Source organism: Somniosus microcephalus, chromosome 31 (assembly GCF_052327205.1).
Source record: "Somniosus microcephalus isolate GS21.2 chromosome 31, FLI_Smic_1.0, whole genome shotgun sequence".
NCBI lineage: Eukaryota > Metazoa > Chordata > Chondrichthyes > Squaliformes > Somniosidae > Somniosus > Somniosus microcephalus.
The window spans coordinates 1,757,139-1,828,695 of NC_141017.1; the positions used below are offsets into that span (position 1 = coordinate 1,757,139).

At 50.1% G+C, this 71,557-nt stretch overlaps 2 protein-coding genes across 2 annotated transcripts; one reads left to right on the forward strand and one right to left on the reverse strand.

The window, feature by feature from the left end:
- Positions 1-10,020: 10,020 nt before the first annotated feature.
- Positions 10,021-14,552, reverse strand: LOC147097530 (uncharacterized). Its single transcript, XM_085971461.1, has one exon. It carries the CDS (start codon positions 14,542-14,544, stop codon positions 13,744-13,746), a length of 801 nt encoding a protein of 266 aa, XP_085827587.1. The 5' UTR covers positions 14,545-14,552; the 3' UTR covers positions 10,021-13,743.
- A 15,817-nt stretch (positions 14,553-30,369) lies between these two features.
- LOC147097531 (uncharacterized) lies at positions 30,370-43,752 on the forward strand. Its single transcript, XM_085971457.1, has 2 exons — positions 30,370-30,430; positions 41,265-43,752. The coding sequence occupies exon 2, from the start codon at positions 41,275-41,277 to the stop codon at positions 42,568-42,570; it is 1,296 nt and encodes a 431-aa protein (XP_085827583.1). The 5' UTR covers positions 30,370-30,430; positions 41,265-41,274; the 3' UTR covers positions 42,571-43,752.
- Positions 43,753-71,557: the final 27,805 nt, after the last annotated feature.

The window sequence follows — 71,557 nt, forward strand, 5'->3', positions numbered from 1 at the left end:
CCCTGTCTGTGTCCCTGTCTGTGTCCCTATCTCTGTCCCTGTCTGTGTCCCTGTCTCTGTCTGTGTCCCTGTCTGTGTCCCTGTCCCTGTCCGTGTCCCTGTCTGTGTCCCTGTCTGTGTCCCTATCTCTGTCCCTGTCCCTGTCTGTGTCCCAGTCTGTGTCCCAGTCTCTGTCCCTGTCACTGTCTGTGTCACTGTCTCTGCCCCTGTCTGTGTCCCTGTGTCGCTGTCTCTGCCCCGTCTGTGTCCCTGTCTCTGCCCCTGTCTGTGTCTCTGTCTCTGCCCCTGTCTGTATCAGTATCTCTGCCCCTGTCTCTGTCCCTGTCTGTGTCTCTGTCTCTGCCCCTGTCTGTATCAGTGTCTCTGTCCCTGTCTGTATCAGTATCTCTGCCCCTGTCTGTATCAGTATCTCTGCCCCTGTCTCTGTCCCTGTCTGTGTCCCTGTCTGTGTCTCTGTCTCTGCCCCTGTCTGTATCAGTGTCTCTGTCCCTGTCTCTGTCCCTGTCTGTGTCTCTGTCTGTGTCTCTGACTGTGCCCCTGTCTGTATCAGTATCTCTGTCCCTAGCTGATTGTTCACTCCTTCCCTCTCAGAGTTTATTATCTACTAACAGACACAGGCAGACACACAGAATCAACTGCTTTACCCATTGGCCAATCTCCCTTCAGAAAACCCAAAGGATGCAGCCAGGAAATTTTCAGCAATGATTAGTGATGTCGCAGTCACCTGAGAAATTCTCATCTAAACTAAGAAAGTATTTCCAATACAGAAATGAACATACATACATGGTCTGTGCCGTGTGATGACCAGAGTAAAGGACCTTTCTGTCTACAATCTCTCCAGTTCCATGGACGGTGCAAGAACAGGTCATATCTCCAGAGTCAAACACTGTAAAACTCCAACAGCTGAGAAACATATAGTGATCGTCGTGCCACAACCCCCGAGCTACAGTCCATGAACTGGAGCGATTGTGTGTAAACAGGTGTACACAACACAGAAAGTCGCTGATGGCTGACCTGCAAACCAAATTGCAACAATACAGCACTGGGAGTGCGGTTCTGGCCCTGCGAGTCGCCGCCCACCCTCACCCCCATCCCGGGTGTCAACCAGATGTTCACATTAACAGGAGGAGCTGGCTGGAGCCGCGGGCAAGCACTTGGTCTTTGTTAGAATGGGTGCCAACTCCATGCAGCAGTAGCGCAATATATGGAAACTGAGACTATAGACATTGAACAAATGAAAGAGCTACGGGCTATGGGGCTTGTTGGGCTTTTAGGGTCCCACCATTCTTCACCTTGATGCAGGTTCAAGGACCAGGAAATATAGAGAAGTCTGATTAATAACTTTTATTAATAAACACACTGTAGCGGTTCGTGTAGATCGCCACTAAATAAGAGAGTTTGACTTCGACGAACTATAAATAAGTTGTTTATTTACAGGAACAGGCTAATTACAGCAGGTAAGATAGCAGGTAAGATGCCTGACTGTAGGAGCACTGTGGTGTAGGTCTTGTCCCAGTGGGGACTCCACGAGGACTGAGTTCGCAGTCCTGTGGGGAGCGTGATGACGTCATCGCGTTTGTGTTGTGACGTCATCATGGTGTTCGCGTTTCCCGCGCTTAGGGCGTCACGTGATGCGCGTCGTTGCGTCGCTGGCCGTTGAGGCCAAGATCGCGAGGCCGGGCTGTGCCAGTGCTTGCCGCGGGAGCGGAAGATTGCGTCGCTCCCGTCAGCTGGCCGTTGAGGCCGAAGACGCAAGGCCGGGCTGTGCCGGTGCTTGCCGTGGGAGCGGAAGATCGCGTCGCTCCCGTCGGCTGGCCATTGAGGCTGAAGACGCTAGGCCGGGCTGTGCCGGCGCACGCACATCACGTTGTACGTGACGTGACGTCAGCGTGCTAGGGCACGTCTTAAAGGGGCAATGGCCCCAACAGGTAAGTTAAAAGGGCAATGGCCCCAAAAGGTAAGTTAAAGGGAATTGTGTCTCAATGTAAGGGACAACCAGTGGTACCGCCACATAGGCCCCCCCAGAATTCGCTTTAACGAAAGTCCAAGGATGAGATGGTCTGACGAGCTGGTGGTCACGGCGGTCGTGCTGTCTCGACTTGGTAGGCGAGGTATGAAGATGCTGCTCATGAGCGGATCCTTACGCGCGTCGTGGCGAATAAAACGTATCCGTCAGGCGAAGGACCGTGGAGACGTGCGAAACAGCAGGCCTTGTCAGAGTGATGGGCAGGTTGGGCGCACGCGGGCGATGTCTCCGTTGGCTGATGAGCGAAACCTTCGAGAGGCTGGAACGCACGGAACGGTGCGTGCCATAGTGCTACGACGTGAACACAACGGAGGGTGAAGAGTTGCTGTGTTGATCAGTGATCGGCGAGGCTAGCAACTTTCACGTGGCTGATCGCAGCCGCAGGATGCCCGTTGGACCCGTCCTGTGTGCAGCTTCAGTCGACGTTTGCGTTTGTTAAAGGGAAAACTGGAGAAAGGGCAGCAACGGTCCAGGTTGTTGTTGCTTTCAGGAGGGGTAACTCTGCCTGGAGGGCGGCAACACTTGTAACAGTTGTAGATTTAGGAGAAAACAGCCGGGAGGGCGGCACGCTTTTGTTCACGCCGAATCGTGTAGTAGGTAACACAACCAGCAAGCTGAAGGGCTGGTGCGTCGTCGGCGGGGAAAGAGTCGTCGGTGTTCACGAGGGATGGGTTCTTGCGGTTCGCGAGGGATGTGTCCTCGTGCGCGAGGAGTGCGTCCTCGTGTTTTGCGGGGGTGAGTCCTCGTGGTATCCCCGCGGGGCGCGCTCCGATCTTGTGGGCCCGAACATGCTGTACCCCGTGCTTGGAGAGATGTATACTTGCTGTTGCTTTGGACGTAGAGGCGGGCGATCCGTGTGGCGGTAGAAGAGTCGAATACGGAGACCGTGAGCACGTGCGTGGTCTGTGCCGCATCGATGTTCTCGGCGAACAGGGCTTCTACCTGCATAAAGCACGAGGGAGACCGTGGCTCCCTGGATTGTGGTAGCGACAGCAGAACGGCTGATGCTTCCATAGCGTGCTTAGTTTGTGAAGGACGTTCACAAACCCACCAATTGTAGCGCTGGTGGATGACGGTTGCCGTTGGTCGTGCTCTACTTCTGTGACATCGTTCGTGAAAAACGGGCTCACCTCCAAGCTGCGCTTCCGTTGCGAAGACGTTCGCAAAGACGGGGTCGCTTTTGGTGGAATCGGTGTTAGGCGGTTGCTGTTCCGTGGTTGTTCGTCGGTTGTGCGTTGGTCGTCTTAAGTGAAGACGAGGTTCAGGCGCGCGTTGCTACCGTGAAAATCGTTCACGGATACGGGTTCACCAATTGTAGCGTTGGAATTGATGAGCTCCCGTACTCACGTCGTGGGGTCACCAATGTAGCGGTTCGTGTAGAGCGCCACTAAATAAGAGAGTTTGACTTCGACGAACTATAAATAAGTTGTTTATTTACAGGAACAGGCTAATTACATCAGGTAAGATAGCAGGTAAGATGGCTGACTGTAGGAGCACTGTGGTGTAGGTCTTGGCCCAGCGGGGACTCCACGAGGACTGAGTTCGCAGTCCTGTGGGGAGCGTGATGACGTCATCGCATTTGTGTTGTGATGTCATCACGGTGTTCGCGTTTCCCACGCTTAGGGCGTCACGTGATGCGCATCGTTGTGTCGCTGGCCGTTGAGGCCGAGGTCGCGAGGCCGGGCTGTGCCGGTGCTTGCCGCGGGAGCGGAAGATTGCGTCGCTCCCGTCAGCTGGCCGTTGAGGCCGAAGACGCAAGGCCGGGCTGTGCCGGTGCTTGCCGTGGGAGCGGAAGATCGCGTCGCTCCCGTCGGCTGGCCGTTGAGGCTGAAGACGCTAGGCCGGGCTGTGCCGGCGCACGCACATCACATTGTACGTGACGTGACGCCAGCGTGCTAGGGCGCGTCTTAAAGGGGCAATGGCCCCAACAGGTAAGTTAAAAGGGCAACGGCCCCAAAAGGTAAGTTAAAGGGAATTATGTGTCTCAATGTAAGGGACAACCAGTGGTACCGCCACAACACTAATACAACCCATCACATGCAGGGTCCATGAGATCAAACTCACATATACTCAGAGACAAAGAACTCATCAAGGCCGGTGAGTGCTTCCTTCTCCGCTCACAGTAGCCCCGGGTTACAATGAACCTCAAGGGCGGTGAGTGCTTCCCTCTCCGCTCACAGTAGCCCCGGGTTACAATGAACATCAAGGCCGGTGAGTGCTTCCCTCTCTGCTCACAGTAGCCCCGGGTTACAATGAACATCAAGGCCGGTGAGTGCTTCCCTCTCTGCTCACAGTAGCCCCGGGTCAGTATATACACAGTTCCTTAAGTACAACACTTATACGGTTAATGGTGGGCCCAATACTTCAGTACATTCTGTGTAATGCTGTTGATCGGTAAGCTGGCTTAGTGGGAGGCGAGATGCTGGTTTCGTGGGGAGGGGGGCTGCTGGTTTAGTGGAGGTGAGCTGCTGGTTTAGTGGAGGTGAGCTGCTGGTTTAGTGGAGGTGAGCTGCTGGTTGTGTAAGGGGTTTTAGATCACAGAGGTTTCTCTCTCTAGAGGCCTCTCTCTCTTGCACAGTAAAACCTTGAGTGGTTCGTGTTAAGTCTGTGTGTTCCAGTTGTATTAAGATTAATTACTGACACAGACTACAAGAATAAAGGTCAACAGGTCTTTACTAGTTGGAGGTCAGGACTATACTAAATACAATATCACTACACAGTACTTATATACCGGTGGTCACCACCGGTATTATGTATACAGCAGCCAGAGAAAGTAGTACATCTCTTAAGGTGGAACAGGCTTAAGTTCTCTTAAGGTGGAACAGGTTACATACACCACAATCCTCCCTTTTTAGCTTAACAGTCATATCCCCATTTAACAGAACATCATAACATATATACATATATAACTTCAGGTATAAACAGTTCAAAGGTTCAGTCTCTCAGGAGGCCTTCTGATTCGGTTTGGATAACGCCTTTCAGTGGTCTCTGATTCTTGTTGCTGAGGTGACTCTTCTTGTTGGTTTCCTATGTATTGGACGTCATCATCAGGTACAGTCCCTGCCGAGGTAGATGCTTCAGGTTCATTAACGTCTTCCACAGTTGTCTCTGTCGCAACCATGGGTTCGACCCTTGCTCTTGATTCTACCAGTTGATCCGCATGACGCCTTATCACATTGTTACCAATATCTACTGTGTACATCAGAGGTCCTTGTCTGGCCCGAATTGTTCCGGACTGCCATTTTTCGTTTCCATAGCCCCTTGCCAACACTGGTTGTCCTACGTCGAAACTTCGAGTGGACTTGTTATTAATATGCCGGAACTGTTTGTTTTCCACTTCCCTCCGCACATTTGGTTTTAACAAGTCCAACCTGGACCGCAACCTCCTGTTATAAAACATCATGGCAGGACTTTGGTTAGTCACTGCATGAGCGGCGTTTCGATATGCCATTAGGAAATTGTCCACCTTGTGTTGTAACGGAATCTGATCATCGTTCATGGCCTTTATTGCTTTTTTGAATGTTTGGACAAATCTCTCAGCCAACCCGTTTGTCGCCGGATGATATGGGGCAGAGGTATAATGTTTCACCCCATTCTTCTTTAAGAATTTTTGGAATTCTTCCGACACGAACTGTGGTCCGTTGTCCGAACATATCTGTTCTGGCAATCCGTTCCTTGCGAATATTGTTCTTAACACCGCAATTGTCTTTTCTGAAGTAGTGGTATTCATCTTGATCACTTCTGGCCATTTGGAATGTGCGTCCACCGCAATTAGGAACATGGAGTCCATGAATGGACCAGCAAAGTCAATATGTACGCGTTGCCATGGGGCTGAAGGCCATTCCCATGGGTGTAGCAGTGCGATCGGAGGTGCATTTTACACTTTTTGGCACCCAGCGCAGCTTTTTGTCAACTCCTCTATCTGTTGGTCAATGCCCGGCCACCATACATAAGCCCTAGCAAGACTTTTCATCTTAACTCCCCCCAGATGACCTTCATGCAGTTCCTTTCGAACTCTTTCCCGTAACTTGGGAGGAATAATCACTCTTATCCCGTACATCAAAGTACCATGGCAGACGGACAGCTGGTCTCGCCTTGCCGAGAATGCCGGTAACAGAGGATCGCCATGTGTTGGCCATCCCTTCACTGTCACCTCGTAAACTCGGGACAGTGTCGGGTCGTTCCTGGTTTCTCTTTCAATACTTGCATTGGTGACTGGTAAACACTCGATGATGGTCGAATGAAATAACTCAACAGGGTCAACTTTTGTCGTCTCTTCTGCTTCAGGTAGTGGCAGGCGCGACAGCCCATCAGCATTGCCATGCTGCTTTGTACCTTTGAATTCTATTTGATATTGATGTGCCCCTAGGAAAAGGGACCATCTCTGGAGTCGCTGTGCTGTCATCACCGAAACACCCTTCTTAGGGTTAAAAATGGATACCAACGGCTGATGGTCTGTCAGAAGTGTGAATTTTTGGCCCTGCAGGTAATGATTAAACTTCTTCACTCCCCATACAAGGCTGAGAGCCTCCCTATCGATCTGCGCATAGTTGCGCTCAGCGGAGGTCAATGATCTGGATGCAAACGCGACTGGCCTTTCCGTGCCATTTGGCAACTTGTGTGAGAGTACTGCCCCAATACCATATGGAGAAGCATCACAAGCCAACCGAATAGGCAGTGTCGGGTTGAAGTGAGCCAACACGGTGGCATAGTGGTTAGCACTGTTGCCTCACAGCGCCAGGGACCCGGGTTCGAATCCGGCCTCGGGCGACTGTCTGTGTGGAGTTTGCACATTCTCCCCGTGTTTGCGTGGGTTTTCTCCGGGTGCTCTGGTTTCCTCCCACAGTCCAAAGATGTGCGGGTTAGGTTGATTGGCTATGATAAATTGACCCTTAGTGTTAGGGGGATTAAATACATGGGGTTACGGGGATAGGGTGGGATATGTGTTGGTGTAGGGGTTACGGGGATCGGGTGGGATATGTGTCGGTGCAGGCTCGATGGGCCGAAATGGCCTCTATCTGCATTGTGGGGTTTCTGTGATTTCTGTGAACACTTCCTCTGAGGTGATCAATTCTTTGCTTTTGCGAAATGCCTTCTTAAAGTTTTCGCTCCATTCCCATGGTACCCCCTTCTGTAAAAGAGCGTTCAGCGGGTGCAGTACCGTGGATAGATTCGGTAGAAACTTATGGTAATAGTTAATCAATCCCAGAAACGACCTCAACTGAGAGACATTATCCGGAGCGGGAGCCTTTACAACTGCCTCTATCTTGTCAGGAGACTTATGAAGCCCCTCCCGGTCAATGACATGACCACAGTACGAGATCCGCTTCTGAAAGAACTCACATTTCTGCCGATTAATTCTAAGTCCATACTCTTTCAGTCTGTTGAGCACCAGTTCCAAGTTTGCGAGGTGTTCTTCATCACCATCACCTGTAATCAGAATATCATCCAGGTAACATTGTGTGCCTGGAATTCCCTGTAATACCTGCTCCATGGCCCTCTGCCAAATTGCCGGAGCCGATGCCACTCCAAAAACCAGCCTATTATACCGGTACAAACCTCTATGCGTGTTGATCGTGAGGTACTGGCGTGACTCTTCTTCAACCTCCATCTGCAAGTACGCCTGCGCCAGGTCTATCTTGGTGAAGTGTTTCCCGCCAGACAATGAAGCAAAAATATCCTCAATCCGTGGAAGTGGATACTGCACCGTGTGAAGCACTGGATTAACGGTGATCTTGAAATCTCCACAGATGCGAACCTTCCCTGGTTCTCCTGGCTTGTTGCTCGAAGGACGTTTCATAACGGGAACAATGGGCGTAGCCCACTCACTCCAATCTACCTTAGACAGTACACCTGAATGTTCTAGCGCTTCCAGTTCCGCTTCTACAGCAGGTCGTATTGCATAGGGTACCGGTCTGGCTTTGAAAAATTTTGGCTGTGCATGTTCATCAATCTTGATGTTTGCCGTAATTCCTTTCAGTGTTCCCAGTCCTTGCTGGAACACCTCTTTAGCATCATCCAATATTTTGGACAATCTTTTAGGTTTGACATCTGTTTCCCCGGAATCTACCGTTAGTGCTTTTAAGGAGTGCCAGTCCATATTCATTTTCCTAATCCACTCCCGTCCCAGTAGTGGTGGACCTCCTTCAGGTAGCACATATAAGTCCATTACTTGGCTTTCTTCGCCCTTGTGGACCACTTTTACCTCTATCTTTCCGATGGGGTACACTCTTTGCCCCGTGTATGTTTTCAATATAATCTCCATATCCCGTAGGGGAATATGTTGGAATAACCTTTTGTAATCTTTCTTATTCATGACCGTCAATGCCGATCCAGTGTCCAATTCCATCTTTACTTGGACTCCTGCTATCTGAAGAGTGACCCAAATTGTCTGGAGATCTGCATCCTTACCAACGTTGTGTACTCTTAAGCTACCCAGTTCATTACTGCTAGCGTCTGAATCTGACTTCTGTTCGTTCGAACTGGTCTTTGTCACCTTGTGCACCTTTATGTATTTTCCTTGCGGTGACTTTTTGTTGCTGGTCTTCTTTCCTGACCGGCATACTTTAGCTATGTGGCCAAGCCTGCCACACGTTCTGCATTCTTGGTTTTTAAACCAACACTGGTTCTGATCGTGTGTTGTCTTTCCACAACGATAACATTTTACAGTACTCAAACCCAATTTATTTGTACTGAGTTCCGGTGACCGTAGCTGCATTACTGCCGTGCCTCTCGCTGCGGCCTCGTGCGCTGCTGCCATAGTGACCGCTTTCTCAAGCGTCAGCTCATTCTCCTCGAGCAGTCGCTTTTGTGTATCTTCTTTTAATAATCCACACACAAATCTATCCCTTAGCGCGTCTGTCAGTCCCGTTGCAAACTGACAGTACTTTGCCAGCTTACGCAATTCCATTAAATATTCAGCATTGCTTTCATCCTTCAGCTGCCTTCTGCTGTAAAATTTAAATCGATCCGCTAGCATCAGCGGCGTGGGGTTTAGATGATTTTTCAGGACAGTAACAATCTCCTCGAACGTCTTATCCGCCGGTTCATCTGGTAATAAAAGGTGTTTCAATTGCCTGTATGTCTTCGCACCCATTAAGTTCAATAAAGTAAGTGCTTTCTCTGCATCTGGGATTTTATTTGTTTTACAATAATTTTGTATGCGTTCTACACACATGGCCCAATCTTCGATGTCGCCATCAAAGGTATCAATGTTCCCATGTTTAGGCATCGTTGCAATTTATTTTATCCCAAGATGGCGGCTTCCCGCTCTTGTCTTCGTCCTCCGCCTACAAAATGGCGGTTTTCCCGCGCTTGGCGGTCTTCACCCACTGGCTGCAATGGCGTTTGGCGTGCCGCTGCTGCTCCCCTTTCCCAGCGGTTAGTAACTCCCCCGACGCTGTCTCTGCTTCACCGCGGCTCCCTCGGGCATTCGCGCTTCCCCGATGTCGCGCCTCGCAGCCCTTCTTGCAGCCCGGTTATTAGCACCGGCTGCGTTCGCCTTCACCGCGGCTCTCGTGCCTTCAGTCGCCCCAGACGCTGCGCCTTTTTGGCCCAAAAGCGGCCCGGCCCTTATCACCAGCCGCGATCGATGTCCCCGCGCTGCGCCTTTCGGCCCGAATGCGGCCCGGCCCTTATCTCCGGTCGCGATCGATCTCACCGCCCTTATTCCTCCGTCTTCTTCCCCCCGTCTGTACAGCCAACGCGGCCGACTTTCTGCTCGCGTCGAGGTAGAAAGAAGATAGCTGACTGCCGCTGATGGAGGCTTCGAGTTTAGGATGTCTTCTGCACTCCGGGTTCTTGATGCCTGCCGCGCGACGTGTCTTCCAGCAGGGTGATGAGGGTGGATGCCTCTCTTCGACGCCTGTTCTGTGGACGAAGCCGCCGCGGATATAAACTGCCGCAGGGTAAGAATCGGACTCGTCGCCACTGTTAAGTCTGTGTGTTCCAGTTGTATTAAGATTAATTACTGACACAGACTACAAGAATAAAGTTCAACAGGTCTTTACTAGTTGGAGGTCAGGACTATACTAAATACAATATCACTACACAGTACTTATATACCGGTGGTCACCACCGGTATTACGTATACAGCAGCCAGAGAAAGTAGTACATCTCTTAAGGTGGAACAGGCTTAAGTTCTCTTAAGGTGGAACAGGTTACATACACCACAGTTCGACCCACTCGCCCCTTAGATTCTATACTCTGGATTTTGGGGCAGGAACTACAATGTAGAGAAAACTCTCGTAGACCAAGTTTGATGAAACGAAATGAAATTTTATTGCATAAGGAAAATTAAATCAAATGCAAGCAGATAAGAGAGTACATGGGAGGGGAAAACACAAACAAATCATAACGACACAATACTAACTGAGGCAAATACAGGCATCTTATACTCTACAAAAACCATCATGAAATAGGGAAACACACGGAACATCGAGGGACAACAACTCATGTTAATTATACCCTTAAATCCACCCCCTTAAACCTATCTAGATCTGATTATGGAGGGCCAGAAACATGCTCACCAATCCAACTAGGAAGTGCAAGGTTTTGAACCAGTCTGCGTTTGATCCTTTCAGGCGTTCCGTCTCCACGTGGATCGTGGAGCCCCAGCGAGCTGCGCCTCACCTCTCTCCTGAGGTAGAGGTCGGGAGCGGCTGGACACCGGCTGGTTCTGGCTGTCGGCGGGGTCGGGGATCATCGGCTCGACCCCGGTCAGAGAAGCCTTGGGCTGGCTCCCATCGTTTCTTCAGTTTGTTTTTGTCTCTTCTCCCGAGTTGGGAGAAGACCTCTCGTCTTCGTCAACGGCCCGGGGTTGGTCGATGATCTCCCGATGTTTGACCCCGGGGCGGGACGCCGGCTCGAGCGGTCTTCTTGATGGCGGCTTAGTCTTCTTCGTCTTCCTCCGATGGTGGAGAGGAGTTCGCTGATCTTCTCCCAAACCAGCTCCTCTTTACCCAGCTATTCTCCAGCGACTCGCCTGTCCGACGACTGCAGCTGTGACTTCACTCCAACTGTCTCCGCAACACTCAACTCTTGTTCCACTGCAACTCGGTAACTGTACAATTCTAACTCCTCCAATTATACTTTTCCTTCAGGAGCCTCCACTTCCTGCCCAAAACCAGGTTAGTCTTTGTTTAACTTTTGGCGGGCTGGGAGCACAGCGGGGTAGTTATTATATTTTAAAATATTTTAGATGGCTGGTAAAGGCCCATCTCTGGTCTGGAATGACCTTCATTGTTTTTAATGTCCTGCTGATCTCATTATCTAGTACTGGGTGCTGTTCTCATGAATATGAAATTGTCCCCTTTTGTCTGGGTCAACATTTTGATGGCCTTTGTCTCCAGGCCGATCTTGACTGGATCTGCATCTAATCCATATGCATGTGTGGGTTTGGTTTCGTTCTCTCAGAAACGGCTTCCAGAACTTACTGTGGGTTGAATCCACAAAGCTGTCTGAGGTTTCGCAGGAACCATTTTAAAATGTCCCAATAAGCCGGTCACGTGGTATGGCGGCCATTTTGAATGCCCCTTTTTCTGGGCTTCTTTTAAAACAGTCTTTAAAAATCATGGCCTCTTCTGCCATTTGACCCTTTGTAATATAAAGTTCAATTTTGCGAATCCTACAGTTGAATGGAGGTGAGCTGCTGGTTTAATGGGAGGTGAGCTGCTGGTTTAATGGGAGGTGAGCTGCTGGTTTAATGGGAGGTGAGCTGCTGGTTGAATGGAGGTGAGCTGCTGGTTTAATGGGAGGTGAGCTGCTGGTTGAATGGGAGGTGAGCTGCTGGTTTAATGGGAGGTGAACTGCTGGTTGAATGGAGGTGAGCTGCTGGTTTAATGGAGGTGAGCTGCTGGTTTAATGGGAGGTGAGCTGCTGGTTTAATGGGAGGTGAGCTGCTGGTTTAATGGAGGTGAGCTGCTGGTTTAATGGGAGGTGAGCTGCTGGTTGAATGGAGGTGAGCTGCTGGTTTAATGGGAGGTGAGCTGCTGGTTGAATGGGAGGTGAGCTGCTGGTTTAGTGGAGGTGAGCTGCTGGTTTAGTGGAGGTGAGCTGCTGGTTGAATGGAGGTGAGCTGCTGGTTGAATGGGCGGTGAGCTGCTGGTTTAGTGGAGGTGAGCTGCTGGTTGAATGGGAGGTGAGCTGCTGGTTGAATGGAGGTGAGCTGCTGGTTGAATGGGCGGTGAGCTGCTGGTTTAGTGGAGGTGAGCTGCTGGTTTAGTGGAGGTGAGCTGCTGGTTGAATGGAGGTGAGCTGCTGGTTTAGTGGAGGTGAGCTGCTGGTTGAATGGAGGTGAGCTGCTGGTTGAATGGGCGGTGAGCTGCTGGTTTAGTGGAGGTGAGCTGCTGGTTGAATGGGAGGTGAGCTGCTGGTTTAGTGGAGGTGAGCTGCTGGTTGAATGGGAGGTGAGCTGCTGGTTTAATGGGAGGTGAGCTGCTATCATTTGTTGGGCTTGCCCATAAACGTCTATTAGTTTGTTTATTACACTCCCACACAGTAGTGTTCACTAGCTGCTTCTCGAACCTTCAATCCCCGATCTCTTCCAATGTCCTTTACAAAAGGGACGGATTCTCTGGCCACACTCCCCAACAGGCCTCCAGAGATCCTGGTGTCGTTAGATTCCAAACTCACACTCACCCCTGCTGACAGCAGCTGTGTGTCTGTCTGGAGTGTATTTTAACCCAACTTAACACAATTGTTATTCTAGCTTAATATTGATACAATTTATATTAACGATTTAGACTTTGGAATTAAAAACATAATTTCGACACCAAATTAGGGGGGGATAGTCAATACTGAGGAGGACTGCAACAAGTTACAGGAGGACATTAATAAACTTGCAGAATGGGCATGTAATTGGCAAATGAATTTCAACACAGATAAATGTGAGGTATTACATTCTGGTAGGAAGAATAGGGAGGTCACTTATCACTTGGAGGGTGCGAGTCTGGGTGGGGCAGAGGAACAAAGGGATCTCGGAGTACAAATACACAAATCACTAAAAGTTGTGCCACAGGTTAGCAAGGCCATAAAAAAGCAAACCAAGCACTAGGGTTTATTTCTAGAGGGATAGAATTGAAAAGTAGGGAAGTTATGCTAAACCTGTATCGAACCCTGGTTAGACCACACTTGGAGTACTGCGTACAGTTCTGGTCGCCATATTATAAAAAGGATATAGAGGCACTGGAGAGGGTGCAGAGAAGATTTACAAGGATGATACCAGAAATGCGAGGGTATACATATCAGGAAAGGATGAACAGGCTGGGTCTCTTCTCTCTTGAAAAAAGGCTGAGGGGTGACCTAATAGAGGTCTTTAAAATTATGAAAGGTTTTGATAGAGTGGATACAGAGAGAATGTTTCCACTTGTGGGGAAGAGCATAACTAGAGGCCATCAATATAAGATAGTCACCAAGAAATCCAATAGGGAATTCAGAAGAAACTTCTTTACCCAGAGAGTGGTGAGAATGTGGAGCTCGCTACCACAGGGAGTGGTTGAAGCGAATAGTATCGATGCATTTAAGGGGCGGTTTGATAAGCATCTGAGGGAGAAGGGAATCGAGGGCTATGCTGATAGATTTAGATGAGGAAAGACGGGAGGAGGCTCGAGTGGAGCATAAACGCCGGCATGGACTGGTTGAGCCGAATAGCCTGTTTCTGTGCCGTATATCCGATGTAATCCAATCTATATGTCAACCAGCATATTCTATTTAATAATCTATACGTACCTATCCTTACAAGAACTTTTAAAAGGTCCGTTATCAGAGTGGACAAGTTGGTGTTTCAACAGGTTGGATGACCGAGTGAATCCCTTCCCACACACAGAGCAGGTGAACGGCCTCTCCCCAGTGTGAACTCGCTGGTGTGTCAGCAGGTTGGATGAATTAGTGAATCCCTTCCCACACTTGGAGCAGGTGAACGGCCTCTCCCCGGTGTGAGTGCGTTGGTGTGCAGTTAGGTTGAACGACCGCCTGAATTTTTTCCCACAGTGAGAGCAACTGAACGGTCTCTCATCAGTGTGAACTCGCTGGTGTTTAATCAGTTCCTCAGAACTTTTAAAGCTGTTCCCACAATCAGCGCATTTAAAAGGTCTCTCATCAGTGTGAACTCGCTGGTGTGTCAATAGGTTGGATGACTGACTGAATCCCTTCCCACACACTGAGCAGGTGAACGGCCTCTCCCCAGTGTGAACACGTTGGTGTGTCAGCAGGTTGGATAAATAGCCGAATCCCTTGCCACACACAGAGCAGGTGAACGGTTTCGCTCCAGTGTGAACATGCTGGTGTTCAATGAGGTGGGATGACTGACTGAATCTCTTCCCACAGTGAAAGCAACGAAACAGTCTCTCGTCAGTGTGAACTCGCTGGTGTTTCTGGAGGCTGGATGACCGACTGAATCCCTTCCCACATACGGAGCAGGTGAACGGCCTCTCCCCGGTGTGACTTCGCCGATGAATTTCCAGCTGGGATGGGTAATTGAATCCCTTCCCACAGTCCCCACATTTCCATGGTTTCTCCATGGTGTGGGTATCCTTGTGTCTCTCCAGGTTGGACGATCAGTTGAAGCCTCGTCCACACACACAACACGCGTATGGTTTCTCCCCGCTGTGAATGGTGCGATGATTTTTCAGGCGGTGTAACTGGTTAAAGCTCTTTCCACAGTCAGTGCACTGGAACAATCTCACTCGGGTGTGTGTGTTTCAGTGTTTTTCCAGTCACACTGATGTTTCAAATCTTCTCCCACAGACAGAAGACAAATATTTCTCCTTCCACATTCAAAGGGTGATGATATTCAGGTCCTGATGAATCAGATCTTGATGTGATGTTTGGTTTGAGTTTCTCGTCTGCAATTCCTCCCCTTCTAACACCCTGTAAAATGAGTTTACAAAAGTCATCACTGGAAGTACAGGATCGAAATTCACAACAGACAATTCTAGGTTCTAAGGAACATTCTTTCCTCTCTTGTTTCCCCAAAGTTGACAGGGCCCAGTGCGCAGGGGCGAGGAGGATGATTGACAGGGTCCAGTGCGCAGGGAGGATGATTGACAGGGCCCAGTGTGCAGGGGCGGAGAGGATGATTGACAGGGCGCAGCGTGCAGGGGCAGGGAGGATGATTGACAGGGCCGTGTGTGCAGGGGCGGAGAGGATGACTGACAGGGTCCAGTGCGCAGGGGCAAGGAGGATGATTGACAGGGTCCAGTGTACAGGGGCAGGGAGGATGATTGACAGGGCCCAGCGTGCAGGGGCGGAGAGGATGATTGACAGGGTCCAGTGTGCAGGGAGGATGATTGACAGGGTCCAGTGTGCAGGGAGGATGATTGACAGGGCCCAGTGTGCAGGGAGGATGAGTGACAGGGCCCAGCGTGCAGGGGCGGAGAGGATGATTGACAGGGTCCAGTGTGCAGGGAGGATGATTGACAGGGCCCAGTGTGCAGGGAGGATGATTGACAGGGCCCAGCGTGCAGGGAGGATGATTGACAGGGCCCAGTGTGCAGGGAGGATGATTGACAGGGCCCAGTGTGCAGGGGCGAGGAGGATGATTGACAGGGCCCAGCGCGCAGGGGCGGAATGATTGGCAGGTCCAGGGTGCGTGTTCTGAGCATGTGCGGGGAGGACCGATCGGAAACGGGAGGGCGCGGCCATGGGGCGCATGTGCTGTGTCAGCGACAACTCAGCGCCATGGCTGAAGCGCTTTCTGGAGCGCGGGGGCTTGTGGGTATTGCAGCCACCATTGCTGTTGACCCTTTCAACCGATCTGTGCAGCATCAGCTGAGCCTTCCAATCAGCTTCGCTGTCCCTGGGCTGGGAAAGGGGAACATGAGACAACATTCTCCCTCTTACCCCTTTCCAAACTCCTTTTACAGGGTCTTTAGAAGTGGAGTATTTACAGACGGGAAGCTCAGACCAAACATCACATCAAGATCTGACAGAGTCTCTCGTTTCATCAGCACCAGAATATCATCGGCCTTTGCACATGGAAGGGGAGAGCAGCAATCACAGCACAGACAAACCGCACACAGGTGCTGTGTGGACGCGGATTCAGCTGATTGCCTGACCTCGCGAGACACGAGCACTGTCACACAAGAGAAACCGGATAAAGGAGGGACGATGTGTTGAAAGTTCATCGGCGCAGTCACGCCGAGGCCAGTCTGTGTGTGGAAAGGGATTTATTTATCCATCCCACCCACTAACACACCAGCTTCTTCATGCTGACGAGAGACCGTTTAAATATTCTGATTGTGGGAAGAGCTTTAGAAGCTCCAATAGTCTGATGAAACACCAGCGCCTCCACCATTCGCCTGCTCCGTGTGTGGGAAGGGATTCATTCACTGCTTCTTGCCACCCGCTGACACACCAGCGAGTTCACTCTGCTCTGTAGTGCAGGGCCCTGATGGCAGCTGGGGCAAAATGAACATGGAAAATGTTTTATAAATTTTGTTCTGTTGTTTAATCTGTCAGCCTGTTGCTCCCTTCATTTGACCTTTCCTGTTATTACATAAAATGTACAGCACAGAAACAGGCCATTCAGCCCGACTGGGCTGTGCCGGGGTTTCTGCTCCACACCAGCCTCCTCCCACCCTACTTTATCTAACCCCACCAACATATCCTCCTATTCCTTTCTCCCTCATGTGGCTTCCCCTTAAATGCATCTATACTTTTAGCCTCAACCACTCCCTGTGGTAGCGAGTTCCACATTCTAACGGTAAAGAAGTTTCTCCTGAATTCCCTCCTGGATTTATTAGTGACTGTCTTATATTGATGGCACCATAAATATGATGAGATTCTGTTAAGTTGACCAGTATGTTGTTGTACTTTGTCTTTTTCTGATGAATGAAACATTACTGAGCCCCTGTACCCGGGTTATGGGATGAAGTGCCAGACAAGTGAAGGCACAACGTCTGGGTGTGAATCTGATAATAACCTCATGGACCGTATAGGTGTGATAGCCAGACGGGCTTGTGGTGATAGTCTGGTCACAGGTGAACTAAATCCCCTTTACTCACCTCTCCAACAGGTGATGGAGATTCACAATCTGCAGAGGGTAGGGAAGGAATCTAGGAACAGGACGAGGCCATTCAGCCCTGAGCTTATTCCGTCATTCAATCTGATCACGGCTGATCGGTAGCTCATCTCCATCAACCTGCCTTGGTTCCATAAGCCTTAACACCCACACCCAACAAAAATCGGTCAACCTTCGTTTTGATATTTTCAATTGACCCCCAGCCTCAACAGCTTTTTGGGGCAGTGTGATCCAGATTTCCACTGCCCTTTGTGAGAAGAAGTGCTTCCTGACATCACCCCCGAATGGCCGAGCTCTAGTTTTAAGGTTGTCCCTCACAGAGGAAAGAGTTTCTCTCCATCTACACTATCAAATCCTTTAATCATCTTAAAACCGCAATTAGTCTTTAAAAGACAGCAAAAAATAACTAAAAGATTAAGAAAGGGAAGATAGATTATGAAAGTAAATTAGCAAAAAATATAAAAACAGATAGCAAAAGTTTCTATAGTTATATAAAAAGAAAAAGGGTGGCTAAAGTAAATGTTGGTCCCTTAGAGGATGAGACCGGGAAATTAATGGTGGGAAACATGGAGATGGCAAAAACGCTGAACAAATATTTTGTATCAGTCTTTACGGTAGAAGACACTAAGAATATCCCAACACTGGACAAACAGAGGGCTCTAGGGGGGGGGGGGGAGGAGCTAAATACGATTAAAATCACTAAGGAAGTGGTACTTGGTAAAATAATGGGATTCAAGGCGGATAAGGTGAGACCGCACCTGGAATACTGCATACAGTTTTGGTGTCCATACTTAAGAAAAGACATACTTGCTCTCGAGTCAGTACAAAGAAGGTTCACTCGGTTAATCCTGGGGATGAGGGGGTGGTCATATGAGGAGAGGTTGAGTAGATTGGGACTCTACTCATTGGAGTTCAGAAGAATGAGAGGCGATCTTATTGAAACATATAAGATTGTGAAGGGGCTTGATCGGGTGGATGTGGTGAGGATGTTCCCAATGATGGGTGAAACTAGAACTAGGGGGCATAATCTTAAAATAAGGGGCTGCTCATTCAAAACTGAGATGAGGAGAAACTTCTTCACTCAGAGGGTGGTAGGTTTGTGGAATTTGCTGCCCCAGAAAGCTGTGGAAGCTACATTATTAAATAAATTTAAAACAGAAATTGATAGTTTCCTAGAAGTAAAGGGTTACAGGGAGCGGGCAGGAAATTGGACATGAGTCTAGGTTCGGAATGGTCATGGCCCTGTGGGTAGTGGAGCGGACTGTAGGATTCGCAAAATCCAGAAAATACAGTCTAGATTGGTAAAACCCCTGAAGTGGCCACATTGTGAGAAAACAAGATGGAGTTGGCAGTTCTCATGGCTCAGTTCAAAAGGACACACCAGCAGTATCTTACAGCAGCCTGAGTCATCACCGATTAGAAGATTCCAGAACTTACTGCTATTGATATGATAATATGGTTACAGCAGTAACGAACTCGTAAACAAAAGTATTTGCACCTGGAGGTGCGCTAATTGCTAGCAAAATGCAAACCCATCTCTGAAATCGCTGAGCACAGAAAAAAAAACCATTATCTGTGCCAAACTCAGAGGGACACAGGACAGATCCCATCAGTTTCATTTACAAGACATTAAAATAAAGTACTTGCTTTTGTCAAAGCAGCCTGCCCATTACCTTGACAAAAGAAAACCCCTGATTTGGCGCCGAGATAAGGACAAGGAAACACTATAACTGTGGAGGGAGAATCGACAGCAAGACTGCTTTTTCATTCAGCGAGATTCAGACAGATCCATCACAGATTCACACAGACACGAGGTGAAGGACAGAGCGCGGAGGACCCACAAGATTGTGCAGGAGAGCAGATTCAGAAGTTCAGTCCAGATCCAAGACCATCAGGAGTTCGAAGGCCGAGTGGAGAGGAGACGGTTCGAGGAGTTCGGAGGACTTTCAAGATTGTGCAGGAGAGCGGGTTCAGGAGCCGGTCCCATGAGGAAGATCGGAGATCCCGGATGTCACAGGAGTACCAAGATTAAGGACAGTTTTAAAACTCTGGTGAGCATAAAGGCCCAACTCTACCTAACTGACATAGTTGAGGTATATTTTAGCAATGGGAGGGTTTGTAACATTAAGGGTTTTGTAATTCAGGAGTGTGATTTATCCCTCGATGTGTCCGTGCGCTTTTCCCACCCCCGTTTTAGTATACCGCTGATTAAGAATTGTTGCATGATTTAAGATAGTCAAAGTTATTCCTTGTGTGTTAAATTTTAGTTCCCATTGGGATACGTGCTAATGGTTTTTGTCTAAATTGAATCTTGCATTCTCTGTGTTTATTCTCCTTGAAAATAAAGATATTTAAAACTCACCTTGTCTCACCTGATCCATTTGTCTTCCGAGTCACAAGTTGGGCCACACATCAAGGCTGTCTGGCAATAAGCCCAGTGTCTAGAACCGGTGAGGGGGGAGCGCTTCGGAACCGCTCACGAGCAGTGCGAAATCAAAACCGATCTAGCACACCATAAGCTCGTTAAAACGACCCCTTACAGAATGGCGACCCAGATGGGACACTGGCTACAGAAACCTTGTGTGGTGGACAAAGACTCGGGTGAGACAGATGTTATGGAAGATAGGTTAGCCTCCTACGTGTGTGGTAAAGTAAATGTAGCGAAAAAATGGGCGTATGACCTGTTAGGAGCCGAGCGTCCCCTAAAGGCAGCCGCCTAGTGGACGGCTAGTAAAGAGCACCGCAAGGGCATTGAGAAAGCGGTGTGGCTTATGTGCTATAAAAAGCAGGTTCTGGTACTGGACCACGCGGTGGCCAGTAAAGAAACCAAGATTAAGCATTTGTCCCAAGAGCTGCAGGAAAAGGTTGCAGCGGAAGGGAAAGTGTTAGTGGCTCTGGAGGCCATAAGCCAAGAGAGGGCAGCGATGGTCCGGGACCATCGGGGGAAGGTAGAAAGGTTGGAGGGCAAGATAGCCGAGCTGGAGGGGAGCGCTAGGTTCAGGGCAGAACACGTAGAGTATCAGGCAAGAGAATCCAGGGAGAAAGAGAGGGGGTTAAAAACGGAGATTAGCCGCCTTACAGGGGAACTGAAGGCACAGGAGGAAAAGGTAGGCGAAGTAAAAGCAGCCTATAAGCTGGCCTGCGCTCAAGGGTTTGAGGAGGCAGACCACGGCCCCTGTAGGCAGGAAATAGAAAGCCTGAATCTGGAATTGGCCAGGGCAAAGGGGATGATATGCCTCATTAGCCCCAAGGTCGGCCAGGCTGAGTTCAACGGTAACCCAAGCAGGGAAGTCCCGCAGGTAGCCCCCAGAACAAAACGGGTTAGGGAACCCGAGATTTCACAGCCACCACCCCTAGCCCCTAGTTTTCCAGAGGTCTGGGATCAGGAGGGGGTGGAGGATGAAGAATCCAAGGTAGACCAGGGTAGCCCGAGAGAGAATCAGGGACCGGGACTGGTGTACCCCATGACACAACGGAGGTACGGACCACCCGGTGACGACGAGGAACCTGGGGACATCCAGAACCAATTCCTGGTGCCACACGGTACGCAACAATTGCGTTCCATGGTGAGCTACATCCCGAAGCTCACCATGAAGGGGGACCCTTCTCTGCACTTTAGGGAGATAGAGCAGGCGGCCTGTGTGAATGACTGCGACGAGGCAGAAAAGGCCAAAATGATGCTGTTCTCCCTGGGTAGCGATCTCCTCCAGACGCTACCCGATGAGTGTAAGAGGGGTCAGGAGAATTATGGCAAGCTCAAGGAAGAGATCCTGGAGGCCATGGGGATGAACGAGGGGAGTCCGTTCTCCCGGGTAGAGAAAATAGTCCAGCTCCCCGGGGAATTCCCGCAGGCGTTCGCGGACAGGCTGTGGCCAGTCTATCAGGATGCGTGCCCGGGAATGCCGGCACGAGCGCGCCTGAACGGGGAACAGTTAGTTCACTGGCTAAGGTGCCTTATGAACAACTCCCTGCCCCGCGTTCGAATGCAGGCAATGGCCTGGTTCGACCCCCGAAACCCTCTGACCACGGAGGCGACGGTAATCCGCCAACTCACTGTCACCTTTAGAAATGGGAGGGATAGTGAGACACCCCAGCAAAAAGGGGAGGTTTGTGAGGTCAGGCCTGGTGACCAGCCCCGTAAAGAGTGGCGCCAGGAAGGGAGCCGTCCCAACCAAAGCAGGCAAACGTGCTATGGTTGCGGGAAGGAGGGGCATTGGCGCAGGGACTGTAAGAATCCCTGGAAGGACACAAGGGAAAAGGTTCCCACAGCCCCAGTCCAAAAGGCAGAGAAAGAAATTGCTCCCGCTGGGATCGAGTCATTTTTAGAGGCCATGCGGTCTCTTCTGACTGGCCAGGGAAGTACAGCTGCTGTAGTTCCCTCCCCCACCTCTGCCCCCCCACAATGACTAGAGCCAGCGCAGCCGGTCGACCTGTGTCCCCCAGAAAGACATGCACAGGAAAAGACCTCCAGTAATATGGAGGAATACCTGCGGTGCCAGGTTGCGGAGGCTAAGTTAGTTGAGCAGGCTTTAAGGGAGGAGAACGCTAGGTTAACCGCGAGGGCTGGCAGTTTAGAGGGTCAGCTAAAGGTTTTTTAAATGGTTCATGAAGATTTTCAGCCACCAGCAGCGGGTGGTGAGGGGATACCTGCCCCCAGTACAGGAGTGGGTAGGGAAGAGGAGATAAAACTAGATTACTGGCTAGCTGCCAGGTATATTAAACAGTGCAAGCTGTTTAAGCCGGAGGCAGGGAAACAGACAGCAGGGGCTGAAAAGGCCAGTAAAGAGTTAAACGCTGTAGGGGAGCTGCAGCCACAGGTCACACAGGCTGGACGTGCAACCTGCGTGAGGGGAGGAGTGGTCTCATCTAAACGGGAGACTCCCCCATTGTTCTGGGACCCAGGAGGGGAGGAGCCGGAGGTCTTAGGTCCTGTCCCTGGTCATAATGAAGCCGAGTCGGAGGACGAAGGTCCCGCCCCCGACTGCGGCGAAGGGGAGGAGCCGGAGGTTTTAGGTCTTGCCCCTCAGTGTAGCATTAGAGAGGTGGCGTCTGGGGGCGGGGACTCTCAACCTGGAGTCCCAGGTAGCAAAGAGGTGCCTGCCGCTGACCCAGAGCCTAGGGAGGCGGAGCCTGCGGGAGGAAGCCCACAGCCGGCAGTCGTGGGGAAGCCACGAACTGCAGCCAGGGCCAAAACTCCAGCCAAGGGTCCGACCCGTGAGGAAACCTCATATGTGGTGACCGTCAGACGGTCAGAGAGAAAACCGCAACCGAAAAAGGTCTCGTCGCCGGTTTTCGCAAAAAGAAACCCCCGTAAGAAAGCTGCGGGAAATTTAAACAGTCCACAGCCAGCAGCCACAGGCTGCCAGGGACTAGCAGCTGAGACTGATGTGGGAACGCCGCAGGGGGAGGCCTGCGACAGTCCCCGCAGATTATAAGCTGGCTGCCCGGAGACAGGCGGCAGATGTACATAGATATATATAGTTTTGGAGAATAAGGTTTAGTTATTGTTATTTTAGAATGAATGTATAAGGTATTCCATTGGATTGTTTTGTGCATTGGATGGTTTTGTATTATTGAAATAAGATTATGTTACGACTCTAGGCGAGTCTGTACATTGTTTGAATGTTTTCTCCGATAGGAGATGTTTACTCAACTTCATTGTCGGAATGAGGAAAGTGCGTGGGCGAGGTACACTCCATAGTAAGGTAAACTACGGGGAAGGTCAGTTGGGGAGGGAACGGATTTGTGCTCACCCAAAGACACATGACACAAAGACGATTTGAGATGTTCATTGTATCACAGGGAGGACTGTAGGATTCGCAAAATCCAGAAAATACAGTCTAGATTGGTAAAACCCCTGAAATGGCCACATTGTGAGAACACAAGATGGAGTTGGCAGTTCTCATGGCTCAGTTCAAAAGGACACACCAGCAGTATCTTACAGCAGCCTGAGTCATCACCGATTAGAAGATTCCAGAACTTACTGCTATTGATATGATAATATGGTTACAGCAGTAACGAACTCGTAAACAAAAGTATTTGCACCTGGAGGTGCGCTAATTGCTAACAAAACGCAAACCCATCTCTGAAATCGCCGAGCACAGAAAAAACCCCATTATCTGTACCAAACTCAGAGGGACACAGGACAGATCCCATCAGTTTCATTTACAAGACATTAAAATAAAGTACTTGCTTTTGTCAAAGCAGCCTGCCCATTACCTTGACAAAAGAAAACCCCTGATTTGGCGCCGAGATAAGGACAAGGAAACAGTATAACTGTGGAGGGAGAATCGACAGCAAGACTGCTTTGTCATTCAGTGAGATTCAGACAGATCCATCACAGATACGAGGTCAAGGACAGAGCGCGGAGGACCCACAAGATTGTGCAGGAGAGCAGATTCAGAAGTTCAGTTCAGATCCAAGACCATCAGGAGTTCGAAGGCCGAGTGGAGAGGAGACGGTTCGAGGAGTTCGGAGGACTTTCAAGATTGTGCAGGAGAGCGGGTTCAGGAGCCGGGCCCATGAGGAAGATCGGAGATCCCGGATGTCACAGGAGTACCAAGATTGAGGACGGTTTTAAAACTCTGGTGAGCATAAAGGCCCAACTCTACCTAACTGACATAGTTGAGGTATATTTTAGCAACGGGAGGGTTTGTAACATTAAGGGTTTTGTAATTCAGGAGTGTGATTTATCCCTCGATGTGTCCGTGCGCTTTTCCCACCCCCGTTTTAGCATACCGCTGATTAAGAATTGTTGTATGATTTAAGATAGTCAAAGTTATTCCTTATGTGTTAAATTTTAGTTCCCATTGGGATACGTGCTAATGGTTTTTGTCTAAATTGATTCTTGCATTCTCTGTGTTTATTCTCCTTGAAAATAAAGATATTTAAAACTCACCTTGTCTCACCTGATCCATTTGTCTTCCGAGTCACAAGTTGGGCCACACATCAAGGTTGTCTAGCAATAAGCCCAGTGTCTAGAACCGGTGAGGGGGGAGCGCTTCGGAACCGCTCACGAGCAGTGCGAAATCAAAACCGATCTAGCACACCATAAGCTCGTTAAAACGACCCCTTACAGGGCCCAGGGGCCGTGTAGGCTGGTTCTGCTCCTACTGTGTTCTAATTATGTGTTAGGTTTCAGGAGATGGTTTTATTCCTGATCCTGGCTGGGGTGGAGATCGCCTTTACAGGAGGTAAGTACTGTAGAAAATACAGGGACAGAGTGATCTCCTGGAAGAGTTTCGATTGCCTAGATGGGTCGGAGAGGAATTTCCCAGATTTTTTCTCCCAAATTGGCCATTGGGTTTTTTAAAATCTGGTTTTTCGCCTCTCCCGGGAGATCACATGGGTTCGGGTGGATGCAGAGTGATAGAAGATTTGAGGTTAGGATCAGATCAGCCATGATCTTATTGATTGGTGGAGCAGGCTCGAGGGGCCGATTGGCCTACTCCTGCTCCTATTTCTTATGTTCTTATGTAGATCACTCCTTAATCTTCTATACTACAAGCCCAGTCTGTGTAACCTGTCCTCATAAATGAACCCTTTTAGCTCCGGTTTCATTCTGGTGAATCTGTGCTGCTCCCCTCCAAGGCCAATATCCCCTTCCTGAGGGGCGGGGCCTGGAAGGGAACAGTACGGCCGACCGACTAGGGCCTGCGCGACTGTTCAAGGTCAATGTTCGCACAATCTGGTGACAGTTGCACAAGGTGAGATGTAACAAAGGAAGAGTTAAGGCAGCTGTTGAAGTAATTGGAAAAACAAGTCTATGTGTTGCATTCTGCCCACAGCAGACTCAGGAAGCGAAGGGTATAAAACATCGAGCCTTCCTGTAATTACCAGGAGAACGACGAGTGACATTTCACCAAGAAGAGCGAGAATGACCTATGAGGAGAGACTATGTAGTTTAGGGATGTACACACTGGAGTTTAGAAGATTGAGAGGGGACCTCATAGAAGTGTATAAAATTCTGACAGGTCTAGACAGACTGGATGCAGAAGGAATGTTTCCCTTGGCGGGTGAGAACAGAACTAGAGGACATAATTTAAGGATAAGGGCTAAACCATTTAGGACAGAGATGAGGGGGAATTTCTTCACTCAGAGAGTGGTGAACCTGTGGAACTCATTGCCACAGAGGGCAGTGTACGCCAGCTCATTAAATATATTTAAGAGGGAATTAGATATATTTCTACGGGCAAAAGGGGTTAAGGGTTACGGAGAGAAGGCGGGGACGGGATACTGAATTAAAGGATCAGCCATGATCTCATTAAATGGCGGAGCAGGCACGAAGGGCCGAATGGCCTACTCCTGCTCCTATCTTCTATGTATCTATGTAACTCTCCCAGAATCGGGTCCTGATCACCCTCAGTGAGTGGTGCGCCCCAGAATAAGGTTGTATGACTTTGTTGTCATGTCTGAATGCCAATAAAAATTATTTAGAACAATTCCAGAGTCTCGTGATTCTTCCAGGGCAGGTACAGCACAGGTTAGATACAGAGTAAAGCTCCCTCTACACTGTTCCCATCAAACACTCCCAGGGCAGGTACAGCACGGGTTAGATACAGAGTAAAGCTCCCTCTACACTGTTCCCATCAAACACTCCCAGGGCAGGTACAGCACGGGTTAGATACAGAGTAAAGCTCCCTCTACACTGTCCCATCAAACACTCCCAGGGCAGGTACAGCACGGGTTAGATACAGAGTAAAGCTCCCTCTACACTGTCCCATCAAACACTCCCAGGGCAGGTACAGCACGGGTTAGATACAGAGTAAAGCTCCCTCTACACTGTCCCCATCAAACACTCCCAGGGCAGGTACAGCACGGGTTAGATACAGAGTAAAGCTCCCTCGACACTGTCCCATCAAACACTCCCAGGGCAGGTATAGCACGGGTTAGATCCAGAGTAAAGCTGCCTCTACACTGTCCCATCAAACACTCCCAGGGCAGGTACAGCACGGGTTAGATACAGAGTAAAGCTCCCTCTACACTGTCCCCATCAAACACTCCCGGGGCAGGTACAGCACGGGTTAGATACAGAGTAAAACTCCCTGTACACTGTCCCATCAAACACTCCCGGGGCAGGTACAGCGCGGGTTCGATACAGAGTAAAGCTCCCTCTACACTGTCCCCATCAAACACTCCCGGGGCAGGTGCAGCACGGGTTAGATACAGAGTAGAGCTCCCTCTACACTGTCCCATCAAACACTCCCAGGGCAGGTACAGCACAGGTTAGATGCAGAGTAAAGCTCCCTCTACACTGTCCCATCAAACACTCCCGGGGCAGGTACAGCACGGGTTAGATACAGAGTAAAGCTCCCTCTACACTGTCCCATCAAACACTCCCAGGGCAGGTACAGCACGGGGTTAGATACAGAGTAAAGCTTTCTCTACACTGTCCCATCAAACACTCCCAAGGCAGGTACAGCACGGGGTTAGATACACAGTAAAGCTCCCTCTACACTGCCCCATCAAACACTCCCAGGGCAGGTCCAGCACGGGGAGCACAGGTTAGACACAGAGTAAAGCTCCCTCTACACTGCCCCATCAAACACTCCCAGGGCAGGTACAGCACGGGTTAGATACAGAGTAAAGCTCCCTCTACACTATCCCTATCAAACACTCCCAGGGCAGGTACAGCACAGGTTAGATACAGAGTAAAGCTCCCTCGACACTGTCCCCATCAAACACTCCCAGGGCAGGTACAGCATGGGTTAGATGCAGAGTAAAGCTCCCTCTACACTGTCCCATCAAACACTCCCAGGGCAGGTACAGCATGGGTTAGATAGAGAGTAAAGCACCCTCTACACTGTCCCTATCAAACACTCCCAGGGCAGGTACAGCACGGGTTAGATACAGAGTAGAGCTTCCTCTACACTGTCCCCATCAAACACTCCCAGGGCAGGTGCAGCACGGGTTAGATACAGAGTAAAGCTCCCTCTACACTGTCCCTATCAAACACTCCCAGGGCAGGTACAGCACGGGTTAGATGCAGAGTAAAGCTCCCTCTACACTGTCCCATCAAACACTCCCAGGGCAGCCACAGCACAGGTTAGTTACGGAGTAAAGCTCCCGCTACACTGTCCCCATCAAACACTCCCAGGGCAGGTACAGTACAGGTTAGATACAAAGTAAAGCTCCCTCTACACTGTCCCCATCAAACACTCCCAGGGCAGGTACAGCATGGGTTAGATGCAGAGTAAAGCTCCCTCTACACTGTCCCATCAAACAATCCCAGGGCAGGTACAGCACGTGTTAGATACCGAGTAAAGCTCCCTCTACACTGTCCTATATGACACTCCCAGGGCAAGTACAGCACGGGTTAGATACAGAGTAAAGTTCCCTCTACACTGCCCCATCAAACACTCCAAGAGCAGGTACAGCACAGGGTTAGATACAGAGTAAAGCTCCCTCTACACTGTCCCATCAAACACTCCCAGGGCAGGTACAGCACAGGTTAGATACAGAGTAAAGCTCCCTCTACACTGTCCCCATCAAACACTCCCAGGGCAGGTACAGCATGGGTTAGATACAGAGTAAAGCACCCTCTACACTGTCCCTATCAAACACTCCCAGGGCAGGTACAGCATGGGTTAGATACAGAGTAAAGCTCCCTCGACACTGTCCCCATCAAACACTCCCAAGGCAGGTACAGCACGGGGCTAGATACACAGTAAAGCTCCCTCTGCACTGCCCCATCAAACACTCCCAGGGCAGGCACAGCACGGGGTTAGATACAGAGTAAAGCTTTCTCTACACTGCCAATCAAACACTCCCAGGGCAGGTATAGCACGGTTTAGATACAGAGTAAAGCTCCCTCTGCACTGTCCCACCAAACACTCCCAGGGCAGGTACAGCACGGGTTAAATACAGAGTAAAGTTCCCTCTACGCTGTCCCATCGAACACTCCCAAGGCAGGTACAGCACGGGTTAGATACAGAGTAAAGCTCCCTCTACACTGTCCCATCAAACACTCCCAGGGCAGGTACAGCACGTGTTAGGTACCGAGTAAAGCTCCCTCTACACTGTCCCTTCAAACACTCCCAGGGCAGGTACAGCACGGGTTAGATACAGAGTAAAGTTCCCACGACACTGTCCCATCGAACGCTCCCAGGTCAGGTACAGCACGGGTTAGATACAGAGTAAAGCTCCCTCTACACTGTCCTATATGACACTCCCAGGGCAGGTATAGCACGGGTTATATACAGAGTAAAGTTCCCTCTGCACTGTCCCATCAAACACTCCCAAGGCAAGTACAGCACGGGTTAGATACAGAGTAAAGCTCCCTCTACACTGCCCCATCAAACACTCCCAGGGCAGGTACAGCACGGGGTTAGATACAGAGTAAAGCTCCCTCTACACTGCCCATCAAACACTCCCAGGGCAGGTACAGCATGGGTTAGATACAGAGTAAAGCTCCCTCTACGCTGTCCCATCAAACACTCCCAGGGCAGGTACAGCACAGGGTTAGATACAAAGTAAAGCTCCCTCTACACTGCCCATCAAACACTCCCAGGGCAGGTACAGCATGGGTTAGATACAGAGTAAATCTCCCTCTACACTGTCCCATCAAACACTCCCAGGGCAGGTACAGCACAGGTGAGATAAAGAGCAAAGCTCCCTCTACACTGTCCCATGGGGGACCTGATTGAGGTGTACAAAATTATGAGGGGCATAGATACGGTAAATAGAAAGGAACTTTTCCCTTAGTAAAGGGGTGAATAACCAGGGGGTATAGTTTCAAGGTAAGGGGCAGGAGGTTTAGAGGGAATTTGAGGAAAAACTTTTTCACCCAGAGGGCGGTTGGAATCTGGAACTCACTGCCTGAAAGGCAGGAACCCTCACAACATTCAAGAAGCATTTAGATGAGCACTTGAAACGCCATAGCACAGAAGGCTGCGGACCAAGTGCTGGAAAATGGGATTAGAATAGATAGGGCTTAATGGCCAGCGCGGACACGATGGGCCGAAGGGCCTCTTTCTGTGCCGTATAACTCTATGACTATAGTAAAGCTCCCACTACATTGTCCCGTCAAACACTCCCAGGGCAGGTACAGCACGGGTTAGATAGAGAGTAAAGCTCCCTCTACACTGTCCCATCCAACACTCCCAAGGCAGGTACAGCACGGTGCAGTGAGGCTCCCGGTGCAGGATGCAGTGAGGCTCCCGGTGCAGGGTGCAGCCCGGTGCTGAGGCTCCCGGTGCAGGGTGCAGCCCGGTGCTGAGGCACCCGGTGCAGGGTGCAGCCCAGTGCTGAGGCTCCCGGTGCAGGGTGCAGCCCGGTGCAGGATGCAGCCCGGTGCAGTGAGGCTCCCGGTGCAGGATGCAGCCCGGTGCAGTGAGGCTCCCGGTGCAGCGAGGCTCCTGGTGCAGGGTGCAGCCCGGTGCAGTGAGGCTCCTGGTGCAGGGTGCAGCCCGCTGCAGTGAGGCTCCCGGTGCAGGGTGCAGCCCGGTGCTGAGGCTCCCGGTGCAGGGTGCAGCCCGCTGCAGTGAGGCTGCAGGGTGCAGTGCGGCACCCGGTGCAGGGTGCAACCCGGTACAGTGAGGCTCCCGGTGCAGGGTGCAGTGAGGCTCCCGGTGCAGTGAGGTTCTCTGTGCAGGGTTTAGCCTGGTGCAGTGAGGCTCCTGGTGCAGGGTGCAGCCCGGTGCAGTGAGGCTCCTGGTGTAGGGTGCAGCCCGGTGCAGTGAGGCTCCCGGTGTAGGGTGCAGCCCGGTGCAGGGAGGCTCCTGGTGCAGGGTGCAGCCCGGTGCTGAGACTGCCGGTGCGGGGTGCAGTGAGGCTGCCGGTGCAGGGTGCAGTGAGGCTCCCGGTGCAGGGTGCAGTGAGGCTCCGGGTGCAGCCCGGTGCTGAGGCTCCCGGTGCAGGGTTTAGCCTGGTGCACTGTTTAGCCTGGCGCAGTGAGGCTCCCGGTGCAGGGTGCAGCCCGCTGCAGTGAGGCTCCCGCTGCAGGGTGCAGCCTGGTGCAGTGAGGCTCCCGGTGCAGGGTGCAGCCCGCTGCAGTGAGGGTGCAGCCCGCTGCAGTGAAGCTCCCGGTGCAGGGTGCAGCCCGCTGCAGTGAGGCTCCCGGTGCAGGGTGCAGCCCGGTACAGTGAGGCTCCCGGTGCAAGATGCAGCCCGGTGCTGAGGCTCCCGGTGCAGGGTGCAGTCACGAGCCTAGCCCAGCAGAGCGCCCTCTAGCGCTTGACATTGTGTCAGCAGCGAGAGAAGCAGGCGGCGGAAACCCCGCCCCTCGGGCTCCCCCATTGGTTGGAGGAGACCAGCCGCTGCCCAGTCCAAGCTCCGCCCACTCGCCCCCTATTGGTCGAGCTCACGTCAGTCAGCGCCGGGTTGGTCACGTGCCGCGGCTGCTCAATCCGCTCCGCTCCGGGCCGGGGTGGCGCTGGGACGCTTGGGTTTGTATTTTCTTTTATTTATCTCTCCGGCCGCGCTTCGCTCCGCCATTTATATTGAAAATAAACCCTGAAAAAACTCACTTTGCGCCGGTGGTCCGGTCCCTCAGACGGTTAGCCGGACTATACCCAGAATGCCGCTCGCGGTGCCCTGCGCAGGCGCGAGACCGACTAAACGTCAGGAGCATGCGCAGTGTCCTGCCCGGCGCCGAGCATGCGCAGTGCCCCAGCCGGCACCGAGCATGCGCAATAGCGGAGCGGGTGTTTTAGCCTCAGGGCCCTGAGTGAGTGAGGCGGGCTAGCCTGTGTCTGGCCCCGGCCCACCGCCATGTGATAACCAGCCTGCCTGGGGAGGCCAAGTTGCTGAAGCGACTGCAGGACACTCTCAGGGGTGAAGGTGAACGGCCAGAGGTCGTTGTCAATGTTGGCACCAATGACATAGGTAGAAAGAGGGATGAGGTCCTGCAGGCAGAGTTTTGGGAGCTTGGAGAGAGATTAAAAAGCAGGACCTTAAAAAGTAGTCATTTCCAGATTACTCCTGGTGCCACGTGCTAGTGAGTACAGGAATAGGAGGATAGAACAGATGAAAGCGTGGCTGGAGAGATGGTGCAGGAGGGAGGGCTTCAGATTCCTGAGGCATTGGGACCGTTTCTGGGGAAGGTGGGACCTGTACAAGCCGGACGGGTTACACCTCAACAGAGCCGGGACCAATATTCGCGTTTGGTGGGTGGGGGTGTTGTTGCTGCTGCTGTTGTTGGGGAGGGTGATGGGCACCTGAGAGTGGATTCAGAAGGAAGAGACGCAAAGCTGGAAATGGAGGGTAGAAAATGAGTAAGCGAGTTTGGAAGGCAGAGGAAACAATGGCTAGAAAATAGACAACAAGGGAGTTTGGTAGTGCTAAATGAGATATACTTCAATGCAAGGGAGTCTAGGGAATAAAGCAGATGAGCTGAGGGCACAGATAGACACTTGGGAGTATGATATTATAGACATTACTGAGACATGGCTGAAAGAAGGGCAGGAATGGCAGCTCAACATTCCTGGTTACAGGGTTTTCAGACAAGATAGAGAGGAGGATAAAAAAGGGGGGTTGCAATATTGATTAAAGCATCAATTACAGCTGTGAGGAGGGATGATATGTTTGAAGAATCATCAAATGAGGTGGTATGGGTTGAATTGAAGAACAAAAAAGGGGCAGTCACACTGCTGGGAGTGTACGATCGACCCCCGAACAGACAGAGGGAGATAGAAGAGCAAATATGTAGGCAAATTTCTGAGACATACAAAAATGGGCCAGTAATAGTCGGAGATTTTGACTTCCCCAATATTAACTGGGATAAAATTAGTGTGAAAGGCATAGAGGAAGCAGAATTCTTAAAATGCATTCAGGAGAACTTTTTTTGGCAGTACATAGCAAGCCCAACAACAGAGGGGGCGGTTCTGGACCTAGTTTTAGGGAATGAAGCTGGGCAGGTGGAAACGGTATCAGTGGGAGAGCATGTTGGTGCTAGTGACCATAATTCTGTTAGATTTAGGGTAGTTATGGAAAAGGACAAGGACAGACCAGGAATAAAAGTTCTCAATTGGGGAAAAGCTAATTTTACTGAGCTGAGAGGTGATTAGCCAAAGTGGACTGGAGACAGAAACTTGAAGGTAAATCAGTGTCAGAACAGTGGGAGGCAGTCAAGGAGGAGATAGTGAGGATTCAGAGCAAATATGTTCCCTTAAAGAAAAAGGGTGGAAATAACAAATCTAGATCTCCCTGGATGACAAGGGGCATACAGGGTAGGATAAAGAAAAAAAGGGAAGCTTATGACAGATACCGAGGGCTCAATACTGCAGAAAGCCGAGAGGAGTATAGAAAGTGCAGGGGTGAAATTAAAAAGGAAATTAGGAAAGCAAAGAGGGGCATGAAAAAATATTGGCAAATAAAATCAAGGAAAACCCAAAGATGTTTTATAAATACATTAAGAGCAAGAGGATAACTAAAGTAAGAGTAGGGCCTATTCGGGACCAGAAAGGTAACCTGTGTGTGGAGGCGGAGGACATGGGTATGGTTCTTAATGAATACTTTGCGTCTGTTTTCACAAAAGAGAGGGACGATGCAGACATTGCAATCAGGGAGGAGGAGTGTGAAATATTAGATGAAATAAACAGTGAAAGAGGAAGTATTAAGGGGTTTAGCATCTTTGAAAGTGGATAAATCCCTAGGCCCGGATGAAATGTATCCCAAATTGTTGAGAAGTCAGAGAGGAAATAGCAGAGGACTGCTAACGTTGCACCATTATTTAAAAAGGGAGAAAGGGAAAGACATAGAAACATAGAAGATCGGAGTAGGCAATTTGGCCCCTCGAGCCTGTTCCGCCATTTAATGAGATCATGGCTGATCATCCAAATTCCCTGCTTTCTCCCCATATCCCTTGATCCCTTTAGCCTTAAGAAATATATCTAATGCTTGAATATATTTAATGAATTGGCCTCAACTGCCTTCTGTGGTAGAAAATTCCACGGGTTCATCACTCCCTGGGTGAAAAAATCCCTCCTCATCTCAGTCCTAAATGGCTTACCCCTTATCCTTAGACTGTGACCCCTGGTTCTGGACTCCCCGGCCATCGGGAACATCCTTCCTGCATCTAGCGAATATAAGCCTAATCGACCCAATCTCTCCTCATACGTCATTCCTGCCATCCCAGGTATCAGTCTGCTGAATCTTCGCTGCACTCTCTCCATGGCAAGAACATCCTTCCTCAGATAAAGCGACCAAAACTGCACACAATACTCAAGGTGTGGTCTCACCAAGGCCCTGTACAACTGCAGCAAGACAGCCTTGCTCCTGTACTTGAATCCTCTCGCTATGAAGGCCAACATACTATTTGCCTTCTTAACCGCCTGCTGCACCTGCATGCAAGTTTTCAGCGACTGGTGCACAAGGACACCCAGGTCTCGATGCACTTCCCCTTTTCCCAATCTATTGCCGTTCAGATAATAATCGTGTCTTCCTGTTTTTGCCACCGAAGATGATAACCTCGCATTTATCCACATTATACTGAGTTTGCCATGCATCTGCCCAATCACCCAACCTGTCCAAATCATACTGGAGTTTCTCTGCATCCTCCTCACAGCAGACATGCCCACCCAGCTTTGTGTCGTCTGCAAACTTGGAGATATTACATCTTGATGTGCCTTCAATAACCACAAAACTAGAAGTTATAGGCCTAGAAATTCAGTGGGCTTTGCGCCCAGTTACCGCCCAAATAGGGTTTCTGCGCCAGTGTAAGAGGGTGCGCTGATATTCAGCGCTGCGGTAATGGTGGCGGTAGCCGGTAGCGCTGCGCCGACACCGATGACGTCATCGGTGTGCGCAGTGCCCCGGTTCCGCCCCGCTTCCGGCCCAAATCCCATATTTAGTTGCGGCCGCCTCTTCTGCAGCGGCCGCAAACAGCGATTGAAAAACGGGGCCGTCCTGCTGCGCTACTGGGGCGCTTTAAGGTGGAGGTGCGGCCGGCCGCTTTTTCGGCGGCTGCCTGCCCGCACCTCCTTCCCCAGCCTCCTCCACCCCCCCCCCCCCCCGCGGCATTGCCGGCTGCTTTCCGCGAGCCCGGCACTTCTCTGTGGTGCCGGGCTCATTTGCCGGCACAATCCAGCGGCGATCTCGCTGTTGCAGGCACCTCCCCCTTAAGAGAAGGAGGAGGCCTGCAGTACGCGGCCTGCCGCTCCGCAGCGGGTGGCGCAGCGGGGCCTACAGCGCAGAAATTCAGTTTCAGCGCCCCAAGCGGGGGCGGGCACACCCTGAAATAGCGCCCAGTTCCGACTTGGGGTGCAAAAGCCGAATATCTGACGGGCGCACCTGGCTCCGCGCACAGCGCTAACTTTTGGGCGTTAGCCTGCTGGCGGGCCTTAACTGAATTTCTAGGCCTTAGACTTTAACAAGTTGGCTTTTAATCACTAAGATCAGAGCTAACATCTCAACACACCGACTGGCTCACAGGAATGAGTCATACAGATCTTGGGATCTTTAAGTATGAGAGGTCAGGGGCGGAGCCAAGAGCCAAGACCTGGAACCTTCCAGGTTAGTCAGGAAAGAGGAAGTGAAACTATACACCGTGTGGGGGAGGGTAATATACATGAGTGTAAAACGAATACAGGCACGACAAACAGATTTCATTACATTCACCCCTTCTTTAGATTTAGTCCATCGGGGTGATGTTTCTTAAAAGTTGGTATAAGTGAGTCTGTCAGGAGGTTTTGCGGTTCTCAGTGATCGGCGCAAAGCCGGTTGGGGTGCCTCTAGGGGAGTGGATTCTGGTTCCTCCGCTGTCCAGGCCTCCGCAGTGTCTTCCAGGTTATCTGCAGTGTCCTCCAGGTTAAAGTTGGGTATTGATACCTCTGGGCGTCCTGTCTCTTTTTGGTGTAGGTCTTCCTCGGGTAGTCTCTCATCGTTCTCTCCGCTCCCCGAGGGAGCGAGGTCTTTTATGGAAACAGTGTCCTCTCGCCCGTCAGAGTATTCGATATAGGCGTACTGAGGGTTTGCATGGAGGAGCTGTACCTTTTCCACAAGGGGGTCCGTTTTATGGCCTCTCACGTGCTTCCGCAATAGTACTGTCCCCGGAGACGTCAGCCACGCGGGTAGAGATATGCCCGAGGTGGATTTCTGGGGGAAAACGAACATCTTTTCGTGAGGGGTAGCGTTAGTGGCTGTACATAACAGAGACCTTATGGAGTGGAGCACGTCTGGGAGGACTTCCTGCCAGCGGGAGGTCGGAAGGCCTTTTGACTTTAAGGCTAACGTGACAGCCTTCCAAACAGTAGCATTCTCCCTTTCCACTTGCCCATTACCCCGGGGGTTGTAGCTAGTGGTTCTGCTAGTGGCTATCCCCTTTGAGAGCAAGAACTGGCGCAGTTCGTCACTCATAAATGACGTCCCCCTATCGCTGTGTATGTAGTTCGGCATGCCAAACATGCAGAATAGATTACAGAGACACTTGATGACCGTGGCACTGGTCATGTCTGGGCAGGGAATGGTGAAGGGGAAGCGGGAATATTCATCGATGATATTGAGGAAGTATACGTTACGGTCGGCAGAGGGAAGGGGTCCCTTGAAGTCCAGACTTAGGTGCTCGAATGGCCGTGTGGCTTTGATAAGGTGTGCACGGTCAGGCCTGTAGAAACGAGGCTTGCATTCCGCACAGATGCGGCAGGCTCTGGTCATTGCCCTGACCTCCTCGATGGAGTGGGGCAGATTGCGGGACTTTATAAAATGGTCGGGTGACCCCAGGGTGACAGAGGTCGTTGTGGAGACCCTGTAATTTGTCCGTATGAATGCTGGCACACATTCCCCGCGATAGGGCATCTGGGGGTTCATTAAGGGCTCCCGGCCTGTACATAATATCATAGTCGAACGTGGATAGTTCGATCCTCCACCTGAGTATTTTGTCATTCTTGATTTTCCCCCTTTGTTATTAAACATGAAAGCCACCGACCGCTGGTCGGTGAGCAGGGTGAAATGTTTGCCGGCTAGGTAGTGTCTCCAGTGCCGCACTGCCTCCACTATAGCCTGTGCCTCCTTCTCGACCGAAGAGTGCCTGATTTCAGGTCCCTGAAGGGTTCGGGAGAAGAAGGCCACAGGTCTCCCAGCCTGATTGAGGGTCGCAGCTAAGGCAAAGTCTGATGCATCGCTTTCGACTTGAAAGGGAATGCTTTCGTCCACTGCACACAGTGCAGCCCTTTCAATGTCCTGTTTGATACTGGTGAAAACCTCCCGAGCTTCAGCTGATAGTGGGAAGGACGTCGATTTAATGAGGGGTCGGGCCTTATCAGAGTAATTGGGCACCCATTGGGCATAATACGAAAAAAATCCCAGGCACCTTTTTAAAGCTTTGGGATTGTGTGGCAGGGGCAGTTCCTTTAGGGGGCGTAATCGGTCAGGGTCCGGTCCAATTACCCCATCTTCCACCACACAGCCAAGGATACAGAGACGGGTTGTGTTGAAGACACATTTGTCTTCGTTGTAGGTTAGATTCAGCTTTAGGGCAGTTTTTAAAAATCTCGCAAGATTTAGATCGTGGTCTTGCTGGTTGTGCCCGCAGATAGTGACATTGTCCAGATAGGGGTAGGTAGCTTGTAGTTTATTTTCGTCAACCATGCGGTCCATCTCATGTTGGAAGACCGAGACCCCATTTGTTACCCCGAAGGGCACTCTGAGAAAATGGTAGAGGCGTCCGTTCGCCTCAAAGGTGGTGCATGGGCGGTTCTCCGTTCTAATGGGGAGCTGGTGATACGCGGATTTGAGGTCGATAGTCGAGAAGACTCGGTATTGCGCAATCTGGTTGACCATTTCTGATATGCGGGGTAAAGGGTAGGCGTCCAGCTGGGTATAAATATTAACAGTCTGGCTGTAGTCAATTACCATCCGTTTCTTTTCGCTATTTTTAACTATGACTACTTGGGCACGCCACGGACTGGTACTGCATTCAATAATGCCTTCCCGCAGGAGTCTGTCCACTTCCGCCTTGATAAAGTGTCTGTCTTCCAGACTGTACCGTCTACTTTTGGTCGCTATGGGCCTACAGTTCGGAGCGAGATTAGCGAATAAAGAGGGCGGGCTGATTTTTAAGGTTGATAGGCCACAGACTGTGAGTGGCGGCTGGGACCCTGGAAGTCCAGGCCCAAGATTACATTAACACAGAGTTCTGGCATCACGAGTTTAAAATCCTTGTAGTCCGTGCCTTTTACAGTCAGTGTTACCACGCAGTAGCCCAAAATGTCCGAAGTGTGGGGCTTAGCAGCCATAGCAATTCTGCTCCGTGTAGGGGTTACCGTTAATGAGTGCCGCCGTACCAGGCTAGGGTGGATAAAACTCTCGGTACTCCCACAGTCAATTAAACATTTCGTTAAATTCCCGTTTACCTGTATGTCCATCATGGATTTTGTCAACGGGTGTGGCCTGGATTGATCTACAGTGATCGAAGCCACTGTTGGGCCCTGGGTGGCCGTTGAGTCGAGAAAAGATGGCGGATCCCAAGATGGCGGCCCGCACGAGGTGGTGACGGAGTTGGAAATCAGATTCCCCCTGCAGACTTTGCTAAAATGCCCCTTTTTCTTACATTTGAAGCATGTAGCGTCCTTCGCTGGGCATCGTTGTCTGGGGTGCTTGGCCTGGCCGCAGAAGTAGCATTTCGGGCCTCGAGACATTGCCGCTGTAGTAGGACTCCTGGGTGAACTTCTGTGTGGGGACTCCGGCGGCGTAGAGCTGGTCTGAGACCTGGATGGGGAAGATGGCTGATTCCAAGATGGCGGCCCCCTCGGCGTGCACGAGGCGGTGAGGGCCGCATGGCCGGAAGAATAAGAGTCAGAGTTTTTCTGGGCCACGTCCAGCGATCGCGCAGTGGCCACTGCCTTTTTTAAGTCCAGGACCTCCTCCTCCAGCAGTCTCTGCCGGATGTAATTCGATTTGAGGCCCGTGATGAAGGAATCGCGGACCAATTCGTCAGAGTACGCGTTGGCCGTCACGGCCTTGCAGTTACAGTCCCGGACCAGGTCCTTTAGGCCCTGTAAGAAATCGTCCATTGATTCCTCTGGTCGCTGCCTGCGTGTAGCCAGCAGATGTCTGGCGTACACTTCGTTTACTGGCCTCTGGTATTGGGCCTTCAGGATAGTGATGGCCTCCGTGTAAGAGGTGGCGTCCCGGATGAACAAATAAATCCGATGACTAACGCGAGTAGTCAGTAGACTCAGTTTATCTACCTCGCTAGCGGATGAGACCCTCGCGAAGAGTTCGAAGCATTTGAGCCAGTGTCCAAATTGATTTGATGCTTCAGCAGAATGTGGATCCAAGTCCAGACGCGCTGGTTTTAGGAGTCGATCCATCCTAGTATTCTTTAGTGATTAAAATTGATGTGCCTTCAATAACCACAAAACTAGAAGTTATAGACTTTAACAAGTTGGCTTTTAATCACTAAGATCAGAGCTAACATCTCAACACACCGATTAACTCACAGGAATGAGTCATACAGATCTTGGGATCTTTAAGTAAGAGAGGTCAGGGGCGGAACCAAGAGCCAAGACCTGGAACCTTCCAAGTTAGTCAGGAAAGAGGAAGTGAAACTATACACCGTGTGGGGGAGGGTAATATACATGAGTGCAAAACGAATACAGGCACGACAAACAGATTTCATTACACATGTAGTTCCCTCGTTTATATATATTGTGAATAGCTGGGGTCCAAGGACCGATCCCTGCGGTACCCCACTAGTCACTGCCTGCCACTCGGGAAAAAAAACCGTTTATTCCAACTCTTTGCTTCCTGTCTGCCAACCAGTTCTCTATCCAAGAGCTCTATCCTTACCCCCAATCCCATGTGCTTTAACTTTGCACGCCAATCTCTTATGCGGACCTTATCGAAAGCCTTCTGAAAGTCCAAATACACCACATCCACTGGTTCTCCCTTATCTATTCTACCAGTTACATCCTCAAAAAATTCCAGTAGATTAGTCAAGCATGATTTACCTTTTGTAAATCCATGTTGACTTTGTCCGATCCTGTCACTGTTTTCCAAGTGCTCTGCTATTACATGACTCTAGCATTTTCCCCATTACCGATCAGACTTACCGGTCTATAATTCCTCGTTTTCTCTCTACCACCTTTTTAAAATAGTGGGGTTACATTAGCTATCCTCCAATCCATGGGAACTGTTCCAGAGTCTATATAATTTTAGAAGATGACCAGCAATGCATCTACTATTTCTGGGGCCACTTCCTTAAGTACCCTAGGATGTAGATTATCAGGCCCTGGGGATTTATCAGCCTTCAATCCCATCAATTTCCCTAACAAGACCGAGTAATTACAGGCCAGTCAGCCTAACCTCGGTGGTGGGAAAATTATTGGAAAAATTTCTGAGGGACAGGATAAATCTTCATTTAGAAAGGCATGGATTTGTTAAGGGAAGGTCATGTCTGACTAAACTGATTGAATTTTTTGAGGAGATAACGAGGGTTGATGAGGGTAGTGTTTGATGTAGTCTATATGGATTTTAACATGAAAGTAAAAGCCCATGGAATCCAAGGCAAAGTGTCAAGTTGGATCCAAAATTGGCTCAGAGGCAGGAAACAAAGGGTAATGGTCGAAGGGTATTTTTGTGACTGGAAGGCTGTTTCCAGTGGGGTTCTGCAGGGCTCAGTACTGGGTCCCTTGCTTTTAGTGGTGTATATCAATGATTTGGACTTGAATGTAGGAAGTATGATTAAGAAGTTTGCAGATGATACTAAAATTGGATGTGTGGTTGATAATGAAGAAGGAAGCTGTAGACTGCAGGAAGATATCAATGGACTGGTCAGGTGGGCAGAACAGTGGCAAATGGAATTCAATCCGGAGAAGTGTGAGGTAATGCATTTGGGGAGGGCTAACAAGGAAAGGGAATACACAATAAATGGTAGGACACTGAGTAGTGTAGAGGAACAAAGGGACCTTGGAGTGCATATCCACAGATCCCTGAAGGTAGCAGGACAGGTAGATAAGGTAAGAAGGCATATGGGAAACTTTCCTTTATTTGCCGAAGCATAAAATATAAGAGCAGAGGGGTTATGCATGAACTGTATAAAACACTAGTTAGGCTGCAGCTAGGGTACTGCGTGCAGTTCTGGTCACCACTTTACAGGAAGGATGTGATTGCACTAGAGAGGGTGCAGAGGAGATTGATGAGGATGTTGCCTGGGCCGGGGAATTTTAGCTATGAGGAAAGATTGAATAGGCTGGGGTTGTTTTCTTTGGAACATTGGAGGCTGAGGGGAGACCTAATTGAGGTGTATAAAATGATGAGGGGCCGAGATAGAGTGGATTGGAAGGATGTATTTCCCTTAGAAGGGTCGATAACCAGGGGGCACAGATTTAAAGTAATTGGTCGGAGGTTTGGAGGGGATTTGAGGGGAAATTTTTCATCCAGAGGGTGGTTGGTCTGGAACTCACTGCCTGAAAGGGTGATAGAGGCAGAAACCCTCATCACAGGGCTACGGACCGAGAGCTGGAAAGTGGGATTAGGGTGGATAGCTCTTTGTCAGCCAGCACAGACAAGATGGGCGGAATGGCCTCCTCCTGTGCCGTAAATTTCTATGATTCTATGATAAGTCTGAAGTTAGGAGCAGGAACCTGAGAATCAGGAGCAGGAGTCGGCCATTCGGCTCATCTCCTTCCCGCCCCAGACCCAGTTCCCTCGATTGCCCAGTCAGGCTCTCTGTGGGGCTGGTTTCTTTTAATACACGGTCCCTTTAAATTTCTGCATATGTGCGATATTTACACTGCAATAGCCGAGAGCGGCCTTTCCCATTGCTGCCCCGCCGCGCGACTTCGCAAAAAAGACTTTCACGACCACCGGACGTCTCAAAGCGCTTTACAGCTGATGAAGTACATTGTTTGAAGTGTAGTCTCTGTTGTAATGTAGGAAATGCGATAGCCAATTTGCGCACAGCAAGATCCCACAAACCGCAATGTGATAATGACCAGATAATCTGTTTTTCGTGATGTTGATTGAGGGATAAATATTGGCCCAAGACACCGGGGATAACTCTTCTGCTCTTCTTCGAAATAGTGGCCGTGGGATCTTTTTTGTCCACCTGAGAGAGCAGACGGGTCCTCAGTTTAACATCTCATCTGAAAGACAGCACCTCCGAGAGTGCAGCACTCCCTCAGCACTGCACTGGAGTGTCAGCCCAGATTTTGTTTTGTGCTCAAGTCTCTGGAGTGACTCAGAGGTGGGAGTGCTTCCCACTGAGGCACAGCTGACATCGGAGAGAACAGTTTTCTTCATCCCCCCCCACCTTACCTTTTTTCTAATCTCGTTTTACAGGGCGTTAGAAATGGAGGATTTGCAGGCAGGAAGCTCGGACCAAGCATCGCATCAAGATCCGACGGAGTCGCTCTGTTCACCAGGGCCCGAGTGCCATCAGCCATCGCAAGCGGATGGGAGAAGCTCCGGGGAGAAACCGTATTCCTGCTGTGCGTGCGGCTTGGGCTTCAGCCGCTCATCCAACCTGGCACGGCACCGGTGCAAGTCGAGTGGGGATCGGCCCTACCAGTGTGCGGACTGTGGGAAGAGCTTCAACTACCCGTCTGAGCTGGCGATTCACCGGCGCCGCCACACCCGGGAGCGGCCCTTCGTCTGCCCGGTCTGCGGGAAGGGCTTCCTTTACTCCTCCAACCTGTTGACCCACCAGCGGGTCCACACTGGGGAGAGGCCCTTCACCTGCTCCCTGTGTGGGAAGGGCTTCACCCGCGCCTCCAGCCTGGCAGCCCACCGGGCCGTACACTCGGAGGATCGGCCCTTCCCCTGCCCCGACTGCGGGAAGCGCTTCAAGGGTGCCAAGGAGCTGAAGGTGCACGGGCAGGTGCACTCGGCGGCACGGCCCTTCCCCTGCTCCCTGTGCGGGAAGGGCTTCACCCAGCTGGCCGCCCTGCTAGCCCACCAGCGGGTCCACACCGGGGAGAGGCCCTTTGCCTGCTCCCTGTGCGGGAAGGGCTTTGCCCGCTCCTCCAGCCTGGCGGCCCACGGGGCGGTACACTCGGAGGAGCGGCTCTTCCCCTGCGAGGCCTGCGGGAAACGCTTCAAGAGCTCCAAGGAGCTGAAGGTCCACGGGCAGGTGCACTCGGAGGCGCGGCCCTTCCCCTGCTCCGTGTGCGGGGAGCGCTTCCGGCAGGCCCGCAACCTGCTGGCTCACCGCCGCACCCACACCGGGGAGAGGCCCTTCGCCTGCGGCCAGTGCGGTCGGGCCTTCGCCCGCTCCTCCTCGTTGCTCTCCCACCGACGGGTGCACAGTGACGAGCGCCCCTTCCCCTGCCCCGACTGTCCCAAGCGCTTCAAGAGTGCCCGGGAGCTGGTCACCCACGGGCGGGTCCACACGGGCCAGCGGCCCTATCCCTGTCCGCTCTGCCCCCGCCGCTTCGCCCAGCCCTCCATCCTGCAGACCCACCGCCGCACCCACACGGGCCAGCGGCCTTTCGCCTGCCCGCTCTGCCCCCGCCGCTTCATCTGCTCCTCCAGCCTACTCAACCACCAGCGCATCCACACCCGCGAGCGGCCCTACTCCTGCCCTGTCTGCGGCAAGAGCTTCCGCCAGTCCGCCAACCTGCAGGCTCACCGCCGGCTCCACCTCTAACTGGCGGTGGTTCGATCCGGCCGGCTCAGCGGACGCGGGACCAAACCACGCCAACTGTGGCGGTGGGAGTGCAGGGGGCAATGGTCCCTTTAACGTTTCCTTTGGGTGCACAGCCGATTTAAATTTCCACGGTTTTTCTATTTAAAAGCCGGTGAGCCTCTAGACCAGCAGGAACATTGGTGGTGGGGACAGTCGAATCTTGCAGCGCAGAAGGAGGCTGTTCAGCCCGTCGTGCCTGCACCGCCTCTTTGAATGAGCTTTCCGATTTAGGGTTGTTAATGTTACAAACCTCTCATCAAACATTGGCTTTATTAGAGGAATCGAGTACAAAAGCGAGGAAGTCGTTGCTCAAACCTTTATAAACACTGGTTAGGCCTCAGCTGGAGTGGTGTGTTCAATTCTGGGCTTTAGGAAGGATGTCACGGTGCTGGAGAGGGTGCAGAGGAGATTTACTAGACTGGTTCCAGGGATGCGGGACTTCAGTTAATGTGGAGAGACTGGCGAAGCTGAGATTGTTCTCCTTCGAGCAGAGATGGTTAAGGGGAGATTTGATCGAGGTGTTCGATCGAGTGAACGAGGAGAAACCGTTTCCACTGGCAGAGGACACAGATTTAAGGTGATTGGCAAAATAACCAGAGAGGGGAGATGAGAATTTTTACCGAGTTGTTATGATCTGGAATGCTCTTTCTGAAAGGGCAGTGCAAGCAGATTCAATAGTAACTTTCAAAAGAGAATTGGATAAATTCTTGAAGGGGAAAATGTTGCAGGGCTCTGGGGTAAAAGCAGGGGGGAGTGGCACTAATTGGATAGCTCTACCAGAGAGCTAGCACAGTCACGATGGGCCGAATGGAACTTTTCAACAGGTTTTGCTGGATTGCCATCAGGATGACCTATGAACTACGCACACCGTCACCGTGGTAATGATGTCATGTGATGAGCCACAGCCGGACCTTTACAACAGTGCGTGGTGACCTAACAGTAGCGGTCATTGTTCATGAATGATCATCGGAGAGTCTCAGCTGTACATACATAGATACATAGATACATAGAAGATAGGAGCAGGAGTAGGCCATTCGGCCCTTCGTGCCTGCTCCGCCATTCGATGAGATCATGGCTGATCCTTTAATTCAGTATCCCGTCCCCGCCTTCTCTCCGTAACCCTTAACCCCTTTTGCCCGTAGAAATATATCTAATTCCCTCTTAAATATATTTAATGAGCTGGCGTACACTGCCCTCTGTGGCAATGAGTTCCACAGGTTCACCACTCTCTGAGTGAAGAAATTCCCCCTCATCTCTGTCCTAAATGGTTTAGCCCTTATCCTTAAATTATGTCCTCTAGTTCTGTTCTCACCCGCCAAGGGAAACATTCCTTCTGCATCCAGTCTGTCTAGACCTGTCAGAATTTTATACACTTCTATGAGGTCCCCTCTCAATCTTCTAAACTCCAGTGTGTACATCCCTAAACTACATAGTCTCTCCTCATAGGTCATTCCCGCCATTCCTGGTATCAGCCTGGTGAATCGCCGCTGCACCCCCTCCATGGCAAGAACATCCTTCCTCAGATGAGGCGACCAAAACTGTACACAGTACTCGAGGTGTGGTCTCACCAGTGCCCTGTACAGCTGCAGCAAGGTATCCCTGTTCCTGTATTCTAACCCTTTTGCTATGAAGGCCAGCATACCGTTTGCCTTCTTGACCGCCTGTTGCACCTGCATGCTCGCCTTCAGTGACTGGTGTACAAGAACACCCAGGTCTCTCTGTACTTCCCCCTCTCCCACATAGAAACAGGAGAAGCCCATTCAGCCCCTCGAGCCTGTTACACAGGAACAGGAGGAGGCCCATTCGGCCCCTCGAGCCTGTTACACAGGAACAGGTGGAGGCCCATTCAGCCCCTCGAGCCTGTTACACAGGAACAGGAGGAGGCCCATTCGGCCCCTCGAGCCTGTTACACAGGAACAGGTGGAGGCCCATTCAGCCCCTCGAGCCTGTTACACAGGAACAGGAGGAGGCCCATTCGGCCCCTCGAGCCTGTTACACAGGAACAGGTGGAGGCCCATTCGGCCCCTCGAGCCTGTTACACAGGAACAGGAGGAGGCCCATTCGGCCCCTCGAGCCTGTTACACAGGAACAGGTGGAGGCCCATTCGGCCCCTCGAGCCTGTTACACAGGAACAGGAGGAGGCCCATTCGGCCCCTCGAGCCTGTTACATAGAATCATACAAATTCACGGCACAGAAGGAGGCCATTCGGCCCATCGTGTCTGTGCCAGCCTAAAGAGCTATCCAACCTAATCCCACTTCCCAGCTCTTGGCCCGTAGCCCTGTAAGTTACGGCACTTCAAGTGCATATCCAAGTACTTTTTAAATGTGATGAGGGTCTCTGCCTCTACCACCCTTTCAGGCAGTGAGTTCCAGACCCCCACCACCCTCTGGGTGAAAAAAGTTCTCAACTCCCCTTTAATCCTTCTCTCAATTACTTTAAATCTGTGCCCCCTGATTATTGACCTCTCTGCTAAGGGAAACAGGTCCTTCCTATCTAGGCCCCTCATAATTATATACATAGGAAAAGAAATAGGCCCATTCAGCCCTTGAGCCTGTTACATTGCAACAGGAGGAGGCCCATTCAGCCCTTGAGCCTGTTACATTGCAACAGGAGGAGGCCCATTTCGCCCCTTGAGCATAGGAACGGGGTGGGGAGGGGGCGCCTGATTTCCGCTACCCTTTGTGTGAAGAAGTGCTTCCTGACATCACCCCTGAACGGCCTAGCTCTAATTTTAAGGTACAAGAACAGAAAACACTCAGCAAGTCAGGCAGCATTCGTGGAGAGAGAATCAGAGTTAACTTTTCAGGTCGATAACCTTTTGTTAGGACTGTAAGTTAGATAAGCAAGTACAGACCCAGAGAAAAGGGAGCTGGGGAGGAAAAAACAAAGGGGAAGGTGTGATAGGGTGGAAGGCAGGAGTGATGATGGTGCAAGGCAAAAGCGGGTGGCAATGGGAAAAGTAAAGAAACAAAAGACAATTTCAAAAGGCAATTGGCCATGTGTTTGAAGAGGACTCATTTGCAGGGTTCTGGGGAAGAAGCTGTGCTGTGGGATTAAATTGGAGAACTCTTTCAAAGAGCCGGCACAACAAGCCAGTGGCCTCCTTCTGTGCTGTAAGTTTCTACGCAAAGATGTGTCCAGAGGAGCTGTAAATAACAACAAGCATCACCAGGACCTGCCGTCCAAGACAATGGGAGCAGCGGTTACCATCTGCAATTGTGAACTCGATGTTGAGTCTGGAAGGTTGTAAAGTACCTCATCAAAAGATGAGGTGCTGTTCCTCGAGCTTCCGTCGAGCTTCATTGGAAGAGTGTCGGAGGCCGAGGTCATAGCGGGAGTAGGGCAGAGAATAAAAATGGCAAGCGACCGGATGCTCAGGGTGACGCTTGCGGACTGAATGGAGGTGTTCAGCACAGCGATCACTCGATCTAATTTTAAGGTTGTACCTTCATGCCCGCCCCCTATGCCACTCTGTGATTCCCCTTCCCAGGCAATATAGAGAAACGTTGATTTTCCTCGTGTGTGTCTCACTCTTGTAATTTTTATGATTGAGCATTAAATCGATCATATAGTCTCGTCTCTATATCGAATGGTGGTGTCCTCTTTCTATCTGTTCAGATATATTTTGTAAACCTATTAAAAACGGACATCGTTCTTTTCGTAGAATTTAAAGCAGTGGACCAGTCTACAAATTAAGAGACTCTTTTGATCAAGAATTAGCTACGATGAAAGCTCTAATGGTGGATCATAGACACCAAGTCTGAGAATAGGCAAAAGGAGATTAATTAAGATTACATCACATCGAACTTACAGCACAGGAACAGGCCATTCAGCCCGACTGGTCTGTGCCGGGGTTTATGCTCCACACCAGCCTCCTCCCATCCCTACTTCATCGTACCTTATTGACAGAACCTGTTCCTTTCTCCCTCGTGTGTTTACCTGGCTTCCCTTTAAATGCATCTCTGCTATTCGTCTCAACCGTGGTAGCGAGTTCCACATTCTCACCACTCTCTGGGTAAAGAAGTTTCTCCAGAATTCCCTATTGGATTTCTTGGTGACTATCTTATATTTATGGCCCCCTAGTTTTGGACTTCCCCACAAGTGGAAACATCTCTACGTCTACTCTATCAAAACCCCTTCATAACTTGAAAAAGCTCCACCAGGTCACCCCTCAGCCTTCTCTGTTTGAGAGGAAAGAGCCCCAGCCTGTTCAGTCTTTGTACAAGTGGTCTGCTGTGAGGAAACAACATCCTTTCTGTGCTGCATACAGTGAACACCACAAGTCCTGGCCCGAGGAGATGATTGGGTAATTCCCCCGTCAATCACGCCTGGAGACCGCGCTGCTGTCAGTGACGGATTGATTTTACGCATGTAATTTGTATCATCAAATTATCCGCCACTCCACATTTTTGTAGTATGCTGTTTAAATAGACTCTGCTTAGTAGATAGACATTGTTTGCTGTAAAATAGACTCCTGTAAGTCATAGAATCATACAGCACAGAAAGAGGCCATTTCAGCCCATCTTGCTCGTGCTTCTGGTTCTTTTGCCAATGACCTGAAATCTGTGTCCTCTGGTCACCGACCCTTCTGCCACTGGAAACAGTTTCTCCTCATTTACTCGATCAAAAGCTGTAATGATTTTGAATACCCATCAAATTTCCCCTTAACCGTTTCTGCTCTAAGGACAACAACCCCAGCTTCTCCAGTCTCTCCACATAACTGAAGTCCCTCATCCCCATTGTAAATCTCCTCTGCACCCTCTCTAAGGCCTTGACATCCTTCCTAAAGCATGGCGCCCAGAATTGGCCACAATACACCCGCTGGGTCAATACTTTCCTTCTGCTGTTGGTGGAGCCTGGGCTAACAGTTACCCCATTTAACACACACTGCACTGGGATTGATGTGGGATTCCCTCTATGTCTCCTCTCAGACTGGAAGGAGGGAAAGATCAAGCACTCGACCCACTTCACACCAACTGCTGACAACCAATTGCAATTCCATAATTTACAGAAAGAAAGATATTGGGCTGGAATTTCCTGTTGGTGACAGTGTTCCTATGGCATTGCCCAGACTGCTATTTTAACACAGGTGGCAACCCGGGGTTAACGTCTGCATTGAAATAGCTGAGGAATGTGACTTAACTGTTGAGGTCATCATAGATTCTTACAGCATAGATAGAGACTTCGGCCCATCATGCCTCTTTGAAAGAGCTATCCAATTAGTCCCACTCGCTGCATCGCCCTGCACTTTCTCCCATAGCCCTGCAATTTTCACCCCTTCAAATCCCGTGTTTTCAAATCCCTCCATGGCCTCGCCCCTCCCTACCTCTGTAACCTCCTCCAACCCTCCAAGATCACTGCATTCCTCCAATTCTGGCCACTTGCACATCCCCGATTCTCATCGCTCCACCATTGATGGCCATGCCTTCAGCCGCCAAGATCCTAGCTCTGGAAATCCCTCCTTAAACCTCTCTACCTTTCTTTACTCCTTTAAGATGCTCCTTAAAACCTGCCTCTTTGGTTAAGCTTTTGATTATCCGTCTTAATATGTCTTTATCTGGCTTGGTGTCAGATTCTGTCTGATAATCGCTCCTGTGAAGAGCCTCGGGATGTTTTACTGCATTAAAGGTGCTATATAAATACAAGTTGTTTTGCTATTTACCTTATCTGGTTCTTTTGGCTTCTGACCCTCCTGCCAGTAGGAAGTTTCTCCTTCATATCGGCAACAGTATTTTCCGTACTGTAGATAGATATTGCACAGCACAAGGTGTGGGTTACAATATGCGGGTTACAATATGCACAACTAGAGCGAGTGTTTCAAGAGTACGCTGCTCTCAGAGAAACAGAGTTTCTCATTTGTCAGCTGTAGCTCAGTGGGCAGCTCTCTCGTCTCTGAGTCAGAAGATCATGGGTTCAAGACCCACTCCAGAGACTCGAGCATGAAATCTAGGCTGACACAGTGCTACTACTGAGACAATGCTTCCCCTTCAGAGGGGCAGTACTGAGGGAGCACTGCACTGTGGGAGGGGCGGGACTGAGGGAGCAACAAGGAGGGTAGATGAAGGTAGTGCATTTGATGTAGTGTATATGGACTTTAGCAAGGCTTTTGATAAGGTTCCGCATGGCAGACTGGTCATGAAGTTAAAAGCCCATGGGATCCAGGGCAAAGTGTCAAGTTGGATTCAAAACTGTCTCGGAGGCAGGAAGCACAGGGTAATGGTTGTTTTTGTGACTGGAAAGCTGTTTCCAGTGGGGTTCCACAGGGCTCAGTACTAAGTCCCTTGCTTTTTGTGGTATATATCAATGACCTAGACTTGGATATAGGGGGTATGATTAAGAAGTTTGCAGATGATACTAAAATCGGCTGTGTGGTTGATACTGAAGAAGGAAGCTGTAGACTGCAGGAAGATATCAATAAATTGGTCAGGTGGGCAGGACAGTGACAAATGGGATTCAATCTGGAGAAGTGTGAGGTAATGCATTTGGGGAGGGCTAACAAGGAAAGGGGATACACATTAAATGGTAGGACACTGAGTAGTGTAGAGGAACAAAGGGACCTTGGAGTGCAAGTCCACAGATCCCTGAGGGTAGCAGGCCAGGTAGATAAGGTGGTTAAGAAGGCATACAGAATGCTGGCCTTTATTAGCTGTGGATTAGAATACAAGAGCAGGGGGGTTATGCTTCAACTGTATTAACACATTAGTTAGGCCTCAGCTAGAGTACTGCATGCAGTTCTGGTCACCACATTACAGGAAAGATGTGATTGCACTAGAGAGGGTGCTGTAAAGTCTGTGTGTTATATTGCAAATTATTACACAGACTACAAGAGTAAACTTTAACAGGACTTTACTATTCGAAGGTCAGGGCGAATCTGCCCAATCACTCATTACACAGCACTTATATACCGGTGTGGTCACCACCGGTATTACAGTATACAGCAGCCAAGATAAAGTAGTGCAACACCTAAAATAGTTCTCTTAAAGGTGGACGGTTACATACAATAGTTCTCTTAAAGGTAGAACGGTTACATACACTACAATCCTCCCTTTTTAGCTTACAACATACTTATTCCCCATTAAACATAACATCATAACATATATCCAACTTCATGTAAAAACAGTTCACAGATGTAGTCTCTGCGGAAAACAGTTCACAGATTCAGTCTGCGGAAAACAGTTCACAGATTCAGTCTCTGCGGAAAACAGTTCACAGATTCAGTCTCTGTGGAGGCGCCTCCTGTGCTTCTTGACTCGGTCCGGACAACGCCTCGGTGGTGTAGCAGTTCCCTGTGGTGTAGTTGGTTCACGTTGCTGGGGTGACTCATCCAATAGTCCTTCACTGGACTTAACAGCTTGAACTTCTGTCACTTCTGAACCAGCATTGCTGACTTCTAAAAGCTTGAGTACCTTGGGAAGTTTTTCTACTTCCAAACTGATTTGGCTCCGTTCGGAGGGACCACGTGCGTGATCTGGTAGAGGTGATAATGGTTCAGATGGGTCATCTTCTTCTGTTTTGTCTTTTCCTTCCCTGCTTCTTGGAGACTCTCTGTGCTCCGCTGCCAGCTGCATGCACAGTTCCTCCTCCTCTTTCTCCTGTTGCCTTAGCAGCGCCACCATCTCCCGGTGTTTCTTAGACTTTTTGTGATTCTTCAGGGTTTTTGCACTTCGGAAGATTTCCCCACAAGCTGGGCAGAACAGGTCATCGTTATATTCGGTGTCGTTCAACAGGACATGGTAATAATCGGTGTCGTCCTGAGCTAGGCCAGCGAGAGGGTCTTTTATTTCCTCCATGCCCAGCTGGACGTTAGCCAGCTTTTGTTCCAAGTCCAGACATCTCTCCTGAAGAGACTGCTTCATGTGTTCAGCTTCCTCCAGCTTTTTCTGGGCTTCCTGCAAATCTTTTATTAATGACCTCATTCATGATTTCAATGCTTCAACTTCATTCGGAGATTGATTGATCGTACTATTCAATCCCTCTACTGGAGCAGCTGTTTCAGCATTTTGTTGTTCGACATTGACGTGAGCCAGCGTACTTTTGGCATCCAAGGGTTGCTCTGCTGCCATCTTCTCAGTCTGTGTTGCAACCTCAGCTATTTCAATAACTTTTGAGAGCTCCGAACCCCTTTCCTTTGAAGATTGAAGCTCGTGTTCAAATTGTTCCCGTTGCAGAGTCTTGTCCCTCAGCATATGAAGGAGTTGGCTGACCGTTAACTCTTCTGACCTCAGACGTTTCCCAGTAGCTGCAGGGCTGTTTGTAACCTTGCCCTGTGGCTCCTTTGCTGCTTTTACTTCGCCATCATCCGCAGCCTCCACCATTCGAATTTCCACAAATGAATCGTCCGGTGATGCTGCACCCAACTTCAGTAGGAGCTCGGAATTCATGGCGACCAAATCAGCCTTTTCTGCCTGCAACCTGCTAACAAGCGCCTTCAGTTGCTGAACATCTTGCTCCACCAGATTAGAGCACGCACCTTCAGAAACCGAATCAGCTTTGATTCGTTTGGCCTCCTCGCGCAGACGGTTTCTGTGCTCCTGCTCCATTTTCTCCATCAGCTGCTTCTGTTGTCTTTCCAGATTCTCCCACTCTGTGTCCAAGAACTTTTTCATTGCTGTTGTCTCTTGCTCAAGATGGCGACTCAATTGTTCTAATTGCTGTTGTAATTTGAAATGGAGTTGAGTTTGAGCCCGGTGTTCCTCAGAAATGTGTATGTCTGTAAACTGGACAGACTCAGAATTCTCTGTCAAACTATGTTGTTGTTGTTCAATGGAATTCTGTTCTGAAACTTTGTTCTCCTCTGAAGCATAAGCATTTATGCACTCCTTCGTTTTTCCAACATTAGTCTGCAAGTCCATTTTAGACTTGTCTTTCGCACCTGGGCTGGTCTTATCGTCATCAGTTTCAGAGTCTGAGCTGATTGTCTTCACCGAGTTCTCACTCGTTATTGCTTTTAGGTAGTGCCATTCCATGTTTATTTCCCTGATCCACTCCCGTCCCAGAAGTGGTGGACCTCCCTCAGGTAGTACATATAAGTCCATTCCTTGGTGTTCTTTGCCCTTGTCTCTCACCTTGACTTTTATCTTCCCGATGGGATACACTTTATGCCCCGTGTATGTCTGCAATACGATCTTGGTATCTCTCAAGGGTATATGTGAGAATAGCCGGTTGTAATCCCTTCGATTTATGACTGATAGGGCTGATCCTGTGTCCAATTCCATTTTCACTTGGACTCCGGCTATTTTTAGCATGACCCAGATAGTTTGTAGGTCAGCTTCCTTACTCCCATTGTGAATTCTCAGACTACCCAGTTCCTGGCCGTTTGGGTCTGAATCCGAATTCTGTTCATCCGAACTCTTCTCAGCCACCTTATGTACCTTGCTGTACTTTCCCTGCGGTGACTTTTTTGTTGTTGCTGGTCTTCTTTCCTGACCGGCATACTTTAGCTATGTGACCAAGCTTGCCACATTTTCTACATTCCTGGTTTTTAAACCAGCATTGGTTCTGGTCGTGTGTTGTCTTCCCACAACGATAACATTTCGTTGTACCCGAAGTCATTTGACCCACGCTGAGTACCGCTGCCTTCAGCTGCATTTCCGCAGTGCCTCTCGCGGCGGCTTTGTGCGATGCTGCAATAAGGACAGCCTTATCAAGTGTAAGATCGTTCTCTTCGAGCAGTCGCTTTTGTGTTCCTTCCTTCGACAACCCGCACACGAACTTGTCTCTCAATGCCTCTGTCAGATTTTCCCAAACTGACAGTATTTCGCTAGTCTACGCAGTTCAACCAAGTATTCTGCGTTGCTTTCCTCTTTCCATTGCGTTCTCGCATAAAATTTGAATCGTTCCGCCAACATCAGCGGTGTGGGGTTCAAATGATCCTTCAGGACAGCAACAATATTAGCGAAAGTCTGATCCGCCGGTTTAGCTGGTGATAGAAGATGCTTCAATAGCCCGTATGTCTTCGCCCCCATTGAGTTTAGTAAGGTTAGAGCTTTAACATCATCTGCTATTTTATTGGCCTCACAATATATCTCGATGCGTTCTACATACGTGGCCCAATCTTCCACCTCGGAATCGAAATCGTTGATGTTACCATGCTTAGGCATCTTCACTATCTTTCTGAGAAACAACAACGAATTTGTTCGTTACTTTTTTTTCCCAAAAATGGCGGTTTCCCGCGCTTGTCTTCTTCCCCGCCCACTTTCAAAATGGCGGTTTCCCGCTCCTGTCTTCTTCCCCGCCTACTGGCGGCTTCCCGCGTTTCTTCCCCTGGCGGGAGGGGTAAGCTTTCCCTCGGGCGACGACCGCTGGCTTTCGGGGTTCGCAGCCTGCGCGCCGGCTTCAGTGCATTCTTTGTTCCCTTTTCTCGGCAGGGCAACCGGCGCTGGGGACAACCCGTTGGCGGCGAACAGTTCCAGCTCTTGATCCTTTATGGAAAGCTGCTGTAAGCCGCTGGGCGGAATCTCGCTCGGTCTCCCTCGCTCGGTCCCGTTCCCCCCTCGCTCGGGCTCTGTCTCTCCCGCTCGCTCGGGCTCTGTCTCTCCTTCAGCGGCTTCCAATCGCACCTCCCAGCCCTCTCGCAGTCCGGTCCTTTCCTCCCCCGACTGCGGCTGAGTTCTCCGCGGTGTTAATTATTTTTTATTTTTTTTTATTTCTTCCCACGCCTTACGATCCCGGTCGCAGCGCCTCGCGGCCTCGGTAGCTGCCCGGCCTTTTTCGCCGGTCGCGGTCGAGCTGTCTCACGACGCTGTTGCGTCTCCCAGCCCGCTTGTAGCCCGGTCTCTCACACCGGCTGCGTTCCCACTTGTACCGCGGCTTCCGTGCCCTACGCTGCCCCAGTCTCAGCGCCTCTGGCCCCGACTTCTGTCCGGCTCCTTTCCCCCGACCGTGGTCAAGTTCACCGCCCTTATCCTCCGTTTCTTTTTATTTTCTCCCCTACTCACAGTCAACGTGGCCGACTTGCTTCTCGTGGCTGATCGGCTCACTCACCACCGTGACAGAAGGGATGATTAGTGCCTGTTGCTGATGGAAGGCTCCGTGTCGGAATTCTTCCTTCTTCCTTGCTCTGCAGACTCGAGTCTTCTCTCAGCAGAACGACGAGGGCGGATGCCTCTTCTCGACGCTCGTTAACTGCTTCGGATGTATCGCTGCCGCAGGGTAAGATCGAACTCGTCGCCACTGTAAAATCTGTGGTAAATACTTGAAGGGGAAATATTTGGTACTGAGGGAGTGCTGCAATGTCGGTGGGGGCAGTACTGAGGGAATGCTGCCTTGTTGGAGGCGCAGTACTGAGGGAGTGCTGCCTTGTTGGAGGGGCAGTACTGAGGGCGTGCTGCCTTGTTGGAGGAGCAGTACTGAGGGAATGCTGCCTTGTTGGAGGGGCAGTACTGAGGGCGTGCTGCCTTGTTGGAGGGGCAGTACTGAGGGAGTGCTGCCTTGTTGGAGGCGCAGTACTGAGGGAGTGCTGCCTTGTTGGAGGCGCAGTACTGAGGGAATGCTGCATTGTTGGAGGGGCAGTACTGAGGGCGTGCTGCCTTGTTGGAGGAGCAGTACTGAGGGAATGCTGCCTTGTTGGAGGGGCAGTACTGAGGGCGTGCTGCCTTGTTGGAGGGGCAGTACTGAGGGAATGCTGCATTGTTGGAGGGGCAGTACTGAGGGAGTGCTGCCTTGTTGGAGGGGCAGTACTGAGGGAATGCTGCCTTGTTGGAGGGGCAGTACTGAGGGAGTGCTGCATTGTTGGAGGGGCAGTACTGAGGGAATGCTGCCTTGTTGGAGGCGCAGTACTGAGGGAATGCTGCCTTGTTGGAGGGGCAGTACTGAGGGAGTGCTGAATTGTTGGAGGGGCAGTACTGAGGGCGTGCTGCATTGTTGGAGGGGCAGTACTGAGGGAGTGCTGCCTTGTTGGAGGGGCAGTACTGAGGGAGTGCGTAGCACTGTTGGAGGTGCTGTCTTTCAGATGAAACGTTAAACCATGGGCCCTGCTGACCCCCTCAGGTGACAGGTGACTAAAAGCTTGGTCAAAGAGGTAGATTTTAAGAGGCACCTTAAAAGGTAGGTAGGTTTAGGAAGGGAATTAACATGAAACAGATTACAGTATAAAACACTTCCAGTGCAGTTCTGTGCAGCACCGTGGTGCTGATATATAGCTGGAATGATACAGCTCAGAAGGAGGCCATTCGTCCCATCGTGTCTTTGAAAGAGCTCCAATTAGTCCCACTCCCCCACTCTTTCCCCAGAGCTCGGCAAATATTTCCCCTTCAAGTATTTACCAATTCCTTTTTGAAAGTTATTATTGAATCTGCTTCCGCCACCCTTTCAGGCAGCGCATTGCAGATCATAACTCGCTGTGTAAACATTTTATTCATGTCTCCACTGGTTCCTTTGCCAATTACCTTAAATCTGTGCCCTTTGGTTACCAACCCTTCAACCATTGGAAACAGTTTCTCCTTATCTACTCTATCAAAACCTCTCGTGATTTTGAACACCTTTATCAAATCTCCCCCTTAACCTTCTCCTCTTCAAGAACAACCCTAGTTTCTCCAATAATTTAGGCTAAAAAAAATTAAAGTTAACTGTGAAAGATAAAAAGGTTATTGGCCAATACAATAGTAAAATACTGCGGATGCTGGAAACACTCAGTAGGTCAGGCAGCATCGTGGAGCGAGAAACAGAGTTAACGTTTCAGGTCAACAATCCTTCGTCAGAACTGGTTATTGGCCAGTTACTTTTCAGTGTTGATAAATGTTACCGATTTCCACATTGTACTTTTCTTTCCATTCTGCTTTCAAATCGGTCAGTAAATTTATGATACCAAAGTCTTAAAAACCCTTTAATAGAGGCATCAAGACAATCAGCAATGTGTTTGACTCAGACATTATTGTGCTCTATTAAGTGATGTAAACTCTGATTGCCACACTGCCCATCGAAATACTTGTCTGTCTTTAGATGAGTGTCCTGGGAACCCAACATTCCATTGGCCTAAATAGAACAAGGTTTCACCCCCTCCACCACCCCAGATATAAATATGGCCATTTGATGTCAATACATGATATCACTCCAATTTTCTTGCCCCATTTTGCATCATTTGTTCCAAACAAAACTGATAATCTCCGAAGTTGCAAAAGTTTGATAATTTTCTGCAGGTTTTTTGGAATCCTCATACTTTAATTATCATTTGTGTTTGTTCTTCAGATAGAATGGGGACAAATTGTAGCACTTGTATCATGGCTGACTGATACAGAATTATACACAATGCAGTCAAATCTCAAAAACATCTGATGTCTGACAGAGCAGTATTTATAGAGCTTGCTTAATTGTCACCTTCAGCAATAGAACTGAGTCCCCATCCAGCGACCTTGCAAACAAGTCATCAACCAAAATGCTATCTTTGTCATCTGTAAATTTGTGTGCCCAAATTTGTAAATATTTGTAAATGACTGCCCCATCATTCCAGTACAAAATGTTAAGGCAATACACAGCTCACAAAGCATATTAAAATATTGTAGTCCATCTCAAGACCTGCTTCATGTGATATTGCCAGTACATGATGACCATGCAAATATGTCTCCCTTTGCTATTCAAACACCTGCCTCACGTTACTGCCTGAAGCTGTCAGCTTTTTGCTTGCAGATGGGAAAGAGCAGTATTCACAAATTCTCAATTATAAATATAGTTATAAATGTTAATATTTTACAGCATGAAATTTGAATGCAGCTCAAACTACAGCACAAGATTTATGCTGTAGTACGTATTACCACAAGCACCAAATCTACAAGCAATGCATCCTTAGTCGTTTGCTTTCTAAGAATATTTTTTTTAAGAATGTTTTACAATATAGCGAGCTAAACAAAACCAGTTTAAAACTGGTCAAAATTCACAACTACTTAAAAAAACAGCCCCTCCCTTTGTCTTTCCCCCTTGCGCGACATTGCATAAACACACACACAGTCATGGTTTTGCGGGACGAGCAAAATAGCACCAATTTGCCGCTGAACTTTACAGGAACCATGAAGCTGGAGAATGAAAACATGTCCCACTGTTGACCTCAAGAGACATTACATTTTTTAATGGTTTTCTGTTTACCGAAAGCAAATAAATAGGGCGTTACAGAGAACAAAATGCATACTGCTTAAAAAGTAGTGTTTTAAACACAATAAATGGGTTGGTGAAATAGGTTTGATGCACAATGTTTCTTTCACAAAGGGAAATTTCTAGGATTTTAATGGCTACCATTTCACCTCACCCAACATGACTGAAACATTTACCTCTAGATGAAGCACCAGTTCCAGAACCAGACTTCAGCATAAGCCAAACCCGCTGGAATTTTTCCTTCACTCTCCAACAGCCTCTTTCGGTTACATTTCCACCCTGTGTGCCATTCCTAGGGACGGAGTGAAAAGCCTAAAGAAAAGCTAGGAGCAAGACATAGAATGACTGTTAAGGAAAAGGGAATAGTCAAATCCTAAACACCACCATCTGCAGCATAATGCAGGAAGGTCAACTCAAAATCATACACCGTACATACCACACCCAACACATCTGCACAAATTCCACCCCTCCATATCAGACAACTGCTGGAGAGGGCTGCAGACAAAGGAGCACGCTCATCCACATATTCTGCTTATGCCCCAGCTGTCCAGGTGATTACTAGGAACTTGACTAATTGCATGATCCCAGAGGATATAGCGCTCTGCTTTCTGGAGAGAAAGAATCCCTTGCAATGAGCAGCCATGCACAACTTTCATTACTAGCTGCAAGAACATGCATCCCCTCTCTGTGGTGGAGTGTAGTTCACTAACAATAACCGTGTTGCTGATACACGTGCAGAACATCTGCTAATTAAAATAAGTAATGTTCGGCCTTCACCTGGATCTAATGATATATCAGATGGTCTGAGGCCTGTTTTTTGGAGAACTACTGAACACACTGCCTCTTCAGCACAACAACTCGCACACTGGCCATGAGGGCCACCAACTGCAACCAACACAGCCTCCAGTATACAGGACCGCTCTCCAGTATACAGGGCCGCTCGCCAGTATACAGGACCGCTCGCCAGTATACAGGACCGCTCTCCAGTATACAGGACCGCTCTCCAGTATACAGGACCGCTCTCCAGTCCCACAGCCTAACTAGCCCTCAGAACCCAGGAACAAACGTGCTGACACCTGATGCAGACAATCTGATGTTGCTGTACATGTTTCCCAAAGGCAAGCTGTGTAGTGACTCCACGAACTGTGTGAGAACGTCCACTCATAAGTGTGTGATTATGCATCTAAATGTACAATGACTTCTAAATATATGTGAGTGCATCCTTGATTATACAACGGCTTTACAAAATATAGCTGAATATACATCTGTTTGTATAATAGCTAAAATGAGTGTAATCCCTTTAGTACCCAATAAAAACAGAATTCTGGTAAGTGTAACAAATAGAATTGGGACAATTAAAACAGTGTCAAGACACAAAGTATAAAACATGAGAATAGGAAAGATTCAGAAAAGAATACATAAAATACAGTTGTCACTATTAGGAGGGAATGTACATAGAACATAAGAAATAGGAGCAGAAATAGGCCACTTATCCCCATTGAGCCTGCTCCACCATTCAATAAGATCATGGCTGATCTTGGGCTCAAAGCCACTTCCCTGACCGCTCCCCATAACCCTTCACTCCCTTATCTTCAGACTACCTCTCCCTAAAGGAAAGAAATGACTTGAAGATGTTACCATCCTCCGGATAGCACTTTTAATAAGATTAACTAGACTGTAACCTTGCGGATATTATGAGGGTCTGGAATACCCCCCAGAATTCTGCAACTCCTTACAAAAGAGTGTACAGAAATTGAGTTCGAGAGATTGATACAGAAATACTACTTGAGACAATTCTAAAAATATATAGATTTATTTAAGAACCGACATTCAGTTAACAGCTTTTAAGTCAGTCACAACTTTAATAGTTCAAAATACAAATAGCTTACATTTCTTATCCTCAGAGATCCTTATTCTCAAATCTTAACTTTGTGGGAGACTACAGTCTCCCGCGTAAAGAAATAGGCAACACAGCGAGCTACAAGAAATAGGTCTTTACTCCAACTCTCACAATACAGTACTGAAATCGTAAAGCCCGCGAACCTGTGATGACTCACGGATTGGTCATCTGCTGGAACCTGATTGGTTTTCCTTCTCTCAGCAGCAGGCAATCCTGGCAATCAGGAAGAAAGTGTTTCTTTTGTGGAGGTACGTTCCATTACAGAAAATTTTGCCCGGCTCGTAATGCGACCTGCAATCACTGCAGCAAGAAAGGACACTTTTCCAAGGTATGCCAGTCACGGGCCCCTGTTAACAAGAAAGGCCGCTCCTCTAAAGTATACCGGTCGAAAGCTCCTGTTAGCTTCACAGCTGCTATCTATGGAGCTGTTCCTCCCCCAAGAACCACTGCTAAGGCTACAGTTGCTGAAGGAAAAATTACCCCTCCTCCCATCACAGCTGTTTTTCCCCAAAGTTTGTCCCATGCAGCTACGAAGGTTTCAGTAAATGGGCACACTCTAAGCGCACTAATCGACTCCTGCAGCTCTGACAGCTTCAATAGTAAGCGGCCTGTCAGCAGGTTAAAACTGCGCATTTATCCCTCGGACAGGGAGATTGCAATGGCTCTGATGACTCTGACCACCGATTCTTCTGGCTTCTGTCTTGTCAGCCTAATCCTCAATGGTTGCACGTATCCCTCCACCCGGCTCGGAGTACTCGAAAACTTATGTAGCGATGTGCTTCTGGGACAGGACTTCCAGAAGCAGCACAAAAGACTCCCTTTTGAGTTTGGAGGGTCGAAGCCGGAGCTTACCATTTCTAAGGTGCCGTTTTGTGCGCTCTCGGCGGCCTTACTCGGTGAGCCCTCCCTGTTTGCCAATCTCTCCCCCCACTGTAAACCCATAGCCACCAAATCACGGCACTTTAGCCAAGATGACCGAGCATTTATTGAGGCAGAAATCTCTCGCCTTTTAGCTGACGGTATTATCGAGCCGTGTTCATCCCCCTGGCGGGCTCAAGTCGTCATTGTGAAAAACCCTTTAAAACAACATAAGAAACGTCTGTGTATTGATTATTTGCAGACTATTAATCAATATACCAATCTGGATGCCTACCCGCTACCACGCATAGATGACATGGTCAACAACCTTGCCAAATACAAGGTATTTTCAACCTTCGATTTAAAGAGCGCGTACCATCAGGTACCGCTGAAAGACTCTGACAAAAAGTATACGGCCTTTGAGGCCAATGGTCGGCTTTATCAGTTTCGTCGCCTTCCATTTGGGGTCACCAATGGGGTGGCCGTCTTCCAACGGGCAATGGATGGCCTGGTCCAGCAAGAGAACTTGACAGATACCTTTCCGTATTTAGACAATATCACTATTGCCGGCCGTGATCAAAAGGAGCATGACGCCAATCTTCAGAGATTTTTTGACGTCCTCCGCCGTCGCCACTTAACGTTAAACGAATCCAAATCGGTGAAATCGGTGCCATCAGTGAACATTCTCGGCTACTGGGTGGGCAACGGTGTTATTAAACCGGACCCAGAGCGACTTTGTCCACTTCAGGAGCTCCCTCCCCCTACAAATCTCGGCTCTCTTCATCGGGCACTTGGCATGTTTGCTTATTACGCAAAGTGGATACCTCACTTCTCTGATAAAATACAGCCCCTGCTTCATGCGAAGTCTTTTCCATTAGAAGCAACGGCTATTTCTGCCTTCAACCTCCTCAAACGACATCTGGAGAAAGCCACGCTTCGCTCCATTGACGAAAACCTTCCTTTTGTGGTCGAATACGATGCATCGGAGGTGGCGATCTCAGCTACCTTGAATCAAGGTGGTCGGCCCGTGGCATTCCTATTCAGAACCTTACAGGGTAGCGAGCTCCATTACCCCCCGGTCGAGAAGGAGGCTACAGCCATCATCGAGGCTGTACGCCAATGGAGTCATTTTCTTGCTCGGCATCATTTCACGCTCATAACTGACCAGTGCTCCGTGGCCTTCATGTTGGATAACTGGAAGCACAAGAAAATCAAAAATAATAAAATTCAACTCTGGAGGATGGAGCTGGCCGCCTTTGGATATACTATCCGTTACTGACCTGGCAAACAGAATGTGGCCCCAGATACCTTCACACGGGCATTTTACCCTTCAATGTCAACGTCGACTCTGGCGGATCTGCATATGGACTTATGCCATCCTGGCGTTACCCATATGTTGCACTTCGTGCGCTCCAAAAATCTACCATTCTCAACGGAGGACGTAAAGAAAACATGCTCCTCCTGTAGGATTTGTGCAGAATTGAAACCACAATTCTTCTGCCCGTCAGATGACTTTGTGGCGTAGCGATCACAGAACGGACACAATCCGCTTTCCGGTCCATAGATTATAAATCAGGCGTCATGCCTTTAAGAAGGATCACACCTTTAAGAAACTCGATCTGCAACATAGTTAAGCCCAGAGCGGGGGAGGAGCAGTTGAAGCTGTGCACTGATGAAAGACAGTTGTACTTTGTGTAGTCTCTGACTCCATTTTGTGTTCAGCATGCAGCCTCAACAATTAAACCTTTTCTGTTGAACCTCTCTGAGTTCAGTATTTTTTGCTAGGAGTACGTAGACTCCTACATTGGTGACCCCGACGCTCAGGACGACTCCTAAGCGTAACCACGGCTGACACAAACGCAGTTTCTGTGAAGCTGCCGGAGTTCTGGGAGAACCTGGCCACCGCCTGGTTCCTTCAAGCCGAATCGCAATTCCGACTCCGCGGCATCACCGCCGACGCAACGATATACGACTACCTCCTCGCCTCCCTGGGCAGCTTCACAATCACGAAAGTCTGGACAACACTACAAAACCCTCCGGAGCAAGGCAAGTACGCACATCTCAAGGCCGTGCTCATTAAAAAATTCACAGCCTCCCAATTCGTGCACAACTGCCACCTCCTCGACCTCCTGGGCCTCGGTGACTCCACGCCATCAGATTTGCTCTCACACATGCTTGCTCTGACTGACGAGAAACCGCCCGGCTCCCTCTTCCGCACGCTCTTTATCCGCCAACTACCTCCCAGCATCCACCCGGCGATCGTGGCGTCCAGCCTCACGGACCTCGAGGCCCTGGCCGACGAAGCCGATAAGCTCCTGTCCGCCAGCTCCAACCACGCCGTCACCCCCGACCTGGCCTCCGCAGCGTCGGCGCGCGCTCCACCCTCTATCGTGCGGCCACACAGCTCGGCCACGAGGCCCCCACGTCCCCCAAGCCCTCCGACCCAGGGCTACTGCTACTTCCATACCTGGTTTGGCGCACGGGCACGCCGCTTCAGCCATCCCTGCACGTTTCCAACCGCCCCCACACCGGCCTACACGATGGCCGTGGGGCAAGCAGGCGCGCTGCTGTACGTTATGGACAGCGCCTCCGGACGCCGTTTCCTATGCGACACGGGCGCGCAGCGCAGCATCATCCCCGTGTCCACCCTCGAGATCCAGCGAGGCGGCCACGGCCCTGCGCTGGCTGCCGCCAATGGCACCGACATCCGGACGTACGGCACCCGCACCGTCACCATCGACCTCGCAGGCCGTCGCTACCACTGGGAGTTTATCACCGCCAAGGTGCTCTCCCCGCTCCTCGGTGTGGATTTCCTGTGCACCCACGGCCTGTTGGTCGACATGCCTCGGCGCCGCCTCGTGGACATGAACACCATGTCACCTGTCCCGGGCGCCATGGCCCCCCCCAACCCGCCGAAATGGCGTGGCAGTGCCGCGCCCGCTCAACGGACGACTACTCAGCACTCCTGGCTGAGTTCCCAGCCCTCACCAACCCGACCTTCTCCGCGAAGGTTGCCAAGCACGGGGTAGAACACTTCATCCCCACCACAGGCCCACCGGTGTATGCCCACGCCCGCAGGCTGGACCCGGCCAAGCTGGAGATCGCGCGGGTCGAGTTCGCCACAATGGAACAGCTCGGCATCATCCGCCACTCCAACAGCCCCTAGGCCTCCCCACTCCACATCGTCACCAAACCTGACGGGGGATGGCGCCCCTGCGGGGACTACCGGCGCCTAAACGACGCCAGCATGCCGGATCGGTACCCCATACCACACATTCAAGACTTCTCGGCTAGACTGGCCAGCCGCTCAGTCTTCTCCAAAGTCGACCCGGTGCGCGGTTACCATCAGGTGCCAGTCCACCCCACGGACATTCCCAAGATGGCCATAATCACCCTTTTTGGGCTATTCGAGTTCCTCCGAATGCCCTTCGGCCTCAAAAACGCGGCCCAGGCCTTCCAGCGGCTCATGGACTCGGTCCTCTGGGATTTGAAGTTCCTCTTTGTCTACCTGGATGACATCCTGGTAGCTAGTTCCTCCAAGCAGGAACACTTCGAGCACCTCCGCACCCTGTTCCAGCGGCTCACTGAGCACGGGCTCATCATCAGCCCAGCCAATTCGGCCTCGGCAGGATCGAATTCCTCGGCCACCAGATCACGCAGGATGGAGCCATTCCCCTGCTCGCCAAGGTGCAAGCCGTCCAGCAGTTCCCCCGGCCTACCACCATCAAAGGCCTCCAGGAGTTCTTGGGGATGATCAACTTTTACAACCGCTTCATTCCCGGAGCGGCCTCCCTCATGCGGCCCCTATACGAAGCCCTCCGGGGTAAGAAAGACAGAATGGCGATTGAGTGGTCGGCGGACATGTTGACCGCTTTCGACATGACCAAAAAGGCGCTCGCCTACGCCACCATGCTTGCTCACCCACAGCCCAACGCCAGGGTGGCCCTCACCACGGACACCTCCGACCACGCGGTCAGTGCCGTGTACGAACAGTGGGTCGACGGGGCCTGGCAACCGCTGGCCTTTTTCAGCCGCCAACTGCGCCCCCGGAGGCCAAATACAGCGCCTTTGACCGCGAGCTCCTCGCACTGTACCTGGCAGTCCGCCATTTTAGATTTCTTCTGGAGGGCCGCCCCTTCGCCGCGTTTGTCGACCACAAACCCCTGACATTCGCGATGGCGAAATCTGCGGACCCGTGGTCAGCCAGGCAACAACGCCAGCTCACCGCGGTGTCCGAATTCACCACGGACATCCGGCACGTCTCCGGTCGAGACAACGTGGTGGCCAACTGCCTATCCCGCCCTGCCGTCCACGGCACCCACCTGGCAGTGGACTATGCTCAACTGGCAGCAGAGCAACGCACTGACCCCGATCTGCTCTCCGCGCCCACTACCCTCCCAGGGCTGCGACTGACCGACGTCGCCTGCAGCCCGTCTGCCTTTACAGTCAAATGCAACACCTCCTTGGCGCAACCCCGCCCCGTAGTCCCGGCGTCCTGGTGAAAACGGTTGTTCGACATCGTCCACGGCCTCTCACACCCCGGCACCCGTGCGTCCATTAGACTGGTGGCCAACCGATTTGTCTGGCGCGGCCTGCGCAAAATGTGCGCGTCTGGGCCAGATCCTGCATAGCTTGCCAGCATGCCAAAATCCACCAGCATGTCAAAGCCCCACTCGAGGAGTTCACCGTGCCAGAAAGAAGGTTCGACCACGTCCACATCGACCTCGTCGGCCCCCTGCCGCCATCACAAGGTCACACGCACCTGCTGACAATCATGGACCGTACCACCCGCTGGCCCGAGGCCATTCCACTGACGTCCACCACCACCGCCGACATCGCGAGGGCGTTCATCGGTACCTGGGTCGCTCGGTTCGGCGTCCCCTCCGACATGACGTCGGATAGAGGCCCGCAGTTCACCTCTGATCTGTGGGCCGCCATCGCCCGAAACCTCGGGGTGGCCGTTCATCGCACCACGGCTTACCACCCCCAAGCCAACGGACTGTGCGAGTGATTCCACAGGTCCATGAAGGCATCCCTCCGCGCCAGCCTCGAGGACGAGGCTTGGATCGACTGCCTCCCGTGGGTGCTACTCGGCCTACGCTCCGAGGAAGGAAGGAAGGAAGACCTGCAAGCCTCGGCGGCGGAACTCGTGTACGGCCAGCCATTGCGCGTACCAGGAGAGTTCCTGCTCACCGCCACGACCCCCTGGTCGGCTGACCAGCAACGCCGCGCTTTCGCCAACCGAGCACAACAGTTCGCTCCGGTACCCACTGGCCGGCACGGCGAACCAGCAACCCGCGTACCACCTAGCCTGCACATGGCCAAATTTGTTTTCATGCGCCATGGCGCCCACCGAGGACCTCTACGGCCCCCATACGACGGACCCTACAAGGTACTCCAGACGGGGAACAAGTTCTTCCTCCTCGAAGTGGGCGGCAGAACTGACAAGGTGTCGGTCGACCGGCTCAAGCTGGCGCACCTAGAGCCCGACGAACCCGTGCAAGTGGGCCAACCCCCACCACGGGGCAGACCGCCTAAGAGCCCGACCGCCCCGCTCCCGACACCAACCGCCAAGAGCCGTGCCATCAAGCCGCCATGCCGGTTCGTACACTCCCTACTAGCGGATTCTGGGGGGAGCTGTGTGGCGTACCGACCACAGAACGGACACAATCCGCTTTCCGGTCCGTAGACTATAAATCAGGCGTCATGCCTTTAAGAAGGATCACACCTTTAAGAAACTCGATCTGCAACATAGTTAAGCCCAGAGCGGGGGAGGAGCAGTCGAAGCTGTGCACTGATGAAAGACAGTTGTACTTTGTGTAGTCTCTGACTCCATTTTGTGTTCAGCATGCAGCCTCAACAATTAAACCTTTTCTGTTGAACCTCTCCGAGTTCAGTATTTTTTGCTAGGAGTACATAGACTCCTACAACTTACTCATACATGTAATGCAGCCTATGCAGAGGCTCAGCATAGACTTTAAAGGGCCATTGCCTTCGTCGATGCGGAACACCTACCTACTTACGATGGTAGACGAGTATTCACGCTTTCCCTTTGCCTTCCCCTGTCCTAATATGCTTACCTCTACGGTAATTAAATGCCTCGATCAGGTCTTTTCCCTTTGCGGGACGGCCAATTTTATCCACACGGATCGAGGTCCCTCCTTTATGTCGAGCAAACTTAAAAGTTATCTCTCCCAACGGGGAATCGCCTCGAGTAAGACGACACCATATCACCCAATCGGCAATGGACAGGTTGAACGATACAATGCCATCATCTGGAACGCTGTCCGTCTGGCACTGAGGTCATGCAACCTACCAGACCAGCAGTGGGAAACTGTGCTCCCTGACGTGTTACACTCTATCAGGTCTCTTCTCTCCACATCCACTAATGTCACACCTCATGAGCGATTCTTCAAGTTCTGGCGTCGCTCTACACATGGGACATCTCTACCGTCATGGTTGGTGGCTCCAGGCCCTGTGCTACTCTGGAGGTTCGTCCGGTTGGCCAAGAACGACCCTCTTGTTGACAAGGTGGCGTTAACAGAGGTAAACCCCACGTATGCGCACATGCGGTACCCCGATGGCCGGGAGTCCACCGTCTCGCTCAGAGATCTGGCTCCCTGCCCAACCGGTCACATGGGCCCGAATGATGTAGGATCCCATGACGATGATGTCAACACTCCGCACCCCTATGAAGATGACACCCTACCTGGGACATCGAGGGATCTGCCGGCAGTGCTACCGGACCAACTCAGGGAGCCGAACGCTCCCCGTAGGATGGCCACCCGAAATCAGGACGCCGGACAATCTCCGGCTACGACCCAGGATGAGGCCAGCTCTGCGCCTGTGGGGACCCGCACCCGGAGTCATGATATTCCCAGGCCTCCACAGGATGATCAAGACAACGCGGACTCTACCGACTTACCGGTACGGGCCAAGCAACCCAGGGACCAGGACACGGTCTGGGGAGACATGCCTTCCGGTCACAAGCAGAAAGCTAAACGACTATGGCTATTTTTGGTCTGCCTAGTCTGTTAAAGGAAGACTGGACTTCTAAACCTTTTAGGGAGGAAGAATGTCATAAATCGCAACTTCTACAAGAAGTAACTCAGGAAGTACTACTGAACAGCCAGCTGAGGGCGCCGCCCGAGGAGTATAAATATTCAGGCGTGGGCCCAACTTGACCAGAGATAGTCTGGAAACAGGAAGTTAGTGGCTATTAACTAGACCTCCATGTTTTGTTACAAGTCGATTAAAGCCTTGTTTTATGTACAACCAAGTGCGTAGTGAGTCTTTATTACGTCACTAATATACTGCCCCCAACTCCGTGAGCTCTTATCTTATGCAGTAACCTTCTTTGTGGCACCTTATCGAATGCCTTCTGGAAATCCAAATACAACACTTCCACTGGCTCACCCTTGTCCACCCTGCTTGTTACATCCTCAAAGAACTCCAGCAAATTTGTTAAATATGATTTCCCTTTCCATGCTGACTCTGTTTGACTGCAGTATGTTTTTCTAAATGCCCTGCTACTGCTTCCTTAATGAAGGACTCCAGCATTTTTCCAATGACAGATGTTAGGCTAACTGGTCTATAGTTTCCTGCTTTGTCTCCCTCCTTTCTTAAATAGGGGTGTTACATTAGTGGTTTTCCAATCCACTGGGACCACTCCAGAGTCAAGGAAATTTTGGTATATTGCAACCAATGCATCCACTATCTCTGCAGCCACTTCTTTTAAGACCCTGGGATGCAGGCCATCTGGTCCCGGGGACTTCTCGTCTTTTAGACCCATTATTTTACCAAGTACTATTTCCTTAGTATAGTGATTGTCTTTAGTTCCCCACTCCCTGTGGCCCCTTGATTATCCATTATTGGGATGTTGTTAGTGCCTTCTACAGTGAAGACAGATGCAAAATATTTGTTCAGAGTCTCTGCCATTTCCCCGTTCCCCATTATTAATTCCCCAGTCTCATCCTCTAAGGGACCAACGTTTACTTTAGCTACTCTCTTCCTTTTTATATACCTGTAGAAGCTCTTACTATGTTTTAATGTTTCTTGCCAGCTTACTCTCATAATTCATCTTCTCTCTCTTTATTATTTTTTTAGTCATCCGTTGCTGGTTTTTAAAAATTTCCCAATCCTCTGGTCTCCCACCAATCTTGGCAACATTGTATGCCTTCGTTTTCAATTTGATACCATCCTTTACTTTCTTAGTTAGCCACGGATGGTGCTCCCTTCTCTTAAAATCTTTCTTTCTCACTGGAATATATTTTTGTTGAGAGTTATGAAATATCTCCTTAAATGTCCACCACTGCATTTCAACTTTCTTACCCTTTAATTTGTTTTTCCAGTCCACTTTAGCCAGTTCTGCCCTCATGCCATTAGAATTGCCTTTGTTTAAGATCAGGACATTGGTTTGAGATACAACTTTCTCACCCTCCAACTGAATTTGAAATTCAACCATGCTATGATCACTCTTTCCTCGAGGATCCTTTACTATGAGACCATTTATTAATTCTGTCTCATTACATAGTACCAGATCCAAGATAGCCTGCTCCCTGGTTCGTTCGATTACATACTGTTCTAGGAACACATCCCGGATGCACTCTATGAACTCCTCCTCCAGGCTACCATGGCCAATTTGATTTGTCCAATCAATATGGAGATTAAAATCACCCATGATTATTACCGTACCTTTTTTACAGGCCTCCATTATTTGTTGATTTATACTCTGTCCAACAGCATTGCTACTGTTTGGGGGCCTGTAGACTACGCCCACCAGAGAATTTTTCCCCTTATCATTTTTTATCTCCACCCAAACCACATCCTGGCATGCTCTTCTACACTCCTTATTGAACCAGGGTTGGTCCCCTGGCTTGATGGTAATGGTAGAATGAGGGACATGCCTGGCCATGAGATTACAGATTGTGGTGGAATATAATTCTGCTGCTGCTGATGGCCCACAGTGCCTCATGGATGCCCAGTTTTGAGCTGCTAGATCTGTTCTGAATCTATCCCATTTAGCACGGTGGTAGTGCCACACAACATGATAGACGGTGTCCTCAGTGTGAAGACGGGACTTCGTCTCCACAATGACTGTGCGGTGGTCACTGCTACCAATGCTGTCATGGACAGATGCATCTGCGACAGGTAGATTGGTGAGGATGAGGTCAAGTAGGTTTTTCCCTCGTGTTGGTTCTCTCACCACCTGTCGCAAGCCTAGACTGGCATCTATGTCCTTAAGGACTCAGCCAGCTCGGTCAGTAGTGGTGCTACCGAGCCACTCTTGGTGATGGACATTGAAGTTCCCCACCCAGAGTACATTCTGTGCCCTTGCTACTCTCAGTGCTTCTTCCAAGTGGTGTTCAACATGAAGGAGTACTGATTCATCAGCTGAGGGAGGGCAGTAGGTGATAATCAGCAGGAGGTCTCCTTGCCCATGCTTGACCTGAAGCCATGAGACTTCATGGGGTCCGGAGTCAATGTTGAGGATTTCCAGGGCCACTCCTTCCTGACTGTATACCACTGTGCCACCACCCCTGGTGGGTCTGTCCTGCCGGTGGGACAGGACATACCCAGGGATGGTGATGGAGGAGTCTGGGACATTGGCTGAAAGGTATGATTCTGTCAGTATGACTATGTCAGGCTGTTGCTTGACTAGTCTGTGGGACAGCTCTCCCAATTTTGGCACAAGTCCCAGATGTTGGTGAGGAGGACTTTGCAGGGTCGACTGGGCTGGGTGCGTCGTTGACATGTCTGTAGCCGGTGCCGAGGTTGATGCCGGGTGGTCCGTCCGGTTTCATTCTTATTGTTTCTCGTAGTGTTTTTTTACAACTGAGTGGCTCGCTAGGCCATTTCAGAGGGCAGTTAAGAGTCAACCACATTGCTGGATTCATGCCAGGGAAGACCCTTCTTACCTCAAGAAAAGCATCTCTAACTAGTTTTGAAGAAAATAAACCTTCAGATAAGATGATTATTGGGCGTGCTCCAAAAATTTCCCTTTTTAAAGTGCATTTTAGCAGCTTACTTTTTACAGGTAACACAAAATAAACACACCTGTGATTACAACTCAAAAACCATAATTTCATCGGAAAACATTTCCAAATGAATTTTATGCACAAGAAGCAGTGGGAGAAAGTAATGTCTGACTAATTGTTTCTAATAACATTCAATCTCACCATCCAATCAATCTGCTTGTTACAGGGACTCTTCAATCCCAGTGGGGAAAACACTTTTTTTATAAAACGCTGATAGTCCGACACAGATCTTCTGAGCCAATATCACTTCTCACCACTGCACTGATCCCATCTTCTACCAACAAAGCCATCCTTCTGAATTATCAGATACCCTGGAATATTCAGTTCCCAGCCCTGGCCGCCTTGCAACCACGTCTCTGTAATGGTGACCAGATCATACCCGTTTGTATCTATTTGTGCCATCAACTCATCTATCTTGTTACGAATGCTGCGTGCAATTTAACTTTGTCTTTTTACCATTTTTCCTTGTTTTGGCATTTTTTTCTGTTACACTCTTACTTTTGAACATTCTGTCCCTTCCTGTAACACACTGGTTATTATTTCCCCCATCTCTATTGCTTTCTCATTGACTTTTTATTTTCCTGCTCACCTGGATCCTCCCCCCCCCCGACTATTTAGTTTAAAGCCCTCTCTACAGCTCTCTACTAGATAATGAACATTTGCATTGCTTTGGGGTTTAAGTGTGCAAATACCCAAAATAATGATCACAAACATTCCTGCTACATCAGCAAAAAATGTTACTGGGAATTTATTCATACATGCTAACCATCAGCTTTTCCAGCTTTTTAATCTGTGTCGGACTATCAGCGTTTTATAAAAGAAAGTGTTTTCCCCACTGGGATTGAAGAGTCCCTGTAACAAGCAGATTGATTGGATGGTGAGATTGAATGTTATTAGAAACAATTAGTCAGACATTACTTTCTCCCACTGCTTCTTGTGCATGAAATTCATTTGGAAATGTTTTCCGATGAAATTATAGTTTTTGAGTTGCAATCACAGGTGTGTTTATTTTGTGTTACCTGTAAAAAGTAAGCTGCTAAAATGCACTTTAAAAAGGGAAATTTTTGGAGCACGCCCAATAATCATCTTATCTGAAGGTTTATTTTCTTCAAAACTAGTTAGAGATGCTTTTCTTGAGGTAAGAAGGGTCTTCCCTGGCATGAATCCAGCAATGTGGTTGACTCTTAACTGCCCTCTGAAATGGCCTAGCGAGCCACTCAGTTGTAAAAAAACACTACGAGAAACAATAAGAATGAAACCGGACGGACCACCCGGCATCAACCTCGGCACCGGCTACAGACATGTCAACGGCGCACCCAGCCCAGTCGACCCTGCAAAGTCCTCCTCACCAACATCTGGGACTTGTGCCAAAATTGGGAGAGCTGTCCCACAGACTAGTCAAGCAACAGCCTGACATAGTCATACTGACAGAATCATACCTTTCAGCCAATGTCCCAGACTCCTCCATCACCATCCCTGGGTATGTCCTGTCCCACCGGCAGGACAGACCCACCAGGGGTGGTGGCACAGTGGTATACAGTCAGGAAGGAGTGGCCCTGGAAATCCTCAACATTGACTCCGGACCCCATGAAGTCTCATGGCTTCAGGTCAAGCATGGGCAAGGAGACCTCCTGCTGATTATCACCTACTGCCCTCCCTCAGCTGATGAATCAGTACTCCTTCATGTTGAACACCACTTGGAAGAAGCACTGAGAGTAGCAAGGGCACAGAATGTACTCTGGGTGGGGAACTTCAATGTCCATCACCAAGAGTGGCTCGGTAGCACCACTACTGACCGAGCTGGCTGAGTCCTTAAGGACATAGATGCCAGTCTAGGCTTGCGACAGGTGGTGAGAGAACCAACACGAGGGAAAAACCTACTTGACCTCATCCTCACCAATCTACCTGTCGCAGATGCATCTGTCCATGACAGCATTGGTAGCAGTGACCACCGCACAGTCATTGTGGAGACGAAGTCCCGTCTTCACACTGAGGACACCCTCCATCATGTTGTGTGGCACTACCACCGTGCTAAATGGGATAGATTCAGAACAGATATGGCAGCTCAA

Bases quoted from the DNA above. Each gene is read 5' to 3' on its own strand.
- LOC147097530 (XM_085971461.1), bottom strand. From the start codon at position 14,544: ATGGAGAAACCATGGAAATGTGGGGACTGTGGGAAGGGATTCAATTAC.
- LOC147097531 (XM_085971457.1), top strand. From the start codon at position 41,275: ATGGAGGATTTGCAGGCAGGAAGCTCGGACCAAGCATCGCATCAAGAT.